At 45.5% G+C, this 72,089-nt stretch overlaps 1 protein-coding gene across 1 annotated transcript in view; it reads left to right on the forward strand.

The window, feature by feature from the left end:
* The first annotated feature begins 71,235 nt into the window (after nt 1-71,235).
* LOC139572778 (ephrin-A3-like) overlaps nt 71,236-72,089 on the forward strand; it is a 250,422-nt gene continuing 249,568 nt past the window's right edge. Inside the window, exon 1 of the mRNA XM_071395546.1 lies at nt 71,236-72,089. This exon is cut by the window's right edge and continues 160 nt beyond it. The gene's annotated coding sequence lies outside the window, so the exon portion shown is untranslated.

Genomic DNA, 72,089 nt, shown 5'->3' on the forward strand with positions numbered 1-72,089 from the left:
CCTCCATTACTCCAGTATACCTGTCACCTTACCTCTATACATATCTACCTTCATCACTCCAGTATCCCTGTCACCTTACCCCTATACATATCTACCTCCATCAATCCAGTATCCCTGTCACCTTACCTCTATACATATCTACCTCCATCACTCCAGTATCCCTGTCACCGTATACATATCTACCTCCATTACTCCAGTATACCTGTCACCGTATACATATCTACCTCCATCACTCCAGTATACCTGTCACCGTATACATATCTACCTCCATTACTCCAGTATACCTGTCACCGTATACATATCTACCTCCATTACTCCAGTATACCTGTCACCGTATACATATCTACCTCCATTACTCCAGTATACCTGTCACCGTATACATATCTACCTCCATCACTCCAGTATACCTGTCACCGTATACATATCTACCTCCATTACTCCAGTATACCTGTCACCGTATACATATCTACCTCCATTACTCCAGTATACCTGTCACCGTATACATATCTACCTCCAACAATCCAGTATACCTGTCACCGTATACATATCTACCTCCATCACTCCAGTATACCTGTCACCGTATACATATCTACCTCCATCACTCCAGTATACCTGTCACTGTATACATATCTACCTCCATTACTCCAGTATACCTGTCACTATATACATATCTACCTCCATTACTCCAGTATACCTGTCACCGTATACATATCTACCTCCATTACTCCAGTATACCTGTCACCGTATACATATCTACCTCCATTACTCCAGTATACCTGTCACCGTATACATATCTACCTCCATTACTCCAGTATCCCTGTCACCCTATACATATCTACCTCCATTACTCCAGTATACCTGTAACCGTATACATATCTACCTCCATCACTCCAGTATCCCTGTCACCTTACCCCTTTACATATCTACCTACATCACTCCAGTATACCTGTCACCTTACCCCTATACATATCTACCTCCGTCACTCCAGTATCCCTGTCACCTTACCCCTATACATATCTACCTCCAATACTCCAGTATACCTGTCACCGTATACATATCTACCTCCATTACTCAAGTATACCTGTCACCGTATACATATCTACCTCCATTACTCCAGTATACCTGTCACCGTGTACATATCTACCTCCATTACTCCAGTATACCTGTCACCTTACCTCTATACATATCTACCTTCATCACTCCAGTATCCCTGTCACCTTACCCCTATACATATCTACCTCCATCAATCCAGTATCCCTGTCACCTTACCTCTATACATATCTACCTCCATCACTCCAGTATCCCTGTCACCGTATACATATCTACCTCCATTACTCCAGTATACCTGTCACCGTATACATATCTACCTCCATCACTCCAGTATACCTGTCACCGTATACATATCTACCTCCATTACTCCAGTATACCTGTCACCGTATACATATCTACCTCCATTACTCCAGTATACCTGTCACCGTATACATATCTACCTCCATTACTCCAGTATACCTGTCACCGTATACATATCTACCTCCATCACTCCAGTATACCTGTCACCGTATACATATCTACCTCCATTACTCCAGTATACCTGTCACCGTATACATATCTACCTCCATTACTCCAGTATACCTGTCACCGTATACATATCTACCTCCAACAATCCAGTATACCTGTCACCGTATACATATCTACCTCCATCACTCCAGTATACCTGTCACCGTATACATATCTACCTCCATCACTCCAGTATACCTGTCACTGTATACATATCTACCTCCATTACTCCAGTATACCTGTCACTATATACATATCTACCTCCATTACTCCAGTATACCTGTCACCGTATACATATCTACCTCCATTACTCCAGTATACCTGTCACCGTATACATATCTACCTCCATTACTCCAGTATACCTGTCACCGTATACATATCTACCTCCATTACTCCAGTATACCTGTCACCTTACCCCTATACATATCTACCTCCATTACTCCAGTATACCTGTCACCGTATACATATCTACCTCCATTACTCCAGTATACCTGTCAACTTACCCCTATACATATCTACCTCCATCACTCCAGAATTCCCTGTCACCTTACCCCTATACATATCTACCTCCATCACTCCAGTATACCTGTCACCTTACCCCTATACATATCTACCTCCGTCACTCCAGTATCCCTGTCACCTTACCCCTATACATATCTACCTCCATTACTCCAGTATACCCGTCACCGTATACATATCTACCTCCATTACTCCAGTATATCTGTCACCGTATACATAATTACCTCCATTACTCCAGTATACCTGTCACCGTATACATATCTACCTCCAACAATCCAGTATACCTGTCACCGTATACATATCTACCTCCATCACTCCAGTATACCTGTCACCGTATACATATCTACCTCCATCACTCCAGTATACCTGTCACTGTATACATATCTACCTCCATTACTCCAGTATACCTGTCACTATATACATATCTACCTCCATTACTCCAGTATACCTGTCACCGTATACATATCTACCTCCATTACTCCAGTATACCTGTCACCTTACCCCTCTACATATCTACCTCCATCACTCCAGTATACCTGTCACCGTATACATATCTACCTCCATTACTCCAGTATACCTGTCACCTTACCCCTATACATATCTACCTCCATTACTCCAGTATACCTGTCACCGTATACATATCTACCTCCATTAGTCCAGTATCCCTGTCACCTTACCCCTATACATATCTACCTCCATTACTCCAGTATCCCTGTCACCTTACCCCTTTACATATTTACCTCCATTACTCCAGTATACCTGTCACCGTATACATATCTACCTCCATCACTCCAGTATACCTGTCACCGTATACATATCTACCTCCATCACTACAGTATACCTGTCACCGTATACATATCTACCTCCATCACTCCAGTATACCTGTCACCGTATACATATCTACCTCCATTACTCCAGTATACCTGTCACTATATACATATCTACCTCCATTTCTCCAGTATACCTGTCACCGTATACATATCTACCTCCATTACTCCAGTATACCTGTCACCGTATACATATCTACCTCCATTACTCCAGTATACCTGTCAACTTACCCCTATACATATCTACCTCCATCACTCCAGTATCGCTGTCACCTTACCCCTATACATATCTACCTCCATCACTCCAGAATTCCCTGTCACCTTACCCCTATACATATCTACCTCCATCACTCCAGTATACCTGTCACCTTACCCCTATACATATATACCTCCATTACTCCAGTATCCCTGTCACCTTACCCCTTTACATATTTACCTCCATTACTCCAGTATACCTGTCACCGTATACATATCTACCTCCATCACTCCAGTATACCTGTCACCGTATACATATCTACCTCCATTACTCCAGTATACCTGTCACCGTATACATATCTACCTCCATTACTCCAGTATACCTGTCACCTTACCCCTATACATATCTACCTCCATTACTCCAGTATACCTGTCACCGTATACATATCTACCTCCATTACTCCAGTATACCTGTCAACTTACCCCTATACATATCTACCTCCATCACTCCAGTATCGCTGTCACCTTACCCCTATACATATCTACCTCCATCACTCCAGTATCCCTGTCACCTTACCCCTATACATATCTACCTCCATCACTCCAGTATACCTGTCACCTTACCCCTATACATATCTACCTCCGTCACTCCAGTATCCCTGTCACCTTACCCCTATACATATCTACCTCCATTACTCCAGTATACCCGTCACCGTATACATATCTACCTCCATTACTCCAGTATATCTGTCACCGTATACATATCTACCTCCATTACTCCAGTATACCTTACCCCTATACATATCTACCTCCAACAATCCAGTATACCTGTCACCGTATACATATCTACCTCCATCACTCCAGTATACCTGTCACCGTATACATATCTACCTCCATCACTCCAGTATACCTGTCACTGTATACATATCTACCTCCATTACTCCAGTATACCTGTCACTATATACATATCTACCTCCATTACTCCAGTATACCTGTCACCGTATACATATCTACCTCCATTACTCCAGTATACCTGTCACCGTATACATATCTACCTCCATTACTCCAGTATACCTGTCACCGTATACATATCTACCTCCATTACTCCAGTATACCTGTCACCGTATACATATCTACCTCCATTACTCCAGTATACCTGTCACCTTACCCCTATACATATCTACCTCCATCACTCCAGTATCCCTGTGACCTTACCCCTATACATATCTACCTCCATCACTCCAGTATACCTGTCACCTTACCCCTATACATATCTACCTCCGTCACTCCAGTATCCCTTTCACCTTACCCCTATACATATCTACCTCCATTACTCCAGTATACCTGTCACCGTATACATATCTACCTCCATTACTCCAGTATATCTGTCACCGTATACATATCTACCTCCATTACTCCAGTATACCTGTCACCGTATACATATCTACCTCCATCACTCCAGTATACCTGTCACCGTATACATATCTACCTCCATCACTCCAGTATACCTGTCACCTTACCCCTATACATATCTACCTCTATCACTCCAGTATACCTGTCACCGTATACATATCTACCTCCATTACTCCAGTATACCTGTCACCTTACCCCTATACATATCTACCTCCATTACTCCAGTATACCTGTCACCGTATACATATCTACCTCCATCACTCCAGTATCCCTGTCACCTTACCCCTATACATATCTACCTCCATTACTCCAGTATCCCTGTCACCTTACCCCTATACATATCTACCTCCATTACTCCAGTATACCTGTCACCGTATACATATCTACCTCCATTTCTCCAGTATACCTGTCACCGTAAACATATCTACCTCCATCACTACAGTATACCTGTCACCGTATACATATCTACCTCCATCACTCCAGTATACCTGTCACCGTATACATATCTACCTCCATCAATCCAGTATACCTGTCACCGTATACATATCTACCTCCATTTCTCCAGTATACCTGTCACCGTATACATATCTACCTACATTACTCCAGTATACCTGTCACCGTATACATATCTACCTCCATTACTCCAGTATACCTGTCACCGTATACATATCTACCTCCATTTCTCCAGTATACCTGTCACCGTATACATATCTACCTCCATAACTCCGGTATACCTGTCACCGTATACATATCTACCTCCATCACTACAGTATACCTGTCACCGTATACATATCTACCTCCATCACTCCAGTATACCTGTCACCGTATACATATCTACCTCCATTACTCCAGTATACCTGTCACCGTATACATATCTACCTCCATTTCTCCAGTATACCTGTCACCGTATACATATCTACCTCCATTACTCCAGTATACCTGTCACCGTATACATATCTACCTCCATTACTCCAGTATACCTGTCACCGTATACATATCTACCTCCATTACTCCAGTATACCTGTCACCGTATACATATCTACCTCCATTACTCCAGTATACCTGTCACCGTATACATATCTACCTCCATCACTCCAGTATCCCTGTCACCGTATACATATCTACCTCCATCACTCCAGTATCCCTGTCACCTTAACCCCTATACATATCTACCTCCATTACTCCAGTATACCTGTCACCGTATACATATCTACCTCCAACAATCCAGTATACCTGTCACCGTATACATATCTACCTCCATCACTCCAGTATACCTGTCACCGTATACATACAGTGGGGAGAACAAGTATTTGATACACTGCCGATTTTGCAGGTTTTCCTACTTACAAAGCATGTAGAGGTCTGTAATTTTTATCATAGGTACACTTCAACTGTGAGAGACGGAATCTAAAACAAAAATCCAGAAAATCACATTGTGTGATTTTTAAATAATTAATTTGCATTTTATTGCATGACATAAGTATTTGATACATCAGAAAAGCAGAACTTAATATTTGGTACAGAAACCTTTGTTTGCAATTACAGAGCTCATACGTTTCCTGTAGTTCTTGACCATGTTTGCACACACTGCAGCAGGGATTTTGGCCCACTCCTCCATACAGACCTTCCCCAGATCCTTCAGGTTTCGGGGCTGTCGCTGGGCAATACGGACTTTCAGCTCCCTCCAAAGATTTTCTATTGGGTTCAGGTCTGGAGACTGGCTAGACCACTCCAGGACCTTGAGATGCTTCTTACGGAGCCACTCCTTAGTTGCCCTGGCTGTGTGTTTCGTTTCGTTGTCATGCTGGAAGACCCAGCCACGACCCATCTTCAATGCTCTTACTGAGGGAAGGAGGTTGTTGGCCAAGATCTTGCGATACATGGCCCCATCCATCCTCCCCTCAATACGGTGCATTCGTCCTGACCCCTTTGCAGAAAAGCATCCCCAAAGAATGATGTTTCCACCTCCATGCTTCACGGTTGGGATGGGTTCTTGGGGTTGTACTCATCATCCTTCTTCCTCCAAACACGGCGAGTGGAGTTTAGACCAAAAAGCTCTATTTTTGTCTCATCAGACCACACGACCTTCTCCTATTCCTCCTCTGGATCATCCAGATGGTCATTGGCAAACTTCAGACGGGCCTGGACATGCGCTGGCTTGAGCAGGGGGACCTTGCATGCGCTGCAGGATTTTAATCCATGATGGCGTAGTGTGTTACTAATGGTTTTCTTTGAGACTGTGGTCCCAGCTCTCTTCAGGTCATTGACCAGGTCCTGCTGTGTAGTTCTGGGCTGATCCCTCACCTTCCTCATGATCATTGATGCCCCACGAGGTGAGATCTTGCATGGAGCTCCAGACCGAGGGTGATTGACCGTCATCTTGAACTTCTTCCATTTTCTAATAATTGCGCCAACAGTTGTTGCCTTCTCACCAAGCTGCTTGCCTATTGTCCTGTAGCCCATCCCAGCCTTGTGCAGGTCTACAATTTTATCCCTGATGTCCTTACACAGCTCTCTGGTCTTGGCCATTGTGGAGAGGTTGGAGTCTGTTTGATTGAGTGTGTGGACAGGTGTCTTTTATACAGGTAACGAGTTCAAACAGGTGCAGTTAATACAGGTAATGAGTGGAGAACAGGAGGGCTTCTTAAAGAAAAACTAACAGGTCTGTGAGAGCCGGAATTCTTACTGGTTGGTAGGTGATCAAATACTTATGTCATGTAATAAAATGCAAATTAATTACTTAAAAATCATACAATGTGATTTTCTGGATTTTTGTTTTAGATTCCGTCTCTCACAGTTGAAGTGTACCTATGATAAAAATTACAGACCTCTACATGCTTTGTAAGTAGGAAAACCTGCAAAATCGGCAGTGTATCAAATACTTGTTCTCCCCACTGTATCTACCTCCATCACTCCAGTATACCTGTCACTGTATACATATCTACCTCCATTACTCCAGTACACCTGTCACTATATACATATCTACCTCCATTACTCCAGTATACCTGTCACCGTATACATATCTACCTCCATTACTCCAGTATACCTGTCACCGTATACATATCTACCTCCATTACTCCAGTATACCTGTCACCGTATACATATCTACCTCCATTACTCCAGTATACCTGTCACCGTATACATATCTACCTCCATTACTCCAGTATACCTGTCACCTTACCCCTATACATATCTACCTCCATCACTCTAGTATCCCTGTCACCTTACCCCTATACATATCTATCTCCATCACTCCAGTATACCTGTCACCTTACCCCTATACATATCTACCTCCGTCACTCCAGTATCCCTTTCACCTTACCCCTATACATATCTACCTCCATTACTCCAGTATACCTGTCACCGTATACATATCTACCTCCATTACTCCAGTATATCTGTCACCGTATACATATCTACCTCCATTACTCCAATATACCTGTCACCGTATACATATCTACCTCCATCACTCCAGTATACCTGTCACCGTATACATATCTACCTCCATCACTCCAGTATACCTGTCACCTTACCCCTATACATATCTACCTCTATCACTCCAGTATACCTGTCACCGTATACATATCTACCTCCATTACTCCAGTATACCTGTCACCTTACCCCTATACATATCTACCTCCATTACTCCAGTATACCTGTCACCGTATACATATCTACCTCCATCACTCCAGTATCCCTGTCACCTTACCCCTATACATATCTACCTCCATTACTCCAGTATCCCTGTCACCTTACCCCTATACATATCTACCTCCATTACTCCAGTATACCTGTCACCGTATACATATCTACCTCCATTTCTCCAGTATACCTGTCACCGTAAACATATCTACCTCCATCACTACAGTATACCTGTCACCGTATACATATCTACCTCCATCACTCCAGTATACCTGTCACCGTATACATATCTACCTCCATCAATCCAGTATACCTGTCACCGTATACCTATCTACCTCCATTTCTCCAGTATACCTGTCACCGTATACATATCTACCTACATTACTCCAGTATACCTGTCACCGTATACATATCTACCTCCATTACTCCAGTATACCTGTCACCGTATACATATCTACCTCCATTTCTCCAGTATACCTGTCACCGTATACATATCTACCTCCATCACTCCGGTATACCTGTCACCGTATACATATCTACCTCCATCACTACAGTATACCTGTCACCGTATACATATCTACCTCCATCACTCCAGTATACCTGTCACCGTATACATATCTACCTCCATTACTCCAGTATACCTGTCACCGTATACATATCTACCTCCATTTCTCCAGTATACCTGTCACCGTATACATATCTACCTCCATTACTCCAGTATACCTGTCACCGTATACATATCTACCTCCATTACTCCAGTATACCTGTCACCGTATACATATCTACCTCCATTTCTCCAGTATACCTGTCACCGTATACATATCTACCTCCATTACTCCAGTATACCTGTCACCGTATACATATCTACCTCCATTTCTCCAGTATACCTGTCACCGTATACATATCTACCTCCATTACTCCAGTATACCTGTCACCGTATACATATCTACCTCCATTTCTCCAGTATACCTGTCACCGTATACATATCTACCTCCATTACTCCAGTATACCTGTCACCGTATACATATCTACCTCCATCACTCCAGTATCCCTGTCACCTTAACCCCTATACGTATCTACCTCCATCACTCCAGTATCCCTGTCACCTTACCCCTATACATATCTACCTCCATCACTCCAGTATCCCTGTCACCTTACCCCTATACATATCTACCTCCATCACTACAGTATCCCTGTCACCTTACCCCTATACATATCTACCTCCATCACTCCAGTATCCCTGTCACCTTACCCCTATACATATCTACCTCCATCACTCCAGTATCCCTGTCACCTTACCTCTATACATATCTACCTCCATCACTCCAGTGTCCCTGTCACCTTAGCCCTATACATATCTACCTCCATCACTACAGTATCCCTGTCACCTTACCCTTATACATATCTACCTCCATCACTCCAGTATCCCTGTCACCTTACCCCTATACATATCTACCTTCATCACTCCAGTATCCCTGTCACCTTACCCCTATACATATCTACCTCCATCACTCCAGTATACCTCTCACCTTACCTCTATACATATCTACCTCCATCACTCCAGTGTCCCTGTCACCTTACCCCTATACATATCTACCTCCATCACTCCAGTATCCCTGTCACCTTACCCCTATACATATCTACCTCCATCACTCCAGTATCCCTGTCACCTTAGCCCTATACATATCTACCTCCATCACTCCAGTATCCCTGTCACCTTACCCCTGTACATATCTACCTCCATCACTCCAGTATCCCTGTCACCTTACCCCTATACATATCTACCTCCATCACTCCAGTATCCCTGTCACCTTACCCCTATACATATCTACCTCCATCACTCCAGTATCCCTGTCACCTTACCCCTATACATATCTACCTTCATCACTCCAGTATCCCTGTCACCTTACCCCTATACATATCTACCTCCATCACTCCAGTATACCTCTCACCTTACCTCTATACATATCTACCTCCATCACTCCAGTGTCCCTGTCACCTTACCCCTATACATATCTACCTCCATCACTCCAGTATCCCTGTCACCTTAGCCCTATATATATCTACCTCCATCACTCCAGTATCCCTGTCACCTTACCCCTATACATATCTACCTCGATCACTCCAGTATCCCTGTCACCTTAGCCCTATACATATCTACCTCCATCACTCCAGTATACCTGTCACCTTACCCCTATAAATATCTACCTCCATCACTCCAGTATCCCTGTCACCTTACCCCTGTACATATCTACCTCCATCACTCCAGTATCCCTGTCACCTTACCCCTATACATATCTACCTCCATCACTCCAGTATCCCTGTCACCTTACCCCTATACATATCTACCTCCATCACTCCAGTATCCCTGTCACCTTACCCCTATACATATCTACCTCCATCACTCCAGTATCCCTGTCACCTTACCCCTATACATATCTACCTCCATCACTCCAGTATCCCTGTCACCTTACCCCTATACATATCTACCTCCATCACTCCATCAACCCAGGGTATGACACCATGTCATCTAGTAACTGTACAGCTAACAGGCTCATTCTGTACAGAACAACCCAGGGTATGACACCATGTCATCTAGTAACTGTTCAGCTAACAGGCTCATTCTGTACAGAACAACCCAGGGTATGACACCATGTCATCTAGTAACTGTACAGCTAACAGGCTCATTCTGTACAGAACAACCCAGGGTATGACACCATGTCATCTAGTAACTGTACAGCTAACAGGCTCATTCTGTACGGCCTTCCGGCGCCGAAAAGAGATGGCCGCCTCGCTTCGCGTTCCTTGGAAAATATGCAGTATTTTGTTTTTTTATGTGTTATTTCTTACATCGGTACCCCAGGTAATCTTAGGTTTCATTACATACAGTCGGGAGGAACTACTGAATATACGATTAACGTCAACTCATCATCGTTCCTACCAGGAATATGACTTTCCCGAAACGGATCCAGTGTTTTGCCTTCCACCCAATACAATGGATCTGATCCCAGCCGGCGACCCTGTGCGACGCCGTAAAAGGGGCAAACGAGGCGGTCTCGTGGTCAGGCTTCGGAGACGGGCACATCGCGCTCCACTCCCTAGCATACTACTCGCCAATGTCCATTCTCTTGACAATAAGGTTGATGAAATCCGAGCACGGGTAGCATTCCAGAGAGACATCAGGGATTGCAACGTGCTCTGCTTCACGGAAACATGGCTAACTCAAGAGACGCTAACGGAGTCGGTGCAGCCAGCTGGTTTCTTCATGCATCGCGCCAACAGAAACAAACATCTTTCCGGTAAGAAGAGGGGCGGGGGGGTATGCCTTATGATTAACGAGACGTGGTGTGATCATCATAACAACACACAGGAACTCAAGTCATTCTGTTCACCTGATCTAGAACTCCTCACAATCAAATGTCGACCGCATTATCTACCAAGGGAATTCTCTTCAATCATAATCACAGCCGTATATATTCCCCCCCAAGCAGACACATCGATGGCCCTGAACGAACTTTATCTGACTCTTTGTAAACTGGAAACCACACACCCTGAGGCTGCATTCATCGTAGCTGGGGATTTTAACAAGGCTAATCTAAAAACAAAACTCCCTAAATTCTATCAGCATATCGATTGTGCTACCAGGGCTGGAAAAACCCTAGATCATTGTTATACTAATTTCCGCGACGCATATAAGGCCCTCCCCCGCCCCCCTTTCGGAAAAGCTGACCACGACTCCATTTTGTTGATTCCAGCCTACAAACAGAAACTAAAACAACAAGCTCCCGCGCTCAGGTCTGTTCAACGCTGGTCCGACCAATCTGAATCCACGCTTCAAGACTGCTTCGATCACGCGGATTGGAATATGTTCCGCATTGCGTCCAACAACAATATTGACGAATATGCTGATTCGGTGAGCGAGTTCATTAGGAAGTGCATTGACGATGTCGTACCCACAGCAACGATTAAAACATTCCCAAACCAGAAACCGTGGATTGACGGCAGCATTCGCGTGAAACTGAAAGCGCGAACCACTGCTTTTAACCAGGGCAAGGTGACCGGAAGCATGACCGAATACAAACAGTGTAGCTATTCTCTCCGCAAGGCAATCAAACAGGCTAAGTCCCAGTACAGAGACAAAATCGAGTCGCAATTCAACAGCTCAGACACAAGAGGTATGTGGCAGGGTCTACAGTCAATCACGGATTACAAAAAGAAAACCAGCCCCGTCGCGGACCAGGATGTCTTGCTCCCAGACAGGCTAAACAACTTTTTTGCCCGCTTTGAGGACAATACAGTGCCACTGACACGGCCCCCTACCAAAACCTGCGGGCTCTCCTTCACTGCAGCCGAGGTGAGTAAAACATTTAAACGTGTTAACCCTCGCAAGGCTGCAGGCCCAGACGGCATTCCCAGCCGCGTCCTCAGAGCATGCGCAGACCAGCTGGCTGGTGTGTTTACGGACATATTCAATCAATCCTTATCCCAGTCTGCTGTTCCCACATGCTTCAAGAGGGCCACCATTGTTCCTGTTCCCAAGAAAGCTAAGGTAACTGAGCTAAACGACTACCGCCCCGTAGCACTCACTTCCGTCATCATGAAGTGCTTTGAGAGACTAGTCAAGGACCATATCACCTCCACCCTACCGGACACCCTAGACCCACTCCAATTTGCTTACCGACCCAATAGGTCCACAGACGACGCAATCGCAACCACACTGCACACTGCCCTAACCCATCTGGACAAGAGGAATACCCATGTGAGAATGCTGTTCATCGATTACAGCTCAGCATTTAACACCATAGTACCCTCCAAACTCGTCATCAAGCTCGAGACCCTGGGTCTCGACCCCGCCCTGTGCAACTGGGTCCTGGACTTCCTGACGGGCCGCCCCCAGGTGGTGAGGGTAGGTAACAACATCTCCACCCCGCTGATCCTCAACACTGGGGCCCCACAAGGGTGCGTTCTGAGCCCTCTCCTGTACTCCCTGTTCACCCACGACTGCGTGGCCATGCACGCCTCCAACTCAATCATCAAGTTTGCGGATGACACTACAGTGGTAGGCTTGATTACCAACAACGACGAGACGGCCTACAGGGAGGAGGTGAGGGCCCTCGGAGTGTGGTGTGAGGAAAATAACCTCACACTCAACGTCAACAAAACAAAGGAGATGATTGTGGACTTCAGGAAACAGCAGAGGGAGCACCCCCCTATCCACATCGACGGGTCAGTAGTGGAGAAGGTGGAAAGTTTTAAGTTCCTCGGTGTACACATCACGGACAAACTGAATTGGTCCACCCACACAGACAGCGTTGTGAAGAAGGCGCAGCAGCGCCTCTTCAACCTCAGGAGGCTGAAGAAATTCGGCTTGTCACCAAAAGCACTCACAAACTTCTACAGATGCACAATCGAGAGCATCCTGTTGGGCTGTATCACCGCCTGGTACGGCAACTGCTCCGCCCACAACCGTAAGGCTCTCCAGAGGGTAGTGAGGTCTGCAGAACGCATCACCGGGGGCAAACTACCTGCCCTCCAGGACACCTACACCACCCGATGTCACAGGAAGGCCATAAAGATCATCAAGGACAACAACCACCCAAGCCACTGCCTGTTCACCCCGCTATCATCCAGAAGGCGAGGTCAGTACAGGTGCATCAAAGCAGGGACCGAGAGACTGAAAAACAGCTTCTATCTCAAGGCCATCAGACTGTTAAACAGCCACCACTAACATTTAGCGGCCGCTGCCAACATACTGACTCAACTCCAGCCACTTTAAAAATGGGAATTGATGGAAATTATGTAAAAATGTACCACTAGCCACTTTAAACAATGCCACTTAATATAATGTTTACATACCCTACATTACCCATCTCATATGTATATACTGTACTCTATATCATCTACTGCATCTTGCCATCTTTATGTAATACATGTACCACTAGCCACTTTAAACTATGCCACTTTATGTTTACATACCCTACAGTACTCATCTCATATGTATATACCGTACTCTATACCATCTACTGCATCTTGCCATGCCGTTCTGTACCACCACTCATTCATATATCTTTATGTACATATTCTTTATCCCTTTACACTTGTGTGTGTGTATAAGGTAGTAGTTGTGGAATTGTTAGGTTAGATTACTTGTTGGTTATTACTGCATTGTCGGAACTAGAAGCACAAGCATTTCGCTACACTCGCATTAACATCTGCTAACCATGTGTATGTGACTAATAAAATTTGATTTGAACAGGCTCATTCTGTACAGAACAACCCAGGGTATGACACCATGTCATCTAGTAACTGTACAGCTAACAGGCTCATTCTGTTCAGAACAACCCAGGGTATGACACCATGTCATCTAGTAACTGTACAGCTAACAGGCTCATTCTGTTCAGAACAACCCAGGGTATGACACCATGTCATCTAGTAACTGTATCTCAAACATAGTGATTACAAACGTCAACACTGTATGTGAAAGTTTCATGATATGGTCCACATTTGGACTCACAGGTGTTTGGCTTACATGACATCATAGAGTTATTTACTATACTCCTCAACATCTCATCTTTCAGAACATATAGAGTCCTCTTAATGTACTCTATTTCCCTCACTCAGACAACCAAACATTTGCAAAAGTTGCCCAATCAGCAGAAGGGATGGGGGAAACTTCTAGATGCGCGAGGTGCTCAAGTTCAGAACGTCTGTCAGTCAAAACTCATACAGCGCTGTGAAGTGGAGAGCCTGAGCTCTGACGTCATGTATGGCATGTTACTGTACAGCCACAGCGTTCCAATTTAGGCATTTATCAGTGTCCAAGTCTGCCATGTTCAACCCGTATACAGGTACAGTACGAGTGTAAAGGGCAACTCCAAATAGTCCATCTGTTTCTAAGTTGTCTGAAAGATAATGTGTGTCTTCAACACACAGAGGACTAGAATAAAGCCCCCACACACCTCCTCTCTCTGCTTCTTGGTCACTCTAAACAGGGTGTGTGCGTGTGTGTGTGTGTGTGTGTGTGTGTGTGTGTGTGTGTGTGTGTGTGTGTGTGTGTGTGTGTGTGTGTGTGTGTGTGTGTGTGTGTGTGTGTGTGTGTGTGTGTGTGTGTGTGTGTGTGTGTGAGTGTGAGTGTGTGTGTAAAGCAATGCTGTTTTGTAGTGGACACAGTTCTAAGCCTCAGTATGCTGAGGACAGCAGAGTGTCTTTATCTCCTCCTTCACCACTTATAGAGGTCTCCTACCTCTGTGGTTTAGACACACTCCCACTTCCACCATTAATACACCATAACAGCCCACAATGCACTTCACCACTTATAGAGGTCTCCTACCTCTGTGGTTTAGACACACTCCCACTTCCACCATTAATACACCATCACAGCCCACAATGCACTTCACCACTTATAGAGGTCTCCTACCTCTGTGGTTTAGACACACTCCCACTTCCACCATTAATACACCATCACAGCCCACAATGCACTTCACCACTTATAGAGGTCTCCTACCTCTGTGGTTTAGACACACTCCCACTTCCACCATTAATACACCATAACAGCCCACAATGCACTTCACCACTTATAGAGGTCTCCTACCTCTGTGGTTTAGACACACTCCCACTTCCACCATTAATACACTGTCACAGCCCACAATGCACTTCACCACTTATAGAGGTCTCCTACCTCTGCTATGTCAGATACCCATCACACAGTGAAGGTGGGGAATGCGCACACACATACTCACACATACTCACACATACTCACACATACTCTCACATACTCTCACATACTCTCACACACACACACACACACACACACACACACACACACACACACACACACACACACACACACACACACACACACACACACACACACACACACACACACACACAGACCAACTCACCAACGTATTCGTGTGGATGTTTGTGTTTGTCTGAAGTAAATTATAGGAGACTGCTGTGGTTCTGATCACCTGTGCTGCTGATGAAATGTTGATGCTACAAAGACTGTGGCAGCTGTTTCGAACCTGCACCTGTTTACATGAGTGTGTGTGTGTGTGTGTGTGTGTGTGTGTGTGTGTGTGTGTGTGTGTGTGTGTGTGTGTGTGTGTGTGTGTGTGTGTGTGTGTGTGTGTGTGTGTGTGTGTGTGTGTGTGTGTGTGTGTGTGTGTGTGTGTGTGTGTGTGTGTTGTCTGTTGTGTTTCTGCTTTGTCTGCAGAAGTAAACACACAGGGGATAATAGAGCAGCAAGACGTTGATATACGAGCCTTCAGGAAGCTTCTCTACCCACTGTAGCACTAAAGACCAGTCAAACATACAGTCTATCTGCTGTTACACTAAAGACCAGTCAAACATACAGTCTACCTACTGTTACACTAAAGACCAGTCAAACATACAGTCTATCTACTGCAGCACTAAAGACCAGTCAAACATACAGGCTATCTACTGCAGCACAAAAGACTAGTCAAACATAAAGTGTACCTTGTTTAGCACTAAAGACCAGTCAAAAATATAGTTTACCTACTGTAGTGCTAAAGACCAGTCAAACATGCAGTCTATCTGCTGTAGCACTAAAGACCAGTCAAACATACAGGATATCTGCTGTAGCACTAAAGACCAGTCAAACATACAGGATATCTGCTGTAGCACTAAAGACCAGTCAAACATACAGGATATCTGCTGTAGCACTAAAGACCAGTCAAACATACAGGATATCTGCTGTAGCACTAAAGACCAGTCAAACATACAGGATATCTGCTGTAGCACTAAAGACCAGTCAAACATACAGTCTATCTACTGTTACACTTAAGACCAGTCAAACATACAGGGTATCTGCTGTTGGACTAAAGACCAGTCAAACATACAGTCTATCTACTGTTACACTAAAGACCAGTCAAACATACAGTCTATCTTCTGTTACACTAAAGACCAGTCAAACAAACAGTCCCTCTACTGTTACACTAAAGACCAGTCAAACATACAGTCTCTCTACTGTTACACTAAAGACCAGTCAAACATACAGTCTACCTACTGTTACACTATAGACCAGTCAAACATACAGTCTATCTACTGCAGCACAAAAGTCCAGTCATACATAAATTGTACCTTGTTTAGCACTAAAGACCAGTCAAACATATAGTGTACCTACTGCAGCTCTAAAGACCAGTCAAACATATAGTTTACCTACTGTTACACTAAAGACCAGTCAAACATGCAGTCTATCTACTGTAGTGCTAAAGACCAGTCAAACATACAGTCTATCTACTGCAGCTCTAAAGACCAGTCAAACCTACAGTATATCTACTGTAGTACTAAAGACCAGTCAAACATACAGTCTATCTACTGTTACACTAAAGACCAGTCAAACATACAGTCTACCTATTGTAGCACAAAAGACCAGTCATACATAAATTGTACCTTGTTAAGCACTAAAGACCAGTCAAACATATAGTTTACCTACTGTAGTGCTAAAGACCAGTCAAACATACAGTCTATCTACTGCAACACTAAAGACCAGTCAAACATATAGTTTACCTACTGTAGTGCTAAAGACCAGTCAAACATACAGTCTATCTACTATTACACGATAGACCAGTCAAACATACAGTCTATCTACTGCAGCACTAAAGACCAGTCAAACATACAGTCTATCTACTGTTACACTTAAGACCAGTCAAACATACAGTCTACCTACTGTAGTGCTAAAGACTAGTCAAACATATAGTTTACCTACTGTAGTACTAAAGACCAGTCAAACATACAGTCTATCTACTGTTACACTAAAGACCAGTCAAACATACAGTCTACCTACTGTTACACTAAAGACCATTCAAACATACAGTCTACCTACTGTTACATTAAAGACCAGTCAAACATACAGTCTATCTACTGTTACACTAAAGACCAGTCAAACATACAGTCTACCTACTGTTACACTAAAGACCAGTCAAACATACAGTCTATCTACTGTTACACTAAAGACCAGTCAAACATACAGTCTATCTACTGTTACACTAAAGACCAGTCAAACATACAGTCTACCTACTGTTACACTATATACCAGTCAAACATACAGTCTATCTACTGCAGCACTAAAGACCAGTCAAACATACAGTCTATGTACTGTAGCACAAAATACCAGTCATACATAAAGTGTACCTTGTTTAGCACTAAAGACCAGTCAAACATACAGTTTACCTACTGTAGTGCTAAAGACCAGTCAAACATACAGTCTATCTACTGTAGTGCTAAAGACCAGTCAAACATACAGTCTATCTGCTGTAGCACTAAAGACCAGTCAAACATACAGTCTACCTACTGTAGTGCTAAAGACCAGTCAAACATACAGTCTATCTGCTGTAGCACTAAAGACCAGTCAAACATACAGTCTACCTATTGTTACACTAAAGACCAGTCAAACATACAGTCTATCTACTGCAGCACTAAAGACCAGTCATACATAAAGTGTACCTTGTTTAGCACTAAAGACCAGTCAAACATAGAGTTTACCTACTGTAGTGCTAAAGACCAGTCAAACATACAGTCTACCTACTGTTACACTTAAGACCAGTCAAACATACAGTCTATCTACTGTTACACTAAAGACCAGTCAAACATACAGTCTACCTACTGTTACACTTAAGACCAGTCAAACATACAGTCTACCTACTGTTACACTAAAGACCAGTCAAACATACAGTCTATCTACTGTTACACTATAGACCAGTCAAACATACAGTCTACCTACTGTTACACTAAAGACCAGTCAAACATACAGTCTATCTACTGTTACACGATAGACCAGTCAAACATACAGTCTACCTACTGTTACACTATAGACCAGTCAAACATACAGTCTATCTACTGCAGCACAAAAGACCAGTCATACATAAAGTGTACCTTGTTTAGCACTAAAGACCAGTCAAACATAGAGTCTATCTACTGCAGCACAAAAGACCAGTCATACATAAAGTGTACCTTGTTTAGCACTAAAGACCAGTCAAACATAGAGTTTTACCTACTGTAGTGCTAAAGACCAGTCAAACATACAGTCTACCTACTGTAGTGCTAAAGACCAGTCAAACATACAGTCTATCTGCTGTAGCACTAAAGACCAGTCAAACATACAGTCTACCTACTGTTACACTTAAGACCAGTCAAACATACAGTCTATCTACTGCAGTACTAAAGACCAGTCAAACATACAGTCTATCTACTGCAGCACTATAGACCAGTCAAACATACAGTCTACCTACTGTTACACTAAAGACCAGTCAAACATACAGTCTACCTACTGTTACACTTAAGACCAGTCAAACATACAGTCTACCTACTGTTACACTAAAGACCAGTCAAACATACAGTCTATCTACTGTTACACTATAGACCAGTCAAACATACAGTCTACCTACTGTTACACTAAAGACCAGTCAAACATACAGTCTATCTACTGTTACACTATAGACCAGACAAACATACAGTCTATCTACTGTTACACTATAGACCAGTCAAACATACAGTCTACCTACTGTTACACCATAGACCAGTCAAACATACAGTCTATCTACTGTTACACTTAAGACCAGTCAAACATACAGTCTACCTACTGTTACACCATAGACCAGTCAAACATACAGTCTATCTACTGCAGCACTTAAGACCAGTCAAACATACAGTCTACCTACTGCAGCACAAAAGACCAGTCATACATAAAGTGTACCTTGCTTAGCACTAAAGACCAGTCAAACATATAGTTTACCTACTGTCGTGCTAAAGACCAGTAAAACATACAGTCTATCTACTGCAGCACGAAAGACCAGTCAAACATAGTCTATCTACTGTTACACTAAACACCAGTCAAACATACAGTCTATCTACTGTTACACTAAAGACCAGTCAAACATACAGTCTATCTACTGTTACACTAAAGACCAGTCAAACATACAGTCTATCTACTGCAGCACTAAAGACCAGTCAAACATTCAGTCTATCTACTGTTACACTAAAGACCAGTCAAACATACAGTCTGCCTACTGTAGCACTAAAGACCAGTCAAACATATAGTTTACCTACTGTAGTGCTAAAGACCAGTCAAACATACAGTCTGTCTGCTGTAGCACTAAAGACCAGTCAAACATACAGTCTATCTACTGTTACACTATAGACCAGTCAAACATACAGTCTACCTACTGTTACACTATAGACCAGTCAAACATACAGTCTGTCTGCTGTAGCACTAAAGACCAGTCAAACATACAGTCTATCTACTGCAGCACTAAAGACCAGTCAAACATACAGTCTACCTACTGTTACACTATAGACCAGTCAAACATACAGTCTATCTACTGCAGCACTAAAGACCAGTCAAACATAGTCTATCTACTGTTACACTAAACACCAGTCAAACATACAGTCTATCTACTGCAGCACTAAATACCAGTCAAACATACAGTCTATCTACTGTTACACTATAGACCAGTCAAACATACAGTCTACCTACTGTTACACTATAGACCAGTCAAACATACAGTCTACCTACTGTTACACTATAGACCAGTCAAACATACAGTCTATCTACTGCAGCACTAAAGACCAGTCAAACATACAGTCTATCTACTGCAGCACTAAAGACCAGTCAAACATACAGTCTATCTACTGTTACACTATAGACCAGTCAAACATACAGTCTATCTACTGTAGCACAAAAGACCAGTCATACATAAAGTGTACCTTGTTTAGCACTAAAGACCAGTCAAACATATAGTTTACCTACTGTAGTGCTAAAGACCAGTCAAACATACAGTCTATCTACTGCAGCACTAAAGACCAGTCAAACATACAGTCTACCTACTGTTACACTAAAGACCAGTCAAACATACAGTCTATCTGCTGTTACACTATAGACCAGTCAAACATACAGTCGACCTACTGTAGTGCTAAAGACCAGTCAAACATACAGTATATCTACTGCAGCTCTAAAGACCAGTCAAACATACAGTCTATCTACTGCAGCACTAATGACCAGTCAAACATACAGTCTATCTACTGTTACACTTAAGACCAGTCAAACATACAGTCTACCTACTGTTACACCATAGACCAGTCAAACATACAGTCTATCTACTGCAGCACTAAAGACCAGTCAAACATACAGTCTATCTACTGTTACACTAAAGACCAGTCAAACATACAGTCTACCTACTGTTACACTATAGACCAGTCAAACATACAGTCTATCTACTGTTACACTTAAGACCAGTCAAACATACAGTCTACCTACTGTTACACCATAGACCAGTCAAACATACAGTCTATCTACTGCAGCACTAAAGACCAGTCAAACATACAGTCTATCTACTGTTACACTAAAGACCAGTCAAACATACAGTCTACCTACTGTTACACTATAGACCAGTCAAACATACAGTCTATCTACTGTTACACTTAAGACCAGTCAAACATACAGTCTACCTACTGTTACACCATAGACCAGTCAAACATACAGTCTATCTACTGCAGCACTAAAGACCAGTCAAACATACAGTCTATCTACTGTTACACTAAAGACCAGTCAAACATACAGTCTACCTACTGTTACACTATAGACCAGTCAAACATACAGTCTATCTACTGCAGCACTAAAGACCAGTCAAACATATAGTTTACCTACTGTAGTGCTAAAGACCAGTCAAACATACCGTCTATCTACTGCAGAACTAAAGACCAGTCAAACATATAGTTTACCTACTGTAGTGCTAAAGACCAGTCAAACATACAGTCTATCTACTGCAGCACTAAAGACCAGTCAAACATACAGTCTATCTACTGTAGTGCTAAAGACCAGTCAAACATACAGTCTATCTACTGCAGCACTAAAGACCAGTCAAACATACAGTCTATCTACTGCAGCACTAAAGACCAGTCAAACATACAGTCTATCTACTGTAGTGCTAAAGACCAGTCAAACATACAGTCTATCTACTGCAGCACTAAAGACCAGTCAAACATACAGTCTATCTACTGTAGTGCTAAAGACCAGTCAAACATACAGGGTATCTGCCGTAGCACTAAACACCAGTCAAACATACAGGATATCTACTGTTACACTATAGACCAGTCAAACATGCAGTCTATCTACTGTTACACTATAGACCAGTCAAACATACAGTCTACCTACTGTAGTGCTAAAGACCAGTCAAACATACAGTCTATCTACTGTTACACTAAAGTCCAGTCAAACATACAGTCTATCTACTGTTACACTTAAGACCAGTCAAACATACAGTCTACCTACTGTTACACTATAGACCAGTCAAACATACAGTCTATCTACTGCAGCACTAAAGACCAGTCAAACATACAGTCTACCTACTGTTACACTAAAGACCAGTCAAACATACAGTCTATCTGCTGTTACACTATAGACCAGTCAAACATACAGTCGACCTACTGTAGTGCTAAAGACCAGTCAAACATACAGTATATCTACTGCAGCTCTAAAGACCAGTCAAACATACAGTCTATCTACTGCAGCACTAATGACCAGTCAAACATACAGTCTATCTACTGTTACACTTAAGACCAGTCAAACATACAGTCTACCTACTGTTACACCATAGACCAGTCAAACATACAGTCTATCTACCGCAGCACTAAAGACCAGTCAAACATACAGTCTATCTACTGTTACACTAAAGACCAGTCAAACATACAGTCTACCTACTGTTACACTATAGACCAGTCAAACATACAGTCTATCTACTGTTACACTAAAGAACAGTCAAACATACAGTCTATCTACTGTTACACTAAAGACCAGTCAAACATACAGTCTACCTACTGTTACACTATAGACCAGTCAAACATACAGTCTACCTACTGTTACACTATAGACCAGTCAAACATACAGTCTACCTACTGTTACACTAAAGACCAGTCAAACATACAGTCTACCTACTGTTACACTAAAGACCAGTCAAACATACAGTCTATCTACTGCAGCACTAAAGACCAGTCAAACATACAGTTTATCTACTGTTACACTAAAGACCAGTCAAACATACAGTCTATCTACTGCAGCACTATAGACCAGTCAAACATACAGTCTATCTACTGTTACACTTAAGACCAGTCAAACATACAGTCTATCTACTGCAGCACAAAAGACCAGTCAAACATACAGTCTATCTACTGTTACACTTAAGACCAGTCAAACATACAGTCTACCTACTGTTACACTATAGACCAGTCAAACATACAGTCTATCTACTGCAGCACTAAACACCAGTCAAACATACAGTCTATCTACTGTAGTGCTAAAGACCAGTAAGCATACAGTCTATCTGCTGCTACACTATAGACCAGTCAAACATACAGTCTATCTACTGCTACACTATAGACCAGTCAAACATACAGTCTATCTACTGCAGCACTAAACACCAGTCAAACATACAGTCTATCTACTGTAGTGCTAAAGACCAGTAAGCATACAGTCTATCTACTGCAGCTCTAAAGATCAGTCAAACATACAGTCTATCTACTGTTACACTAAAGACCAGTCAAACATGCAGTCTTTCTACTGCAGCACTAATGACCAGTCAAACATACAGTCTATCTACTGTCACACTATAGACCAGTCAAACATACAGTCTTTCTACTGCAGCACTAATGACCAGTCAAACATACAGTCTATCTACTGTCACACTATAGACCAGTCAAACATACAGTCTTTCTACTGCAGCACTAATGACCAGTCAAACATACAGTCTATCTACTGTTACACTAAATACCAGTTAAACATAGTCTATATACTGTAACACTAAAGACCAGTCAAACATACAGTCTATCTACTGTAACACTAAAGACCAGTCAAACATACAGTCTATCTACTGTTACACTATATACCAGTCATACATAAATTGTACCTTGTTTAGCACTTTCATTAGAAAAACCGAGGCTACTGAGTCTGCCGATAAGAATATGGTGATTGACAGAGTCGAAAGCCTTGTCCAGGTCGATGAAGACGGCTGCACAGTAATGTCTTTTATCGATGGCGGTTATGATATCGTTTAGTACCTTGAGCGTGGCTGAGGTGCACCCATGACCGGCTCGGAAACCGGATTGCACAGCGGAGAAGGTACGGTGGGATTCGAGATGGTCAGTGATCTGTTTGTTGACTTGGCTTTCGAAGACCTTAGATAGGCAGGGCAGGATGGATATAGGTCTGTAACAGTTTGGGTCCAGGGTGTCTCCCCCTTTGAAGAGGGGGATGACCGCGGCAGCTTTCCAATCCTTGGGGATCTCAGATGATACGAAGGAGAGGTTGAACAGGCTGGTGATAGGGGGTGCGACAATGGCGGCGGACAGTTTCAGAAATAGGGGGTCCAGATTGTCAAGCCCAGCTGATTTGTATGGGTCCAGGTTTTCCAGCTCTTTCAGAACATCTGCTATCTGGATTTGGGTAAAGGAGAAGCTGGGGAGGCTTGGGCGAGTAGCAGCGGGGGGGGCGGGGCTGTTGGCCAAGGTTGGAGTCGCCAGGAGGAAGGCATGGCCAGCCATTGAGAAATGCTTGTTGAAGTCTTCGATTATCACGGATTTATCGGTGGTGACCGTGTTACCTAGCCTCAGTGCAGTGGGCAGCTGGGAGGAGGTGCTCTTGTTCTCCATGGACTTTACAGTATCCCAGAACTTTTTGGAGTTAGAGCTACAGGATGCAAATTTCTGCTTGAAAAAGCTGGCCTTTGCTTTCCTGACTGACTGCGTGTATTGGTTCCTGACTTCCCTGAACAGTTGCATATCGCGGGGGCTCTTCGATGCTATTGCAGTTCGCCACAGGATGTTTTTGTGCTGGTCGAGGGCAGTCAGGTCTGGAGTGAACCAAGGGCTATATCTGTTCTTGGTTCTGCATTTTTTGAACGGAGCATGCTTGTCTAATATGGTGAGGAAGTAACTTTTAAAGAATGACCAGGCATCCTCAACTGACGGGATGAGGTCAATATCCTTCCAGGGTACCCGGGCCAGGTCGATTAGAAAGGCCTGCTCGCAGAAGTGTTTTAGGGAGCGTTTGACAGTGATGAGGGGTGGTCGTTTGACCGCGGACCCGTGGCGGATACAGGCAATGAGGCAGTGATCGCTGAGATCTTGATTGAAGACAGCAGAGGTGTATTTGGAGGGCAGGTTCGTCAGGATAATGTCTATTAGGGTGCCCATGTTTACGGATTTAGGGTTGTACCTGTTGGGTTCCTTGATGATTTGTGTGAGATTGAGGGCATCAAGCTTGGATTGTAGGACTGCCGGGGTGTTAAGCATATCCCAGTTTAGGTCACCTAACAGAACAAACTCTGAAGCTAGATGGGGAGCGATCAATTCACAGATGGTGTCCAGGGCACAGCTGGGAGCTGAGGGGGGTCGGTAGCAGGCGGCAACAGTGAGAGACTTATTTCTGGAGAGATTAATTTTTAAAATTAGAAGTTCGAACTGTTTGGGCATAGACCTGGAAAGTATGACAGAACTTTGCAGGCTATATCTGCAGTAGATTGCAACTCCTCCCCCTTTGGCAGTTCTATCTTGACGGAAAGTGTTATAGTTGGGTATGGAAATCTCAGAATTTTTGGTGGCCTTCCTAAGCCAGGATTCGGACACGGCAAGGACATCAGGGTTGGCAGAGTGTGCTAAAGCGGTGAGTAAGGCAAACTTAGGGAGGAGGCTTCTGATGTTGACATGCATGAGGCCAAGGCTTTTTCGATCACAGAAGTCAACAAATGAGGGTGACTGGGGACATGCAGGGCCTGGGTTTACCTCCACATCACCCGAGGAACAGAGGAGTAGTAGGATGAGGGTGCGGCTAAAGGCTATCAAAACTGGTCGCCTAGAGCGTTGGGGACAAAGAATAAAAGGAGCAGATTTATGGGCGTGGTAGAATAGATTCTGGGCATAATGTGCAGACAGGGGTATGGTGGGGCGTGGGTACAGCGGAGGCAAGCCCAGGCACTGGGTGATGATAAGAGAGGTTGTATCTCTGGACATGCTGGTCTCAATGGGTGAGGTCACCCACTAAAGACCAGTCAAACATACAGTATACCTACTATTACACTAAAGACCAGTCAAACACACAGTCTACCTACTGTTACACTATAGACCAGTCAAACATACAGTCTATCTACTGCAGCACTAAAGACCAGTCAAACATACAGTCTACCTACTGCAGCACAAAAGACCAGTCAAACATAAATTGTACCTTGTTTAGCACTAAAGATCAGTCAAACATATAGTTTACCTACTGTAGTGCTAAAGACCAGTCAAACATACAGTCTATCTACTGCAGTACTAAAGTCCAGTCAAACATACAGTCTATCTACTGTTACACTAAAGACCAGTCAAACATGCAGTCTATCTACTGCAGCACTAAAGACCAGTCAAACATGCAGTCTTTCTACTGTTACACTAAAGATCAGTCAAACATACAGTCTATCTACTGTTACACTAAAGACCAGTCAAATATACAGTCTATCTACTGTTACACTAAAGACCAGTCAAACATACAGTCTATCTACTGTTACACTTAAGACCAGTCAAACATACAGTCTACCTACTGTTACACTATAGACCAGTCAAACATACAGTCTATCTACTGTTACACTAAAGACCAGTCAAACATTCAGTCTATCTACTGTTACACTATAGACCAGTCAAACATACAGTCTACCTACTGCAGCACTAAAGACCAGTCAAACATACAGTCTATCTACTGTTACACTATAGACCAGTCAAACATACAGTCTACCTACTGTTACACTAAAGACCAGTCAAACATACAGTCTATCTACTGTTACAATAAAGACCAGTCAAACATACAGTCTACCTACTGTTACGCTATAGACCAGTCAAACATACAGTCTACCTACTGTTACACTAAAGACCAGTCAAACATACAGTCTATCTACTGTTACAATAAAGACCAGTCAAACATACAGTCTACCTACTGTTACGCTATAGACCAGTCAAACATACAGTCTATCTACTGCAGCACTAAAGACCAGTCAAACATACAGTCTATCTATTGTTACACTAAAGACCAGTCAAACATACAGTCTATCTACTGTAACACTAAAGACCAGTCAAACATACAGTCTATCTACTGTTACACTATAGACCAGTCAAATATACAGTCTATCTACTGTTACACTATAGACCAGTCAAACATACAGTCTACCTTCTGTTACACTAAAGACCAGTCAAACATACAGTCTACCTACTGCAGCACTAAAGACCAGTCAAACATACAGTCTATCTACTGTTACAATAAAGACCAGTCAAACATACAGTCTACCTACTGTTACACTAAAGACCAGTCAAACATACAGTCTATCTACTGCAGCACTAAAGACCAGTCAAACATACAGTCTATCTACTGCAGCACTAAAGACCAGTCAAACATACAGTCTATCTACTGCAGCACTAAAGACCAGTCAAACATACAGTCTATCTATTGTTACACTAAAGACCAGTCAAACATACAGTCTATCTACTGTTACACTATAGACCAGTCAAACATACAGTCTATCTACTGCAGCACTAAAGACCAGTCAAACATACGGTCTACCTACTGCAGCACAAAAGACCAGTCATACATAAAGTGTACCTTGTTTAGCACTAAAGACCAGTCAAACATATAGTTTACCTACTGTGGTGCTAAAGACCAGTCAAACATACAGTCTATCTGCTGTAGCACTCCTCCCTCCTCTCCTCTCCTCTCCTCCCTCCATCCTCTCCTCCTCCTTCCTACCCCAGCCCAGTGCAAAGGTTATTCCTCTCCTCTCCTCTCCTCTCCTCTCCTCTCCTCTCCTCTCCTCTCCTCTCCTCTCCTCTCCTCTCCTCTCCTCTCCTCTCCTCTCCTCTCCTCTCCTCTCCTCTCCTCTCCTCTCCTCTCCTCTCCTTTCCTTTCCTCTCCTCTCCTCTCCTCTCCTCTCCTCTCCTCTCCTCTCCTCTCCTCCCTCCATCCTCTCCTCCTCCTTCCTACCCCAGCCCAGTGCAAAGGTTATTCCTCTCCTCTCCTCTCCTCTCCTCTCCTCTCCTCTCCTCTCCTCTCCTCTCCTCTCCTCTCCTCTCCTCTCCTCTCCTCTCCTCTCCTCTCCTCTCCTCTCCTCTCCTCTCCTCTCCTCCATCCATCCTCTCCTCCTCCTTCCTGCCCAGATGCTCTGCTCTGTCTATCTGATTTATGTCAGACCTTTGGTACAATAAAGAAAATGCAGTGTAAGTGAATGGAGAAGGCTCACTTGGTGTGCGCGCGTGTGTGTGCATGTGCGTATGCGTGTCACATGAGTGAATGTTCGATGCAGGCCAGGCATTTTCAATCGATCCCAGATCCCTGCTTTGTCAGAGAGATGAATATGTTCTGCTCTATGCTGCACTAACCATCCCTGTGGATGCAGTGATGAGCTCAACAAGAAATATGACAAAAACAAACAAAACATATATACTATAATTATACAGGCAACTGCCAGAATAAAGGAAACACTTGAGCAAATGAAAGCAGGCGCTTCCATACAGGTGTGGTTCCTGAGTTAATAAAGCAATTAACATCCCATCATGCTTAGGGTCATTTAATTTCTTGTGGAATAATGGTGTTGCATTCCCACCAATAGAGTTCCATTTGTAGAATCTATGCCAAGGCGCATAGAAGCTGTTCTGGCAGCTCATGGTGGCCCAACTCCCTATTAATACACTTTCTGTTATAAAACCCCCTAAATCTCCAAACACACATTACCATGTGAGAAACAATGGAAGGAATCTCATCTTCAGAGAGAGTGACAAAGGCAAGAGAGAGGCTTAATTTGTATGTATTTGTATTTATTTAACCTTTATTTAACTAGGCAAGTCAGTTAAGAACAAACTCTTATTTACAATGACGGCTTACACCGGCCAAACCTGGACGACGCTGGGCCAATTGTGCGCCAACCTATGGGACTCCCAATCACGGCCGGTTGTGATACAGCCTGGATTTGGACCAGAGTGTCTGTAGTGACGCCTCAAGCACTGAGATGCAGTGCCTTAGACCGCTGTGCCACTCGGCAGCCCAACAGTGTTGCACAGTCATTCTGTTCAACAACATGTGTCAAGGTTGGTGATTCAAGTATTTCAGAAAGTTCAAAGGGCAACATTGTTATCATCTCTGAAGAAAACATGAATAATAATGACCTTTAAAACAGGAATCCTTTCCCATCTGTCATTAATTCAACTTCATGAATTATGCATGGTTTAACTTTGGTATTTTATTGAATAGTCTATTGACATCACATGAGCTCAGATATTATTCTGAAATATAAGAGTTAAAGCCATTTAAAATATTTAGTTAGATTAAATCTTTGGTCTTATCCCGTTATATATGTTGACTTTTGTTGTAGAGTAAATGAACCAAAGTATTTCTGCATGGTAATTTTCATCAAACCTGCCAAAACATCCTAAATATTTGACAGAGAAGGGGTGAAGATCAGTGAGAAGCAAAAGATCAAAGGAGAGAAGGAGAGGGGGAGAGAGAGAAGGGGAGCGAGAGAAGGGTTGAGAGAGAAGGGGAGAGCGAGAAGGGGAGCGAGAGAAGGGGAGAGAGGGAAGGGGAGAGAGGGAAGGAGAGAGAGAAGGGGAGAGAGGGAAGGGGAGAGGGAAGGGGAGAGAAAGAAGGGGAGAGAGAGAAGGGGAGAGAGAGAAGGGGAGAGAGGGAAGGGGAGAGAGGGAAGGGGAGAGAGAGAAGGGGAGAGAGAAGGGGAGAGAGAGAAGGGGAGAGAGAGAAGGGGAGAGAGGGAAGGGGAGAGAGAGAAGGAGAGAGAGAGAAGGAGAGAGAGGGAAGGGGAGAGAGGGAAGGAGAGAGAGGGAAGGGGAGAGAGAGAAGGGGAGAGAGAGAAGGGGAGAGAGGGAAGGGGAGAGAGAGAAGGGGAGCGAGAGAAGGGTTGAGCGAGAAGGGGAGAGAGAGAAGGGGAGAGAGGGAAGGGGAGAGAGGGAAGGAAATAGAGAAGGGGAGAGAGGGAAGGGGAGAGAGGGAAGGGGAGAGAGAGAAGGGGAGAGAGGGAAGGGGAGAGAAAGAAGGGGAGAGAGGGAAGAGGAGGGATAGAAGGGGAGAGAGAGAAGGGGAGAGAGAGAAGGGGAGAGAGGGAAGGGGAGAGAGAAGGGGAGAGAGAGAAGGGGGGAGAGAGAAGGGGAGAGAGGGAAGGGGAGAGAGAGAAGGGGAGAGAGGGAAGGGGAGAGAGAAGGGGAGAGAGGGAAGGGGAGAGAGGGAAGGGGAGAGAGAGAAGGGGAGAGAGGGAAGGGGAGAGAGAGAAGGGGAGAGAGAGAAGGGGAGAGAGGGAAGGGGAGAGAGGGAAGGGGAGAGAGAGAAGGGGAGAGCGAGAAGGGGAGAGAGGGAAGGGGAGAGAGGGAAGGGGAGAGAGGGAAGGGGAGAGAGGGAAGGGGAGAGAGGGAAGGGGAGAGAGAGAAGGGGAGCGAGAGAAGGGTTGAGCGAGAAGGGGAGAGAGAGAAGGGGAGAGAGGGAAGGGGAGAGAGGGAAGGAAATAGAGAAGGGGAGAGAGGGAAGGGGAGAGAGGGAAGGGGAGAGAGAGAAGGGGAGAGAGGGAAGGGGAGAGAAAGAAGGGGAGAGAGGGAAGAGGAGGGAGAGAAGGGGAGAGAGAGAAGGGGAGAGAGAGAAGGGGAGAGAGGGAAGGGGAGAGAGAAGGGGAGAGAGAGAAGGGGGGAGAGAGAAGGGGAGAGAGGGAAGGGGAGAGAGAGAAGGGGAGAGAGGGAAGGGGAGAGAGAAAGGGGAGAGAGGGAAGGGGAGAGAGGGAAGGGGAGAGAGAGAAGGGGAGAGAGGGAAGGGGAGAGAAAGAAGGGGAGAGAGAGAAGGGGAGAGAGGGAAGGGGAGAGAGGGAAGGGGAGAGAGAGAAGGGGAGAGCGAGAAGGGGAGAGAGGGAAGGGGAGAGAGGGAAGGGGAGAGAGAGAAGGAGAGAGAGGGAAGGGGAGAGAGGGAAGGGGAGAGAGGGAAGGGGAGAGAGGGAAGGGGAGAGAGAGAAGGGGAGAGAGGGAAGGGGAGAGAAAGAAGGGGAGAGAGGGAAGGGGAGAGAGAGAAGGGGAGAGAAAGAAGGGGAAAGAGAGGGAAGGGGAGAGCGAGAAGGGGAGAGAGAGGGAAGGGGAGAGAGGGAAGGGGAGAGAGAGGAGAGAGAGGGAAGGGGAGAGGGAAGGGGAGAGAGAGATGATGAAACATGTTCTGCAGTGTGATATTTTCAACACCAAACTCCCCACCATCTCCTGCACATATAACAGTTATTTACATTCAAAGCAATATTGCATTTGTGTGTGTGCATGTGTCTGTGTGTGTGTGTGTGTGTGTGTGTGTGTGTGTGTGTGTGTGTGTGTGTGTGTGTGTGTGTGTGTGTGTGTGTGTGTGTGTGTGTGTGTGTGTGTGTGTGTGTGTGTGTGTGTGTGTGTGTGTCCACACACACACACACACACACACACACTCACACACACAGAAACAAAATGATTGTGTTTGTCTTCATCAGTCCCTCCATTCTCCTCTACCTCCCTTGTTCAATATTTTATGATGTTAAGAGTGTATCTATTCTGAACTCTTTCTCTCCCCTCCCTCACTCCTCCCTCCCTCACTCCTCCCTCACTCCCTCCCTCACTCCCTCCTTCTCTCCTCCCTCTCTCCCTCACTCCCTCCCTCCTCCCTCACTCCCTCCCTCACTCCCTCCTTCTCTTCTCCCTCACTCCCACCCTCCTTCTCTCACTCCCTCCCTCACTCCCTCCCTCACTCCCTCCTTCTCTCCTTCTCTCTCTCCCTCTCTCCTCCCTCACTCCCTCCCTCCTCCCTCACTCCCTCCCTCCTTCCCTCCCACCCTCCTTCTCTCCTCCCTCCCTCCCACCCTCCTTCTCTCCTTCTCTCTCCCTCCCTCCCTCCTCCCTCCCTCACTCCCTCCCACCCTCCTTCTCCCCTCTCTACCTCACTCCCACCCTCCTTCTCTCTTTCTCTCTCTCCCTCCCTCCTCCCTCACTCCCTCCCTTCTCCCTCACTCCCTCCCTCCTTCTCTCCTTCTCTCCCTCCCTCCCTCCCTCCTCCCTCACTCCTACCATCCTTCTCTCCTTCTCTCTCTCCCTCCCTCCTCCCTCACTCGCACCATCCCTCTCTCCTTCTCTCTCTCCCTCCCTCCCTCCTCCCTCACTCCCTCCCTCCCTCCCTCCCTCCCTCTCCCTTCCTCCCTCCTTCCCTGTCTCCCTCAGTAAAGTGATGATTAAGTTTGCATGACTGTTCAGAACTATGGGCTCTTCTCCTCCCTTATTCCCTCCCTCCCTCCCTCTCTCCCCTGTGGATTTCTCATCCCCCCCAAAACAGAGAAAGCCTCGTTCTCTCTTTACACCTCTTTGGTTTTTACATCCCCCTTTCCCGTCTGATCTTAGTGATGCTAGCACCTCCTCTTCCTCTGTCTGTCATTCCGCTCGGTCTCTCCCTCGCTCTCTCTCTCCTTCTCGCTCTTCTCCTTAGCCAGTGTTGTTTTAGGCACAGCAGTGAAAGGTAAACAGAGAGATTGAAAATTCGTGTCAGTCAGTCAGGTGAGAGAGAGAAGGAGGGAGGGAGGGAGAGAAACACTGACAGGGAGGGAGAAAGGGAGAGAGAGGGAAGGGGGAGTGTCAGTACAATTTACTAACACAACACTGCACAGCCAGGCAGATAGAGAGAGAGGGAGAGAGAGGGCATTAGCATATAAAAGCTACAAACTGAGTGACAGACCACTTCCTAGTGCCCTGAGGTGACAATACTGTATATTGGTTGTGTTACCTGAGATTGTGTGTGTGTGTGTGTGTGTGTGCGCGCGCGCGCGCGCGTGCGTGCGTGCGTGCGTGTGTGTGCGTGCGTACGTTTGCGTGTGTTTGTGTTTGTGTGTAATCCATTGTTGACAGAGTGGCAGGAGACTGATGCAGGGCCGCTCGATCTGGGTGTCTCATATCAAATTGAGCACAATGAGAAAAAGCTCTGAGAGAGGAGAAAGAGCCCAGATTGGATTGGAGGACGGGGGAGCAGTGTGACAGATGTGCTGTTGGCTGGCTCCAGGTCTGAAATGTCATAAGGGCCTGGGTGTTCCAGCGTAGATACAGGCAGCCACATTCCTCATCATAACCACACTATAACGCAGTAATCCAACAGCACTGGGACCTGCAGCTACAACTACAATCTGCCTTATAACAATGGACAGGAACACAAAACGTGTCAGAGGCAGTTAGAGAAGCCAACGGAAAAGAGGGGAAGTAGAATGTATGATATTCACAACGGAGCTGAACTCTCTCCTCTGGTGGACATTAGCTTTTCAAATTCTATTGAGTTCTTGCACTTTGAGATAAGTCACATTTTTATGCAAACCCTGTCTGCAATAACACCACTCTCTTACCGCAATCTACAGAACCCAGGAAGAGATGAGTGTGACAGACAGAATGAGACAGACAGAATGAGACAGAGAGGGGAAGAAATGAGTGACACAGACAGAATGAGACAGAGAGAATGAGACAAAGAGGGGAAGAGATGAGTGTGACAGACAGGATGAGACAGAGAGGGGAAGAGATGAGTGAGACAGACAGAGTGTGACAGACAGAATGAGACAGAGAGGGGAAGAGATGAGTGAGACAGACAGGATGAGACAGAGAGGGGAAGAGATGAGTGAGACAGACAGAGTGTGACAGACAGAATGAGACAGAGAGGGGAAGAAATGAGTGTGACAGACAGAAGATACAGACAGAATGAGACAGAGGGGGGTAGAGATGAGTGAGACAGACAGAATGAGACAGAGAGGGGAAGAAATGAGTGACACAGACAGAATGAGACAGAGAGAATGAGACAAAGAGGGGAAGAGATGAGTGTGAGAGACATGATGAGACAGAGAGGGGAAGAGATGAGTGAGACAGACAGGATGAGACAGAGAGGGGAAGAGATGAGTGAGACAGACAGAATGAGACAAAGGGGGAAGAGATGAGTGTGACAGACAGGATGAGACAGAAATAATGAGACAGAGAGGGGAAGAGATGAGTGTGACAGACAGAGTGAGACAGACAGAATGAGACAGAGAGGGGAAGAGATGAGTGAGACAGACAGAGTGTGACAGACAGAATGAGACAGAGAGGGGAAGAAATGAGTGTGACAGACAGAAGGATACAGACAGAATGAGACAGAGAGGGGAAGAGATGAGTGAGAAAGAGAGAATGAGACAGAAAGGGGAAGAGATGAGTGTGACAGAGAGAATGAGACAGAAAGGGGAAGAGATGAGTGTGACAGAGAGAATGAGACAGAAAGGGGAAGAGATGAGTGTGACAGACAGAATGAGACAGAGAGGGGAAGAGATGAGTGTGACAGACAGAAAGAGACAGAGATGGGAAGAGATGAGTGTGACAGACAGAATGAGACAGACAGAATGAGACAGACAGAATGAGACAGAGAGGGGAAGAGATGAGTGTGACAGACAGAATGAGACAGAGAGGGGAAGAGATGAGTGTGACAGACAGAATGAGACAGAGAGGGGAAGAGATGAGTGTGACAGACAGAATGAGACAGAGAGGGGAAGAGATGAGTGTGACAGACAGAATGAGACAGACAGAATGAGACAGACAGAATGAGACAGAGAGGGGAAGAGATGAGTGTGACAGACAGAATGAGACAGAGAGGGGAAGAGATGAGTGTGACAGACAGAATGAGACAGAGAGGGGAAGAGATGAGTGTGACATGCAGAATGAGACAGAGAGGGGAAGAGATGAGTGTGACATGCAGAATGAGACAGAGAGGGGAAGAGATGAGTGTGACAGACAGAATGAGACAGACAGAATGAGACAGAGAGGGGAAGAGATGAGTGAGACAGACAGAGTGTGACAGACAGAATGAGACAGAGAGGGGAAGAGATGAGTGAGACAGACAGAGTGTGACAGACAGAATGAGACAGAGAGGGGAAGAAATGAGTGTGACAGACAGAAGGATACAGACAGAATGAGACAGAGAGGGGAAGAGATGAGTGAGACAGACAGAGTGTGACAGACAGAATGAGACAGAGAGGGGAAGAGATGAGTGAGACAGACAGAGTGTGACAGACAGAATGAGACAGAGAGGGGAAGAGATGAGTGTGACATGCAGAATGAGACAGACAGAATGAGACAGAGAGGGGAAGAGATGAGTGAGACAGACAGAGTGTGACAGACAGAATGAGACAGAGAGGGGAAGAGATGAGTGAGACAGACAGAGTGTGACAGACAGAATGAGACAGAGAGGGGAAGAAATGAGTGTGACAGACAGAAGGATACAGACAGAATGAGACAGAGAGGGGAAGAGATGAGTGAGACAGAGAGAATGAGACAGAAAGGGGAAGAGATGAGTGTGACAGAGAGAATGAGACAGAAAGGGGAAGAGATGAGTGTGACATGCAGAATGAGACAGAGAGGGGAAGAGATGAGTGTGACAGACAGAAAGAGACAGAGAGGGGAAGAGATGAGTGTGACAGACAGAATGAGACAGAGAGGGGAAGAGATGAGTGTGACAGACAGAATGAGACAGAGAGGTGAAGAGATGAGTGAGACAGACAGAATGAGATAGAGAGAATGAGACAGAGAGGGGAAGAGATGAGTATGACAGACAGAAAGAGACAGAGGGGGAAGAGATGAGTGAGACAGACAGAATGAGATAGAGAGAATGAGACAGAGAGCGGAAGAGATGAGTGTGACAGACAGAATGAGACAGACAGCATGAGACAGAGAGGGGAAGAGATGAATGTGACAGACAGAATGAGACAGACAGAATGAGACAGAGAGGGGAAGAGATGAGTGTGACAGACAGAATGACACAGAGAGGGGAAGAGATGAGTGTGACAGACAGAATGAGACAGAGAGGTGAAGAGATGAGTGAGACAGACAGAATGAGATAGAGAGAATGAGACAGAGAGGGGAAGAGATGAGTATGACAGACAGAAAGAGACAGAGGGGGAAGAGATGAGTGAGACAGACAGAATGAGATAGAGAGAATGAGACAGAGAGCGGAAGAGATGAGTGTGACAGACAGAATGAGACAGACAGAATGAGACAGAGAGGGGAAGAGATGAATGTGACAGACAGAATGAGACAGACAGAATGAGACAGAGAGGGGAAGAGATGAGTGTGACAGACAGAATGACACAGAGAGGGGAAGAGATGAGTTTGACAGACAGAATGAGCACGACAGAATGAGACAGAGAGGGGAAGAGATGAGTGAGACAGACAGAGTGTGACAGACAGAATGAGACAGAGAGGGGAAGAAATGAGTGTGACAGACAGAAGATACAGACAGAATGAGACAGAGGGGGGTAGAGATGAGTGAGACAGACAGAATGAGACAGAGAGGGGAAGAGATGAGTGTGACATGCAGAATGAGACAGAAAGGGGAAGAGATGAGTGTGACAGACAGAAAGAGACAGAGAGGGGAAGAGATGAGTGTGACAGACAGAAAGAGACAGAGAGGGGAAGAGATGAGTGTGACAGACAGAATGAGACAGAGAGGGGAAGAGATGAGTGTGACATGCAGAATGAGACAGACAGAATGAGACAGAGAGGGGAAGAGATGAGTGTGACAGACAGAGTGAGCACGACAGAATGAGACAGAGAGGGGAAGAGATGAGTGAGACAGACAGAGTGTGACAGACAGAATGAGACAGAGAGGGGAAGAAATGAGTGTGACAGACAGAAGGATACAGACAGAATGAGACAGAGAGGGGAAGAGATGAGTGAGACAGAGAGAATGAGACAGAAAGGGGAAGAGATGAGTGTGACAGAGAGAATGAGACAGAAAGGGGAAGAGATGAGTGTGACATGCAGAATGAGACAGAAAGGGGTAGAGATGAGTGAGACAGAGAGAATGAGACAGAAAGGGGAAGAGATGAGTGAGACAGAGAGAATGAGACAGAAAGGGGAAGAGATGAGTGTGACAGAGAGAATGAGACAGAGAGGGGAAGAGATGAGTGTGACAGACAGAATGAGACAGAGAGGGGAAGAGATGAGTGTGACAGACAGAAAGAGACAGAGAGGGGAAGAGATGAGTGTGACAGACAGAATGAGACAGAGAGGGGAAGAGATGAGTGTGACAGACAGAATGAGACAGAGAGGGGAAGAGATGAGTGTGACAGACAGAATGAGACAGAGAGGGGAAGAGATGAGTGTGACAGACAGAATGAGACAGAGAGGTGAAGAGATGAGTGAGACAGACAGAATGAGATAGAGAGAATGAGACAGAGAGGGGAAGAGATGAGTATGACAGACAGAAAGAGACAGAGGGGGAAGAGATGAGTGAGACAGACAGAATGAGATAGAGAGAATGAGACAGAGAGCGGAAGAGATGAGTGTGACAGACAGAATGAGACAGACAGAATGAGACAGAGAGGGGAAGAGATGAATGTGACAGACAGAATGAGACAGACAGAATGAGATAGAGAGAATGAGACAGAGAGCGGAAGAGATGAGTGTGACAGACAGAATGAGACAGACAGAATGAGACAGAGAGGGGAAGAGATGAATGTGACAGACAGAATGAGACAGACAGAATGAGACAGAGAGGGGAAGAGATGAGTGTGACAGACAGAATGACACAGAGAGGGGAAGAGATGAGTTTGACAGACAGAATGAGCACGACAGAATGAGACAGAGAGGGGAAGAGATGAGTGAGACAGACAGAGTGTGACAGACAGAATGAGACAGAGAGGGGAAGAAATGAGTGTGACAGACAGAAGATACAGACAGAATGAGACAGAGGGGGGTAGAGATGAGTGAGACATGCAGAATGAGACAGAAAGGGGAAGAGATGAGTGTGACATGCAGAATGAGATAGAGAGAATGAGACAGAGAGGGGAAGAGATGAGTGTGACAGACAGAAAGAGACAGAGAGGGGAAGAGATGAGTGTGACAGACAGAGTGAGCACGACAGAATGAGACAGAGAGGGGAAGAGATGAGTGAGACAGACAGAGTGTGACAGACAGAATGAGACAGAGAGGGGAAGAAATGAGTGTGACAGACAGAAGGATACAGACAGAATGAGACAGAGAGGGGAAGAGATGAGTGAGACAGAGAGAATGAGACAGAAAGGGGAAGAGATGAGTGTGACAGAGAGAATGAGACAGAAAGGGGAAGAGATGAGTGTGACATGCAGAATGAGACAGAGAGGGGAAGAGATGAGTGTGACAGACAGAATGAGACAGAGAGGGGAAGAGATGAGTGTGACAGACAGAATGAGACAGAGAGGGGAAGAGATGAGTGTGACATGCAGAATGAGACAGAGAGGGGAAGAGATGAGTGTGACAGACAGAATGAGACAGAGAGGGGAAGAGATGAGTGTGACATGCAGAATGAGACAGAGAGGTGAAGAGATGAGTGTGACATGCAGAATGAGACAGAGAGGGGAAGAGATGAGTGTGACAGACAGAATGAGACAGAAAGGTGAAGAGATGAGTGAGACAGACAGAATGAGATAGAGAGAATGAGACAGAGAGGGGAAGAGATGAGTATGACAGACAGAAAGAGACAGAGGGGGAAGAGATGAGTGAGACAGACAGAATGAGATAGAGAGAATGAGACAGAGAGCGGAAGAGATGAGTGTGACAGACAGAATGAGACAGAGAGGGGAAGAGATGAGTGTGACAGACAGAATGAGACAGAAAGGTGAAGAGATGAGTGAGACAGACAGAATGAGATAGAGAGAATGAGACAGAGAGGGGAAGAGATGAGTATGACAGACAGAAAGAGACAGAGGGGGAAGAGATGAGTGAGACAGACAGAATGAGATAGAGAGAATGAGACAGAGAGCGGAAGAGATGAGTGTGACAGACAGAATGAGACAGACAGAATGAGACAGAGAGGGGAAGAGATGAATGTGACAGACAGAATGAGACAGACAGAATGAGACAGAGAGGGGAAGAGATGAGTGTGACAGACAGAATGACACAGAGAGGGGAAGAGATGAGTGTGACAGACAGAATGAGCACGAAAGAATGAGACAGAGAGGGGAAGAGATGAGTGAGACAGACAGAGTGTGACAGACAGAATGAGACAGAGAGGGGAAGAGATGAGTGAGACAGACAGAATGAGACAGAGAGGGGAAGAGATGAGTGTGACAGACAGAATGAGACAGACAGAATGAGACAGAGAGGGGAAGAAATGAGTGTGACAGACAGAAGGATACAGACAGAATGAGACAGAGAGGGGAAGAGATGAGTGTGACATGCAGAATGAGACAGACAGAATAAGACAGAGGGGGAAGAGATGAGTGAGACAGACAGAATGAGACAGAGAGGGGAAGAGATGAGTGTGACAGACAGAATGAGACAGACAGAATGAGACAGAGAGGGGAAGAGATGAGTGAGACAGACAGAATGAGACAGACAGAATAAGACAGAGGGGGAAGAGATGAGTGTGACAGACAGAATGAGACAGACAGAATGAGACAGAGAGGGGAAGAAATGAGTGAGACAGACAGAATGAGACAGACAGAATGAGACAGACAGAATGAGAAAGACAGAATGAGACAGACAGAATGAGACAGAGAGGGGAAGAGATGAGTGAGACAGACAGAATGAGACAGACAGAATGAGACAGACAGAATGAGACAGAGGGGGGTAGAGATGAGTGAGACAGACAGAATGAGACAGAGAGGGGAAGAGATGAGTGAGACAGACAGAATGAGAAAGACAGAATGAGACAGACAGAATGAGACAGAGAGGGGAAGAGATGAGTGAGACAGACAGAATGAGACAGACAGAATGAGACAGAGAGGGGAAGAGATGAGTGAGACAGACAGAATGAGAAAGACAGAATGAGACAGACAGAATGAGACAGAGAGGGGAAGAGATGAGTGTGACAGACAGAATGAGAAAGACAGAATGAGACAGAGAGGGGAAGAGATGAGTGTGACAGACAGAATGAGACAGAGAGGGGAAGAGATGAGTGTGACAGACAGAATGAGACAGACAGAATGAGACAGAGAGGGGAAGAGATGAGTGTGACAGACAGAATGAGACAGAGAGGGGAAGAGATGAGTGTGACAGACAGAATGAGACAGACAGAATAAGACAGAGGGGGAAGAGATGAGTGTGACAAACAGAATGAGACAGACAGAATAAGACAGAGAGGGGAAGAGATGAGTGAGACAGACAGGATGAGACAGAGAGGGGAAGAGATGAGTGTGACATGCAGAATGAGACAGAAAGGGGAAGAGATGAGTGTGACATGCAGAATGAGATAGAGAGAATGAGACAGAGAGGGGAAGAGATGAGTGTGACATGCAGAATGAGACAGAAAGGGGAAGAGATGAGTGTGACAGACAGAATGAGACAGAGAGGGGAAGAGATGAGTGTGACAGACAGAAAGAGACAGAGAGGGGAAGAGATGAGTATGACAGACAGAATGAGACAGAGAGGGGAAGAGATGAGTGTGACAGACAGAGTGAGACAGACAGAATGAGACAGAGAGGGGAAGAGATGAGTGTGACAGACAGAGTGAGCACGACAGAATGAGACAGAGAGGGGAAGAGATGAGTGAGACAGACAGAGTGTGACAGACAGAATGAGACAGAGAGGGGAAGAAATGAGTGTGACAGACAGAAGGATACAGACAGAATGAGACAGAGAGGGGAAGAGATGAGTGAGACAGAGAGAATGAGACAGAAAGGGGAAGAGATGAGTGTGACAGAGAGAATGAGACAGAAAGGGGAAGAGATGAGTGTGACATGCAGAATGAGACAGAGAGGGGAAGAGATGAGTGTGACAGACAGAATGAGACAGAGAGGGGAAGAGATGAGTGTGACAGACAGAATGAGACAGAGAGGGGAAGAGATGAGTGTGACATGCAGAATGAGACAGACAGAATGAGACAGAGAGGGGAAGAGATGAGTGTGACAGACAGAATGAGACAGAAAGGTGAAGAGATGAGTGAGACAGACAGAATGAGATAGAGAGAATGAGACAGAGAGGGGAAGAGATGAGTATGACAGACAGAAAGAGACAGAGGGGGAAGAGATGAGTGAGACAGACAGAATGAGATAGAGAGAATGAGACAGAGAGCGGAAGAGATGAGTGTGACAGACAGAATGAGACAGACAGAATGAGACAGAGAGGGGAAGAGATGAATGTGACAGACAGAATGAGACAGACAGAATGAGACAGAGAGGGGAAGAGATGAGTGTGACAGACAGAATGACACAGAGAGGGGAAGAGATGAGTGTGACAGACAGAATGAGCACGAAAGAATGAGACAGAGAGGGGAAGAGATGAGTGAGACAGACAGAGTGTGACAGACAGAATGAGACAGAGAGGGGAAGAGATGAGTGAGACAGACAGAATGAGACAGAGAGGGGAAGAGATGAGTGTGACAGACAGAATGAGACAGACAGAATGAGACAGAGAGGGGAAGAAATGAGTGTGACAGACAGAATGAGACAGACAGAATGAGACAGAGAGGAGAAGAGATGAGTGAGACAGACAGAATGAGACAGAGAGGGGAAGAGATGAGTGTGACATGCAGAATGAGACAGACAGAATAAGACAGAGGGGGAAGAGATGAGTGAGACAGACAGAATGAGACAGAGAGGGGAAGAGATGAGTGTGACAGACAGAATGAGACAGACAGAATGAGACAGAGAGGGGAAGAGATGAGTGAGACAGACAGAATGAGACAGACAGAATAAGACAGAGGGGGAAGAGATGAGTGTGACAGACAGAATGAGACAGACAGAATGAGACAGAGAGGGGAAGAAATGAGTGAGACAGACAGAATGAGACAGACAGAATGAGACAGACAGAATGAGAAAGACAGAATGAGACAGACAGAATGAGACAGAGAGGGGAAGAGATGAGTGAGACAGACAGAATGAGACAGACAGAATGAGACAGACAGAATGAGACAGAGGGGGGTAGAGATGAGTGAGACAGACAGAATGAGACAGAGAGGGGAAGAGATGAGTGAGACAGACAGAATGAGAAAGACAGAATGAGACAGACAGAATGAGACAGAGAGGGGAAGAGATGAGTGAGACAGACAGAATGAGACAGACAGAATGAGACAGAGAGGGGAAGAGATGAGTGAGACAGACAGAATGAGAAAGACAGAATGAGACAGACAGAATGAGACAGAGAGGGGAAGAGATGAGTGAGACAGACAGAATGAGAAAGACAGAATGAGACAGACAGAATGAGACAGAGAGGGGAAGAGATGAGTGTGACAGACAGAATGAGAAAGACAGAATGAGACAGAGAGGGGAAGAGATGAGTGTGACAGACAGAATGAGACAGACAGAATGAGAAAGACAGAATGAGACAGACAGAATGAGACAGAGAGGGGAAGAGATGAGTGTGACAGACAGAATGAGACAGACAGAATGAGACAGAGAGGGGAAGAGATGAGTGTGACAGACAGAATGAGACAGAGAGGGGAAGAGATGAGTGTGACAGACAGAATGAGACAGACAGAATGAGACAGAGAGGGGAAGAGATGAGTGTGACATGCAGAATGAGACAGACAGAATAAGACAGAGGGGGAAGAGATGAGTGTGACAAACAGAATGAGACAGACAGAATAAGACAGAGAGGGGAAGAGATGAGTGAGACAGACAGGATGAGACAGAGAGGGGAAGAGATGAGTGAGACAGACAGAGTGTGACAGACAGAATAAGACAGAGAGGGGAAGAGATGAGTGAGACAGACAGGATGAGACAGACAGAATAAGACAGAGAGGGGAAGAGATGAGTGAGACAGACAGGATGAGACAGAGAGGGGAAGAGATGAGTGTGACAGACAGAATGAGACAGACAGAATAAGACAGAGAGGGGAAGAGATGAGTGAGACAGACAGGATGAGACAGACAGAATAAGACAGAGAGGGGAAGAGATGAGTGAGACAGACAGGATGAGACAGAGAGGGGAAGAGATGAGTGAGACAGACAGAATGTGACAGACAGAATGAGACAGAGAGGGGAAGAGATGAGTGTGACAGACAGAATGAGAAAGACAGAATAAGACAGAGAGGGGAAGAGATGAGTGAGACAGACAGGATGAGACAGAGAGGGGAAGAGATGAGTGAGACAGACAGAATGAGACAGAGAGGGGAAGAGATGAGTGTGACAGACAGAATGAGACAAAGGGGGAAGAGATGAGTGTGACAGACAGGATGAGACAGAAATAATGAGACAGAGAGGGGAAGAGATGAGTGTGACAGACAGAGTGAGACAGACAGAATGACACAGAGAGGGGAAGAGATGAGTGTGACAGACAGAGTGAGACAGACAGAATGAGACAGAGAGGGGAAGAGATGAGTGTGACAGACAGAATGAGACAGAGAGGGGAAGAGATGAGTGTGACATGCAGAATGAGACAGACAGAATGAGATAGAGAGAATGAGACAGAGAGGGGAAGAGATGAGTGTGACAGACAGAATGAGACAGACAGAATGAGACAGACAGAATGAGACAGAGAGGGGAAGAGATGAGTGAGACAGACAGAATGAGACAGAGAGGGGAAGAGATGAGTGTGACATGCAGAATGAGACAGACAGAATGAGACAGACAGAATGAGACAGAGAGGGGAAGAGATGAGTGTGACAGACAGAATGAGACAGACAGAATGAGACAGACAGAATGAGACAGAGAGGGGAAGAGATGAGTGTGACAGACAGAATGAGACAGAGAGGGGAAGAGATGAGTGTGACAGACAGAATGAGACAAAGGGGGAAGAGATGAGTGTGACAGACAGGATGAGACAGAAATAATGAGACAGAGAGGGGAAGAGATGAGTGAGACAGACAGAGTGAGACAGACAGAATGAGACAGAGAGGAGAAGAGATGAGTGTGACAGACAGAGTGAGACAGACAGAATGACACAGAGAGGGGAAGAGATGAGTGTGACAGACAGAATGAGCACGAAAGAATGAGACAGAGAGGGGAAGAGATGAGTGAGACAGACAGAGTGAGACAGACAGAATGAGACAGAGAGGAGAAGAGATGAGTGTGACAGACAGAGTGAGACAGACAGAATGAGACAGAGAGGAGAAGAGATGAGTGAGACAGACAGAGTGTGACAGACAGAATGAGACAAAGAGGGGAAGAAATTAGTGTGACAGACAGAAGGATATAGACAGAATGAGACAGAGGGGGGTAGAGATGAGTGAGACAGACAGAATGAGACAGAGAGGGGAAGAGATGAGTGTGACATGCAGAATGAGACAGACAGAATAAGACAGACGGGGTAGTGATGAGTGAGACAGACATAATGAGAAAGACAGAATGAGACAGACAGAATAAGACAGAGGGGGAAGAGATGAGTGTGACAAACAGAATGAGAAAGATAATGAGACAGAGGGGGGTAGAGATGAGTGAGACAGACAGAATGAGACAGAGAGGGGAAGAGATGAGTGTGACAGACAGAATGAGCACGACAGAATGAGACAGAGAGGGGAAGAGATGAGTGTGACAGACAGAAGGATACAGACAGAATGAGACAGAGGGGGGTAGAGATGAGTGAGACAGACAGAATGAGACAGAGAGGGGAAGAGATGAGTGTGACATGCAGAATGAGACAGACAGAATGAGATAGAGAGAATGAGACAGAGAGGGGAAGAGATGAGTGTGACAGACAGAATGAGACAGACAGAATGAGACAGACAGAATGAGACAGAGAGGGGAAGAGATGAGTGTGACAGACAGAATGAGACAGAGAGGGGAAGAGATGAGTGTGACAGACAGAATGAGACAGAGAGGGGAAGAGATGAGTGTGACAGACAGAATGAGACAAAGGGGGAAGAGATGAGTGTGACAGACAGGATGAGACAGAAATAATGAGACAGAGAGGGGAAGAGATGAGTGAGACAGACAGAGTGAGACAGACAGAATGAGACAGAGAGGAGAAGAGATGAGTGTGACAGACAGAGTGAGACAGACAGAATGACACAGAGAGGGGAAGAGATGAGTGTGACAGACAGAATGAGCACGAAAGAATGAGACAGAGAGGGGAAGAGATGAGTGAGACAGACAGAGTGAGACAGACAGAATGAGACAGAGAGGAGAAGAGATGAGTGTGACAGACAGAGTGAGACAGACAGAATGAGACATAGAGGAGAAGAGATGAGTGAGACAGACAGAGTGTGACAGACAGAATGAGACAAAGAGGGGAAGAAATTAGTGTGACAGACAGAAGGATACAGACAGAATGAGACAGAGGGGGGTAGAGGTGAGTGAGACAGACAGAATGAGACAGACAGAATAAGACAGACGGGGTAGAGATGAGTGAGACAGACATAATGAGAAAGACAGAATGAGACAGACAGAATAAGACAGAGGGGGAAGAGATGAGTGTGACAAACAGAATGAGAAAGATAATGAGACAGAGGGGGGTAGAGATGAGTGAGACAGACAGAATGAGACAGAGAGGGGAAGAGATGAGTGTGACAGACAGAATGAGACAGAGAGGGGAAGAGATGAGTGTGACAGACAGGATGAGACAGAGAGGGGAAGAGATGAGTGTGACATGCAGAATGAGACAGACAGAATGAGACAGAGAGGGGAAGAGATGAGTGTGACAGACAGAATGAGACAAAGGGGGAAGAGATGAGTGTGACAGACAGGATGAGACAGAGAGGGGAAGAGATGAGTGTGACAGACAGGATGAGACAGAGAGGGGAAGAGATGAGTGTGACAGACAGAGTGTGACAGACAGAATGAGACAGAGAGGGGAAGAGATGAGTGTGACAGACAGAGTGTGACAGACAGAATGAGACAGAGAGGGGAAGAGATGAGTGTGACAGACAGAATGAGACAGACAGAATGAGACAGAGAGGGGAAGAGATGAGTGTGACAGACAGGATGAGACAGAGAGGGGAAGAGATGAGTGTGACAGACAGAGTGTGACAGACAGAATGAGACAGAGAGGGGAAGAGATGAGTGTGACAGACAGAGTGTGACAGACAGAATGAGACAGAGAGGGGAAGAGATGAGTGTGACAGACAGAATGAGACAGACAGAATGAGACAGAGAGGGGAAGAGATGAGTGTGACAGACAGGATGAGACAGAGAGGGGAAGAGATGAGTGTGACAGACAGAGTGTGACAGACAGAATGAGACAGAGAGGGGAAGAGATGAGTGTGACAGACAGAATGAGACAAAGGGGGAAGAGATGAGTGTGACAGACAGGATGAGACAGAGAGGGGAAGAGATGAGTGTGACAGACAGAGTGTGACAGACAGAATGAGACAGAGAGGGGAAGAGATGAGTGTGACAGACAGAATGAGACAAAGGGGGAAGAGATGAGTGTGACAGACAGGATGAGACAGAAATAATGAGACAGAGAGGGGAAGAGATGAGTGTGACAGACAGAGTGAGACAGACAGAATGAGACAGAGAGGGGAAGAGATGAGTGTGACAGACAGAGTGAGACAGACAGAATGACACAGAGAGGGGAAGAGATGAGTGTGACAGACAGAATGAGCACGACAGAATGAGCACGACAGAATGAGACAGAGCGGGGAAGAGATGAGTGTGACAGACAGAAGGATACAGACAGAATGAGACAGAGAGGGGAAGAAATGAGTGTGACAGACAGAAGGATACAGACAGAATGAGACAGAGGGGGGTAGAGATGAGTGAGACAGACAGAATGAGACAGAGAGGGGAAGAGATGAGTGTGACATGCAGAATGAGACAGAAAGGGGAAGAGATGAGTGTGACAGACAGAATGAGACAGAGAGGGGTAGAGATGAGTGTGACAGACAGAATGAGACAGAGAGGTGAAGAGATGAGTGAGACAGACAGAATGAGACAGACAGAATGAGACAGACAGAATGAGACAGAGAGGGGAAGAGATGAGTGAGACAGACAGAATGAGACAGAGAGGGGAAGAGATGAGTGTGACATGCAGAATGAGACAGACAGAATGAGACAGACAGAATGAGACAGAGAGGGGAAGAGATGAGTGTGACAGACAGAATGAGACAGACAGAATGAGACAGACAGAATGAGACAGAGAGGGGAAGAGATGAGTGTGACAGACAGAATGAGACAGAGAGGGGAAGAGATGAGTGTGACAGACAGAATGAGACAAAGGGGGAAGAGATGAGTGTGACAGACAGGATGAGACAGAAATAATGAGACAGAGAGGGGAAGAGATGAGTGAGACAGACAGAGTGAGACAGACAGAATGAGACAGAGAGGAGAAGAGATGAGTGTGACAGACAGAGTGAGACAGACAGAATGACACAGAGAGGGGAAGAGATGAGTGTGACAGACAGAATGAGCACGAAAGAATGAGACAGAGAGGGGAAGAGATGAGTGAGACAGACAGAGTGAGACAGACAGAATGAGACAGAGAGGAGAAGAGATGAGTGTGACAGACAGAGTGAGACAGACAGAATGAGACAGAGAGGAGAAGAGATGAGTGAGACAGACAGAGTGTGACAGACAGAATGAGACAAAGAGGGGAAGAAATTAGTGTGACAGACAGAAGGATATAGACAGAATGAGACAGAGGGGGGTAGAGATGAGTGAGACAGACAGAATGAGACAGAGAGGGGAAGAGATGAGTGTGACATGCAGAATGAGACAGACAGAATAAGACAGACGGGGTAGTGATGAGTGAGACAGACATAATGAGAAAGACAGAATGAGACAGACAGAATAAGACAGAGGGGGAAGAGATGAGTGTGACAAACAGAATGAGAAAGATAATGAGACAGAGGGGGGTAGAGATGAGTGAGACAGACAGAATGAGACAGAGAGGGGAAGAGATGAGTGTGACAGACAGAATGAGCACGACAGAATGAGACAGAGAGGGGAAGAGATGAGTGTGACAGACAGAAGGATACAGACAGAATGAGACAGAGGGGGGTAGAGATGAGTGAGACAGACAGAATGAGACAGAGAGGGGAAGAGATGAGTGTGACATGCAGAATGAGACAGACAGAATGAGATAGAGAGAATGAGACAGAGAGGGGAAGAGATGAGTGTGACAGACAGAATGAGACAGACAGAATGAGACAGACAGAATGAGACAGAGAGGGGAAGAGATGAGTGTGACAGACAGAATGAGACAGAGAGGGGAAGAGATGAGTGTGACAGACAGAATGAGACAGAGAGGGGAAGAGATGAGTGTGACAGACAGAATGAGACAAAGGGGGAAGAGATGAGTGTGACAGACAGGATGAGACAGAAATAATGAGACAGAGAGGGGAAGAGATGAGTGAGACAGACAGAGTGAGACAGACAGAATGAGACAGAGAGGAGAAGAGATGAGTGTGACAGACAGAGTGAGACAGACAGAATGACACAGAGAGGGGAAGAGATGAGTGTGACAGACAGAATGAGCACGAAAGAATGAGACAGAGAGGGGAAGAGATGAGTGAGACAGACAGAGTGAGACAGACAGAATGAGACAGAGAGGAGAAGAGATGAGTGTGACAGACAGAGTGAGACAGACAGAATGAGACATAGAGGAGAAGAGATGAGTGAGACAGACAGAGTGTGACAGACAGAATGAGACAAAGAGGGGAAGAAATTAGTGTGACAGACAGAAGGATACAGACAGAATGAGACAGAGGGGGGTAGAGGTGAGTGAGACAGACAGAATGAGACAGACAGAATAAGACAGACGGGGTAGAGATGAGTGAGACAGACATAATGAGAAAGACAGAATGAGACAGACAGAATAAGACAGAGGGGGAAGAGATGAGTGTGACAAACAGAATGAGAAAGATAATGAGACAGAGGGGGGTAGAGATGAGTGAGACAGACAGAATGAGACAGAGAGGGGAAGAGATGAGTGTGACAGACAGAATGAGACAGAGAGGGGAAGAGATGAGTGTGACAGACAGGATGAGACAGAGAGGGGAAGAGATGAGTGTGACAGACAGAATGACACAGAGAGGGGAAGAGATGAGTGTGACATGCAGAATGAGACAGACAGAATGAGACAGAGAGGGGAAGAGATGAGTGTGACAGACAGAATGAGACAAAGGGGGAAGAGATGAGTGTGACAGACAGGATGAGACAGAGAGGGGAAGAGATGAGTGTGACAGACAGGATGAGACAGAGAGGGGAAGAGATGAGTGTGACAGACAGAGTGTGACAGACAGAATGAGACAGAGAGGGGAAGAGATGAGTGTGACAGACAGAGTGTGACAGACAGAATGAGACAGAGAGGGGAAGAGATGAGTGTGACAGACAGAATGAGACAGACAGAATGAGACAGAGAGGGGAAGAGATGAGTGTGACAGACAGGATGAGACAGAGAGGGGAAGAGATGAGTGTGACAGACAGAGTGTGACAGACAGAATGAGACAGAGAGGGGAAGAGATGAGTGTGACAGACAGAATGAGACAAAGGGGGAAGAGATGAGTGTGACAGACAGGATGAGACAGAGAGGGGAAGAGATGAGTGTGACAGACAGAGTGTGACAGACAGAATGAGACAGAGAGGGGAAGAGATGAGTGTGACAGACAGAATGAGACAAAGGGGGAAGAGATGAGTGTGACAGACAGGATGAGACAGAAATAATGAGACAGAGAGGGGAAGAGATGAGTGTGACAGACAGAGTGAGACAGACAGAATGAGACAGAGAGGGGAAGAGATGAGTGTGACAGACAGAGTGAGACAGACAGAATGACACAGAGAGGGGAAGAGATGAGTGTGACAGACAGAATGAGCACGACAGAATGAGCACGACAGAATGAGACAGAGCGGGGAAGAGATGAGTGTGACAGACAGAAGGATACAGACAGAATGAGACAGAGAGGGGAAGAAATGAGTGTGACAGACAGAAGGATACAGACAGAATGAGACAGAGGGGGGTAGAGATGAGTGAGACAGACAGAATGAGACAGAGAGGGGAAGAGATGAGTGTGACATGCAGAATGAGACAGAAAGGGGAAGAGATGAGTGTGACAGACAGAATGAGACAGAGAGGGGTAGAGATGAGTGTGACAGACAGAATGAGACAGAGAGGTGAAGAGATGAGTGAGACAGACAGAATGAGATAGAGAGAATGAGACAGAGAGGGGTAGAGATGAGTGTGACAGACAGAATGAGACAGAGAGGTGAAGAGATGAGTGAGACAGACAGAATGAGATAGAGAGAATGAGACAGAGAGGGGAAGAGATGAGTATGACAGACAGAATGAGACAGAGGGGGAAGAGATGAGTGAGACAGACAGAATGAGACAGAGAGGGGTAGAGATGAGTGTGACAGACAGAATGAGACAGAGAGGTGAAGAGATGAGTGAGACAGACAGAATGAGATAGAGAGAATGAGACAGAGAGGGGAAGAGATGAGTATGACAGACAGAATGAGACAGAGGGGGAAGAGATGAGTGAGACAGACAGAATGAGATAGAGAGAATGAGACAGAGAGCGGAAGAGATGAGTGTGACAGACAGAATGAGACAGACAGAATGAGACAGAAGGGGGTAGAGATGAGTGAGACAGACAGAATGAGATAGAGAGAATGAGACAGAGAGGGGAAGAGATGAGTGTGACAGACAGAATGAGACAGAGAGGGGAAGAGATGAGTGTGACAGACAGAATGAGACAGAGAGGGGAAGAGATGAGTGTGACAGACAGAATGAGACAGAGAGGGGAAGAGATGAGTGTGACAGACAGAATGAGACAAAGGGGGAAGAGATGAGTGTGACAGACAGGATGAGACAGAAATAATGAGACAGAGAGGGGAAGAGATGAGTGAGACAGACAGAGTGAGACAGACAGAATGACACAGAGAGGGGAAGAGATGAGTGTGACAGACAGAGTGAGACAGACAGAATGACACAGAGAGGGGAAGAGATGAGTGTGACAGACAGAATGAGCACGAAAGAATGAGACAGAGAGGGGAAGAGATGAGTGAGACAGACAGAGTGTGACAGACAGAATGAGACAGAGGGGGGTAGAGATGAGTGAGACAGACAGAATGAGACAGACAGAATGAGACAGAGAGGGGAAGAGATGAGTGTGACATGCAGAATGAGACAGACAGAATGAGACAGACAGAATAAGACAGAGGGGGAAGAGATGAGTGTGACAAACAGAATGAGAAAGAGAATGAGACAGAGAGGGGAAGAGATGAGTGTGACAGACAGAATGAGACAGAGAGGGGAAGAGATGAGTGCGACAGACAGAATGAGACAGACAGAATAAGACAGAGAGGGGAAGAAATGAGTGACACAGACAGAATGAGACAGACAGAATAAGACAGAGAGGGGAAGAAATGAGTGACACAGACAGAATGAGACAGACAGAATGAGACAGAGAGGGGAAGAGATGAGTGCGACAGACAGAATGAGACAGACAGAATAAGACAGAGAGGGGAAGAAATGAGTGACACAGACAGAATGAGACAGACAGAATGAGACAGAGAGGGGAAGAGATGAGTGTGACATGCAGAATGAGACAGACAGAATAAGACAGAGAGGGGAAGAAATGAGTGACACAGACAGAATGAGACAGAGAGAATGAGACAAAGAGGGGAAGAGATGAGTGAGACAGACAGGATGAGACAGAGAGGGGAAGAGATGAGTGAGACAGACAGAGTGTGACAGACAGAATGAGACAGAGAGGGGAAGAGATGAGTGTGACAGACAGGATGAGACAGAAATAATGAGACAGAGAGGGGAAGAGATGAGTGTGACAGACAGAGGTAGACAGACAGAACGAGACAGAGAGGGGAAGAGATGAGTGTGACAGACAGAGTGAGACAGACAGAATGACACAGAGAGGGGAAGAGATGAGTGTGACAGACAGAATGAGCACGACAGAATGAGACAGAGAGGGGAAGAGATGAGTGTGACAGACAGAAGGATACAGACAGAATGAGACAGAGGGGGGTAGAGATGAGTGAGACAGACAGAATGAGATAGAGAGAATGAGACAGAGAGGGGAAGAGATGAGTATGACAGACAGAATGACACAGAGAGGGGAAGAGATGAGTGTGACAGACAGAATGAGCACGACAGAATGAGACAGAGAGGGGAAGAGATGAGTGTGAAAGACAGAAGGATACAGACAGAATGAGACAGAGAGGTGAAGAGATGAGTGAGACAGACAGAATGAGATAGAGAGAATGAGACAGAGAGGGGAAGAGATGAGTATGACAGACAGAATGAGACAGACAGAATGAGACAGAGGGGGGTAGAGATGAGTGAGACAGACAGAATGAGACAGAGAGGGGAAGAGATGAGTGTGACAGACAGAATGAGACAGACAGAATGAGACAGAGAGGGGAAGAGATGAGTATGACAGACAGAATGACACAGAGAGGGGAAGAGATGAGTGTGACAGACAGAATGAGCACGACAGAATGAGACAGAGAGGGGAAGAGATGAGTGTGACAGACAGAAGGATACAGACAGAATGAGACAGAGAGGTGAAGAGATGAGTGAGACAGACAGAATGAGATAGAGAGAATGAGACAGAGAGGGGAAGAGATGAGTATGACAGACAGAATGAGACAGACAGAATGAGACAGAGGGGGGTAGAGATGAGTGAGACAGACAGAATGAGACAGAGAGGGGAAGAGATGAGTGTGACATGCAGAATGAGACAGAGAGAATGAGACAGAGAGGGGAAGAGATGAGTGAGACAAACAGAATGAGACAGAGAGGGGAAGAGATGAGTGTGACAGACAGAATGAGACAGAGAGGGGAAGAGATGAGTGTGACAGACAGAATGAGACAGAGAGGGGAAGAGATGAGTGTGACAGACAGAATGAGACAGAGAGGGGAAGAGATGAGTGTGACAGACAGAATGAGACATAGAGGGGAAGAGATGAGTGTGACAGACAGAATGAGACAGAGAGGGGAAGAGATGAGTGTGACAGACAGAATGAGACAGAGAGGGGAAGAGATGAGTGAGACAGACAGAATGAAACAGACAGAATGAGACAGAGAGGGGAAGAGATGAGTGTGACAGACAGAATGAGACAGACAGAATGAGACAGAGAGGGGAAGAGATGAGTGTGACAGAAAGAATGAGACAGAGAGGGGAAGAGATGAGTGTGACAGACAGAATGAGACATAGAGGGGAAGAGATGAGTGTGACAGACAGAATGAGACAGAGAGGGGAAGAGATGAGTGTGACAGACAGAATGAGACATAGAGGGGAAGAGATGAGTGTGACAGACAGAATGAGACAGAGAGGGGAAGAGATGAGTGTGACAGACAGAATGAGACAGAGGGGGAAGAGATGAGTGTGACAGACAGAGTGAGACAGAGAGGGGAAGAGATGAGTGTGACAGACAGAATGAGAAAGACAGAATGAGACAGACAGAGTGAGACAGACAGAATGAGACAGACAGAATGAGACAGAGAGGGGAAGAGATGAGTGTGACAGACAGAATGAGAAAGACAGAATGAGACAGACAGAATGAGAAAGACAGAATGAGACAGACAGAATGAGACAGACAGAATGAGACAGACAGAATGAGACAGAGAGGGGAAGAGATGAGTGTGACAGACAGAATGAGACAGACAGAATGAGACAGACAGAATGAGACAGAGAGGGGAAGAGATGAGTGTGACAGACAGAATGAGAAAGACAGAATGAGAAAGACAGAATGAGACAGAGAGGGGAAGAGATGAGTGTGACAGACAGAATGAGACAGACAGAATGAGAAAGACAGAATGAGACAGACAGAGTGAGACAGAGAGGGGAAGAGATGAGTGTGACAGACAGAATGAGACAGACAGAATGAGACAGAGGGGGGTAGAGATGAGTGAGACAGACAGAATGAGACAGAGAGGTGAAGAGATGAGTGAGACAGACAGAATGAGATAGAGAGAATGAGACAGACAGAATGAGACAGAGAGGGGAAGAGATGAGTGTGACAGACAGAATGAGACAGACAGAATGAGACAGACAGAATGAGACAGAGAGGGGAAGAGATGAGTGTGACAGACAGAATGAGACAGAGAGGGGAAGAGATGAGTGTGACAGACAGAATGAGACAGACAGAATGAGACAGAGAGGGGAAGAGATGAGTGTGACAGACAGAATGAGACAGACAGAATGAGACAGAGGGGGGTAGAGATGAGTGAGACAGACAGAATGAGACAGAGAGGTGAAGAGATGAGTGAGACAGACAGAATGAGATAGAGAGAATGAGACAGACAGAATGAGACAGAGAGGGGAAGAGATGAGTGTGACAGACAGAATGAGACAGACAGAATGAGACAGACAGAATGAGACAGAGAAGGGAAGAGATGAGTGTGACAGACAGAATGAGACAGAGAGGGGAAGAGATGAGTGTGACAGACAGAATGAGACAGACAGAATGAGACAGACAGAATGAGACAGAGAGGGGAAGAGATGAGTGTGACAGACAGAATGAGACAGAGAGGGGAAGAGATGAGTGTGACAGACAGAATGAGACAAAGGGGGAAGAGATGAGTGTGACAGACAGGATGAGACAGAAATAATGAGACAGAGAGGGGAAGAGATGAGTGAGACAGACAGAGTGAGACAGACAGAATGAGACAGAGAGGAGAAGAGATGAGTGTGACAGACAGAGTGAGACAGACAGAATGACACAGAGAGGGGAAGAGATGAGTGTGACAGACAGAATGAGCACGAAAGAATGAGACAGAGAGGGGAAGAGATGAGTGAGACAGACAGAGTGTGACAGACAGAATGAGACAGAGAGGGGAAGAAATGAGTGTGACAGACAGAAGGATACAGACAGAATGAGACAGAGGGGGGTAGAGATGAGTGAGACAGACAGAATGAGACAGAGAGGGGACGAAATGAGTGTGACAGACAGAATGAGACAGAGAGGGGAAGAGATGAGTGTGACATGCAGAATGAGACAGAGAGACGGGAAGAGATTAGTGTGACCGACAGAATGAGACAGACAGAATGAGACAGAGAGGGGAAGAGATGAGTGTGACAGACAGAATGAGACAGACAGAATGAGACAGAGAGGGGAAGAGATGAGTGTGACAGACAGAATGAGACAGACAGAATGAGACAGAGGGGGGTAGAGATGAGTGAGACAGACAGAATGAGACAGAGAGGTGAAGAGATGAGTGAGACAGACAGAATGAGATAGAGAGAATGAGACAGACAGAATGAGACAGAGAGGGGAAGAGATGAGTGTGACAGACAGAATGAGACAGACAGAATGAGACAGACAGAATGAGACAGAGAGGGGAAGAGATGAGTGTGACAGACAGAATGAGACAGAGAGGGGAAGAGATGAGTGTGACAGACAGAATGAGACAGACAGAATGAGACAGAGAGGGGAAGAGATGAGTGTGACAGACAGAATGAGACAGACAGAATGAGACAGAGGGGGGTAGAGATGAGTGAGACAGACAGAATGAGACAGAGAGGTGAAGAGATGAGTGAGACAGACAGAATGAGATAGAGAGAATGAGACAGACAGAATGAGACAGAGAGGGGAAGAGATGAGTGTGACAGACAGAATGAGACAGACAGAATGAGACAGACAGAATGAGACAGAGAAGGGAAGAGATGAGTGTGACAGACAGAATGAGACAGAGAGGGGAAGAGATGAGTGTGACAGACAGAATGAGACAGACAGAATGAGACAGACAGAATGAGACAGAGAGGGGAAGAGATGAGTGTGACAGACAGAATGAGACAGAGAGGGGAAGAGATGAGTGTGACAGACAGAATGAGACAAAGGGGGAAGAGATGAGTGTGACAGACAGGATGAGACAGAAATAATGAGACAGAGAGGGGAAGAGATGAGTGAGACAGACAGAGTGTGACAGACAGAATGAGACAGAGAGGGGAAGAAATGAGTGTGACAGACAGAAGGATACAGACAGAATGAGACAGAGGGGGGTAGAGATGAGTGAGAGAGACAGAATGAGACAGAGAGGGGACGAAATGAGTGTGACAGACAGAATGAGACAGAGAGGGGAAGAGATGAGTGTGACATGCAGAATGAGACAGAGAGACGGGAAGAGATTAGTGTGACCGACAGAATGAGACAGACAGAATGAGACAGAGAGGGGAAGAGATGAGTGTGACAGACAGAATGAGACAGACAGAATGAGACAGAGAGGGGAAGAGATGAGTGTGACAGACAGAATGAGACAGACAGAATAAGACAGAGAGGGGAAGAGATGAGTGTGACAGACAGAATGAGATAGAGAGAATGAGACAGAGAGGGGAAGAGGTGAGTGTGACAGACAGAATGAGACAGACAGAATGAGACAGAGAGGGGAAGAGATGAGTGTGACAGACAGAATGAGATAGAGAGAATGAGACAGAGAGGGGAAGAGATGAGTGAGACAGACAGAATGAGACAGAGAGGTGAAGAGATGAGTGAGACAGACAGAATGAGATAGAGAGAATGAGACAGAGAGGGGAAGAGATGAGTGAGACAGACAGAATGAGACAGAGGGGGAAGAGATGAGTGAGACAGACAGAATGATATAGAGAGAATGAGACAGAGAGCGGAAGAGATGAGTGTGACAGACAGAGTGAGACAGACAGAATGAGACAGAGAGGTGAAGAGATGAGTGAGACAGACAGAATGAGACAGAGAGGTGAAGAGATGAGTGAGACAGACAGAATGAGATAGAGAGAATGAGACAGAGAGGGGAAGAGATGAGTGTGACAGACAGAGTGAGACAGACAGAATGAGACAGAGAGGTGAAGAGATGAGTGAGACAGACAGAATGAGATAGAGAGAATGAGACAGAGAGGGGAAGAGATGAGTGAGACAGACAGAATGAGACAGAGAGGGGAAGAGATGAGTGTGACAGACAGAGTGAGACAGACAGAATGAGACAGACAGAGTGAGACAGAGAGGGGAAGAGATGAGTGTGACATGCAGAATGAGACAGAGAGGGGTAGAGATGAGTGAGACAGACAGAATGAGAAAGACAGAATGAGACAGACAGAGTGAGACAGAGAGGGGAAGAGATGAGTGTGACAGACAGAATGAGACAGACAGAATGAGACAGAGGGGGGTAGAGATGAGTGAGACAGACAGAATGAGACAGAGAGGTGAAGAGATGAGTGAGACAGACAGAATGAGACAGACAGAATGAGACAGACAGAATGAGACAGAGAGGGGAAGAGATGAGTGTGACAGACAGAATGAGACAGAGAGGGGAAGAGATGAGTGTGACAGACAGGATGAGACAGAAATAATGAGACAGAGAGGGGAAGAGATGAGTGAGACAGACAGAGTGAGACAGACAGAATGAGACAGAGAGGAGAAGAGATGAGTGTGACAGACAGAGTGAGACAGACAGAATGACACAGAGAGGGGAAGAGATGAGTGTGACAGACAGAATGAGCACGAAAGAATGAGACAGAGAGGGGAAGAGATGAGTGAGACAGACAGAGTGTGACAGACAGAATGAGACAGAGAGGGGAAGAAATGAGTGTGACAGACAGAAGGATACAGACAGAATGAGACAGAGAGGGGAAGAGATGAGTGTGACAGACAGAATGAGACAGACAGAATGAGACAGAGAGGGGAAGAGATGAGTGTGACAGACAGAATGAGACAGACAGAATGAGACAGAGAGGGGAAGAGATGAGTGTGACAGACAGAATGAGACAGACAGAATGAGACAGAGAGGGGAAGAGATGAGTGTGACAGACAGAATGAGACAGACAGAATGAGACAGAGAGGGGAAGAGATGAGTGTGACAGACAGAATGAGACAGACAGAATGAGACAGAGAGGGGAAGAGATGAGTGTGACAGACAGAATGAGACAGAGAGGGGAAGAGATGAGTGTGACAGACAGAATGAGACAGACAGAATGAGACAGAGAGGGGAAGAGATGAGTGTGACAGACAGAATGAGACAGAGAGGGGAAGAGATGAGTGTGACAGAAAGAATGAGAAAGACAGAATGAGACAGAGGGGAAGAGATGAGTGTGACAGACAGAATGAGAAAGACAGAATGAGACAGAGGGGACGAGATGAGTGTGACAGACAGAATGAGACAGACAGAATGAGACAGGGGGGAAGAGATGAGTGTGACAGACAGAGTGAGACAGACAGAATGAGACAGAGAGGGGAAGAGATGAGTGTGACAGACAGAATGAGATAGAGAGAATGAGACAGAGGGGGGTAGAGATGAGTGTGACAGACAGGATGAGAAAGACAGAATGAGACAGAGGGGAAGAGATGAGTGAGACAGACAGAATGAGACAGAGAGGGGAAGAGATGAGTGAGACAGACAGAATGAGAAAGACAGAATGAGACAGAGATGGGAAGAGATTAGTGTGACAGACAGAATGAGAAAGACAGAATGAGACAGAGGGGAAGAGATGAGTGAGACAGACAGAATGAGACAGAGAGGGGAAGAGATGAGTGAGACAGACAGAATGAGAAAGACAGAATGAGACAGAGGGGAAGAGATGAGTGAGACAGACAGAATGAGACAGAGAGGGGAAGAGATGAGTGAGACAGACAGAATGAGACAGACAGAATGAGACAGAGAGGGGAAGAGATGAGTGAGACAGACAGAATGAGACAGACAGAATGAGACAGAGAGGGGAAGAGATGAGTGAGACAGACAGAATGAGAAAGACAGAATGAGACAGACAGAATGAGAAAGACAGAATGAGACAGAGATGGGAAGAGATTAGTGTGACAGACAGAATGAGACAGACAGAATGACACAGAGAGGGGAAGAGATGAGTGTGACAGACAGAATGAGACAGACAGAATGAGACAGAGAGGGGAAGAGATGAGTGTGACAGACAGAATGAGACAGACAGAATGAGACAGAGAGGGGAAGAGATGAGTGTGACAGACAGAATGAGACAGAGAGGGGAAGAGATGAGTGTGACAGACAGAATGAGACAGACAGAATGAGACAGGGGGGAAGAGATGAGTGTGACAGACAGAATGAGACAGACAGAATGAGACAGAGAGGGGAAGAGATGAGTGTGACAGACAGAATGAGGCAGAGAGGTGAAGAGATGAGTATGACAGACAGAATGAGACAGAGGGGGGAAGAGATGAGTGAGACAGACAGAATGAGGCAGAGAGGGGAATAGATGAGTGTGACAGACAGAATGAGGCAGAGAGGGGAGGAGATGAGTGTGACAGACAGAATGAGACAGACAGAATGAGACAGACAGAATGAGACAGGGGGGAAGAGATGAGTGTGACAGACAGAGTGAGACAGACAGAATGAGACAGAGAGGGGAAGAGATGAGTGTGACAGACAGAATGAGATAGAGAGAATGAGACAGAGGGGGGTAGAGATGAGTGTGACAGACAGGATGAGAAAGACAGAATGAGACAGAGGGGAAGAGATGAGTGAGACAGACAGAATGAGACAGAGAGGGGAAGAGATGAGTGAGACAGACAGAATGAGAAAGACAGAATGAGACAGAGATGGGAAGAGATTAGTGTGACAGACAGAATGAGAAAGACAGAATGAGACAGAGGGGAAGAGATGAGTGAGACAGACAGAATGAGACAGAGAGGGGAAGAGATGAGTGAGACAGACAGAATGAGAAAGACAGAATGAGACAGAGGGGAAGAGATGAGTGAGACAGACAGAATGAGACAGAGAGGGGAAGAGATGAGTGAGACAGACAGAATGAGACAGACAGAATGAGACAGAGAGGGGAAGAGATGAGTGAGACAGACAGAATGAGACAGACAGAATGAGACAGAGAGGGGAAGAGATGAGTGAGACAGACAGAATGAGAAAGACAGAATGAGACAGACAGAATGAGAAAGACAGAATGAGACAGAGATGGGAAGAGATTAGTGTGACAGACAGAATGAGACAGACAGAATGACACAGAGAGGGGAAGAGATGAGTGTGACAGACAGAATGAGACAGACAGAATGAGACAGAGAGGGGAAGAGATGAGTGTGACAGACAGAATGAGACAGACAGAATGAGACAGAGAGGGGAAGAGATGAGTGTGACAGACAGAATGAGACAGAGAGGGGAAGAGATGAGTGTGACAGACAGAATGAGACAGACAGAATGAGACAGGGGGGAAGAGATGAGTGTGACAGACAGAATGAGACAGACAGAATGAGACAGAGAGGGGAAGAGATGAGTGTGACAGACAGAATGAGGCAGAGAGGTGAAGAGATGAGTATGACAGACAGAATGAGACAGAGGGGGGAAGAGATGAGTGAGACAGACAGAATGAGGCAGAGAGGGGAATAGATGAGTGTGACAGACAGAATGAGGCAGAGAGGGGAGGAGATGAGTGTGACAGACAGAATGAGACAGACAGAATGAGACAGAGAGGGGAAGAGATGAGTGTGACAGACAGAATGAGGCAGAGAGGGGAATAGATGAGTATGACAGACAGAATGAGACAGAGGGGGGAAGAGATGAGTGAGACAGACAGAATGAGACAGAGATGGGAAGAGATGAGTGTGACAGACAGAATGAGACAGAGAGGGGAATAGATGAGTGTGACAGACAGAATGAGACAGACAGAATGAGACAGAGAGGGGAAGAGATGAGTGTGACAGACAGAATGAGACAGACAGGATGAGACAGGGGGGGGAAGAGATGAGTGTGACAGACAGAATGAGACAGACAGAATGAGACAGAGAGGGGAAGAGATGAGTGTGACAGACAGAATGAGACAGAGAGGGGAAGAGATGAGTGTGACAGACAGAATGAGACAGACAGAATGAGACAGAGAGGGGAAGAGATGAGTGTGACAGACAGAGTGAGACAGACAGAATGACACAGAGAGGGGAAGAGATGAGTGTGACAGACAGAATGAGCACGAAAGAATGAGACAGAGAGGGGAAGAGATGAGTGAGACAGACAGAGTGTGACAGACAGAATGAGACAGAGAGGGGAAGAAATGAGTGTGACAGACAGAAGGATACAGACAGAATGAGACAGAGGGGGGTAGAGATGAGTGAGACAGACAGAATGAGACAGAGAGGGGAAGAGATGAGTGTGACAGACAGAATGAGACAGAGAGGGGAAGAGATGAGTGTGACAGACAGAATGAGACAGACAGAATGAGACAGAGAGGGGAAGAGATGAGTGTGACAGACAGAATGAGACAGACAGAATGAGACAGAGAGGGGAAGAGATGAGTGTGACAGACAGAATGAGACAGAGAGGGGAAGAGATGAGTGTGACAGACAGAATGAGACAGAGAGGGGAAGAGATGAGTGTGACAGACAGAATGAGACAGAGAGGGGAAGAAATGAGTGTGACAGACAGAAGGATACAGACAGAATGAGACAGAGGGGGGTAGAGATGAGTGAGACAGACAGAATGAGACAGAGAGGGGAAGAGATGAGTGTGACAGACAGAATGAGACAGAGAATGAGACAGAGGGGACGAGATGAGTGTGACAGACAGAATGAGACAGACAGAATGAGACAGAGGGGAAGAGATGAGTGTGACAGACAGAATGAGACAGAGAGGGGAAGAAATGAGTGTGACAGACAGAAGGATACAGACAGAATGAGACAGAGGGGGGTAGAGATGAGTGTGACAGACAGGATGAGAAAGACAGAATGAGACAGAGGGGAAGAGATGAGTGAGACAGACAGAATGAGAAAGACAGAATGAGACAGAGATGGGAAGAGATGAGTGTGACAGACAGAATGAGAAAGACAGAATGAGACAGAGGGGAAGAGATGAGTGAGACAGACAGAATGAGACAGAGAGGGGAAGAGATGAGTGAGACAGACAGAATGAGAAAGACAGAATGAGACAGAGATGGGAAGAGATTAGTGTGACAGACAGAATGAGAAAGACAGAATGAGACAGAGGGGAAGAGATGAGTGAGACAGACAGAATGAGACAGAGAGGGGAAGAGATGAGTGAGACAGACAGAATGAGAAAGACAGAATGAGACAGAGGGGAAGAGATGAGTGAGACAGACAGAATGAGACAGAGAGGGGAAGAGATGAGTGAGACAGACAGAATGAGACAGACAGAATGAGACAGAGAGGGGAAGAGATGAGTGAGACAGACAGAATGAGACAGACAGAATGAGACAGAGAGGGGAAGAGATGAGTGAGACAGACAGAATGAGAAAGACAGAATGAGACAGACAGAATGAGAAAGACAGAATGAGACAGAGATGGGAAGAGATTAGTGTGACAGACAGAATGAGACAGACAGAATGACACAGAGAGGGGAAGAGATGAGTGTGACAGACAGAATGAGACAGACAGAATGAGACAGAGAGGGGAAGAGATGAGTGTGACAGACAGAATGAGACAGACAGAATGAGACAGAGAGGGGAAGAGATGAGTGTGACAGACAGAATGAGACAGAGAGGGGAAGAGATGAGTGTGACAGACAGAATGAGACAGACAGAATGAGACAGGGGGGAAGAGATGAGTGTGACAGACAGAATGAGACAGACAGAATGAGACAGAGAGGGGAAGAGATGAGTGTGACAGACAGAATGAGGCAGAGAGGTGAAGAGATGAGTATGACAGACAGAATGAGACAGAGGGGGGAAGAGATGAGTGAGACAGACAGAATGAGGCAGAGAGGGGAATAGATGAGTGTGACAGACAGAATGAGGCAGAGAGGGGAGGAGATGAGTGTGACAGACAGAATGAGACAGACAGAATGAGACAGAGAGGGGAAGAGATGAGTGTGACAGACAGAATGAGGCAGAGAGGGGAATAGATGAGTATGACAGACAGAATGAGACAGAGGGGGGAAGAGATGAGTGAGACAGACAGAATGAGACAGAGATGGGAAGAGATGAGTGTGACAGACAGAATGAGACAGAGAGGGGAATAGATGAGTGTGACAGACAGAATGAGACAGACAGAATGAGACAGAGAGGGGAAGAGATGAGTGTGACAGACAGAATGAGACAGACAGGATGAGACAGGGGGGGGGAAGAGATGAGTGTGACAGACAGAATGAGACAGACAGAATGAGACAGAGAGGGGAAGAGATGAGTGTGACAGACAGAATGAGACAGACAGAATGAGACAGAGAGGGGAAGAGATGAGTGTGACAGACAGAATGAGACAGACAGAATGAGACAGAGAGGGGAAGAGATGAGTGTGACAGACAGAATGAGACAGAGAGGGGAAGAGATGAGTGCTCATTAAAAGCTGCATGGCCTGTATAACAGAAGGATGGAGAACAAAGCAGAAGGACACAAAGAGACGACAGGTAGATCACAAGAGACAGAGCTAACAAAAGACCTACAGAAATAGACTTAGAGAGAGAAAGAGAGAGAGAGAGAGAGAGCGAGACAGAGAGCGAGAGAGAGACAGAGAGAGTTTGAGTTTTTATAAAACCTTTATTTTATACTCAAATGTTAACATAAATAATGACACACTGTCTTTTCAGAAATGAATCAACAAATATAATTCCTAAACAAAAAAAAATAAAATAAATACATAACATATACGTTCAACTTATTTCTTCAGCAAAAAATAATTTCCCCTCCTCTACAAAACAAAGCGCTCCTTCGTATGCCCACTTCTCCTCAAACAATATGAGATCTTTTACCGCTGAGAAGAACTCAAAATCTACTTTTATTCTTGCTTTCACTAATCCTTTAAAAACACATCTTACCATATCCCGTTTCTATCTTATGTTTCCTACTCAGAAAAATGGACATCTTAGCTTGTCCCAAAATAAAATTTAACATTTGACATTTTCTTTTCTGTTGCTTACTATATCGAAACCCCAAAATAAAAACAGTGTTATTGAAAACCTCCCCTACAGCTTTAAACAAAGATTCCAGCATTTCCAATAGAGGTTTTATCCTCTCACACTCCATAAAACAGTGAAAAATAGTTTCTCTTATATCACAAAAAGGACATCCATCTCTAACATCTGAGTTAATAACAGATACAAAAGCATTAACTGCAATGATACCATGTAAAACCCTCCATTGCATATCACCAGTACCCTTTTGTAACGGTGGCTTGTACAGTGCTCTCCATTCTGGCTTTACCTTATCATCAATGCCCAATTTTACCCTCCATGGAGTGTCTTTTCTATTTTTCAATTTATCTTTATTCAACACCTTGACACACCCCCTATACAAGTCCTTCCCATTCACCTCATCCAAACTCACCTCCTCCAACCCTCTCAAATCCATCAATAACACCTTTCTTTCTGACTCTGAGATATTTGGTGTAATCCCTAGTCTTGGAAAAGAGACGTCTTCATCTTGTATATTCTTCTTGTGGTTACTAAGCATACCCCACTCTTCCGCTGACAGAGCCTTCCTGCAGCTCCCCAACATTTGTCCGACAATCCTTTCCGACCTCATCCCCAAATGTTCAGCCACCCGTCTTCCATCCATTAAGGCGGGCCCAGCCATGGCCATTAACTGTTTTAATGTGATTATTTTGCCCTTCACCAGAATCTTGGAGAAATGTGGAACAGCTGCAGTTGTACAATCCAGTCTTGCCCCATACACCAGAGGTTCCTCCAACAGCCAATGCACTGACTCCGCTGAATTTCGTCTGGACACCTTCATTATGCTCCACACTCTGAGAAGGCCTCTGTAAAACGGAGGTACTCCCTCCCTAAAAATCTGTCTACTATCAACCAGAAATAAAGCCTTCTTTAATCCTAATCCTCCAACCCTCTGTAATACAAGACCTGCCACCCCTCTCCACACCACATTTTCCGGTCCATAAAGCAACCTTTGAATAAACTGAAACCGGAAAGCAGCAGCTCTACTAGCAAGATGTACAAGACCTTGTCCCCCCTCCTCTTTTGATAAATACAAAACACTTTGTGGAACCCAATGATATTTATCCCAAAAGAAATCCACAATAATTGCCTGTATCTTAGCCAGAAGGCCAGATGGTGGTTCTAAAACTGACAACCGATGCCACAGTGCAGAGGCAATCACATTGTTAACTATAATAGTGCGCCCCCTATATGACATACGAGATAATAACCAACGCCATCTCCTCATCCTCCCTTCCACCATTTCAACCACCCCACTCCAATTCTTTTCCATAGTCCCCTCATCTCCTAGGTACACTCCAAGATACTTAAAACCTCCCTTACACCATTCTAGCCCCCCTGGCAAAGCCATGATCCCTCCAGCCCATTTTCCAATCTGTAAAGCACAACTCTTTTCCCAATTTACCTTTGCAGAGGATATTCCCCTAAAACGATCAACCATTATACTCAAACTATCCACCTCCGCTTGATTTTTCACTAACACGACTACATCATCAGCATAGGCTGAGAGACGAATAGGAGGAATATCCTCTGAAAGGTACACCCCTTCAATGCGACTTCTAATGCTATTTAGTAGTGGCTCTATAGCAATGGCATACAACATCCCTGACAAAGAACATCCCTGCCGAATACCTCTACACACTTTAAAAGGAGCACTCAAACCACCGTTAACTTTCAATACACTTTCAATGTCACCATATATCACCTTTATCATGGCAATAAAACCCGAGCTGAACCCAAACGCCTCAAGCGTGTGCCATAAATATTTATGTTCAACTCGGTCAAATGCCTTTTCCTGATCAATTGAAATTAGACCAGCATCCAACCCAATAGCCTTAGAGACGTCCAAAAAATCACGAATCAGAGAAATGTTATCCCCTATCTGCCTGCCAGGAACACAGTAGGACTGGTCCGTATGTATGATTTGCCCCATCACCTCCCTCAGCCTGTTGGACAAAGCCTTTGACAATATCTTATAATCAGTGCACAATAAAGCCACCGGCCTCCAGTTCTTCACCTCCCTAGGGTCACCCTTTTTGGGCAATAGGGTGAGGACAGCCCTTCTGCAGCTTATTGGTAGTAACCCTCCGGTTAAACTATCATTAACTACTGCTAGCCAATCCTCTCCCAACATAGCCCAAAAAGACTTAAAAAAGTCAACTGGAAGCCCATCAATGCCTGGTGCCCTTCCATTTTCCATGCCTTTTAATGCAGTGTATAACTCCTGCAAAGACAATGGTTGCTCCAGCTCAACCTGAGCTTCTGCAGCCACCTTTGGGAGCCCATCAAAGAACTGCTGTGTCACTGTTTTATCCTCTTTGTACTCACACTTATAGAGCTCAGCATAGAACTCTGCTGCCCTCTTTCTAATTTCACTCGGGCTAGTGAGCTCTTGTCCAACAGCTGATTTGAGACAATGAATAATTTTTCTTTGTCCATTCTTTTTCTCTAAACCAAAGAAAAACTTGGATGAGGCATCCATTTCAGATATTCCCTGAAACTTACTTCTCACCAATGCCCCCTGTGCTCTGATACCCAGCAGGTCTGCCAATGCAGCTTTTCTCCTCTTGAGGGCCTGAGTATGGCCTCGATCTCCTGTGGTCTCAACCAACGTCATGAGTTCCACTATTTCAAACTCTAAGGCTTTCATTGATCTGGTGATATCCTTGGTGACATTCCTCGTGTATTGATTACAGAATTGTTGAATCTGGATTTTCCCTATATCCCACCACTGTTGAAGTGATAAAAAACTGGCCTTTTGAGACCTCCACCTCTCCCACAAAGAACTGAAACATTTCCTGAAATGAGCATCACTCAATAAATTAATATTAAAATGCCAGTATGCACTTTTGGGTTTTACATCATTAATGAACACCACCTCTGTTATTAAACAATGATCAGAAAATCCCACTGGGGTTATCACACTTGATTTACAAACCTGAGATTGATGCTCAAAACAATAAAACCTATCTAACCTAGCCATAGAGATGATGTTCTCTCTCACATGCGCCCAGGTGTACTGCCTTGTTCCTCCATGTTGACTCCGCCAAATATCACACAATTCATGTGTTACAATAAGGCGTTTTAAAAAAGTCCTTGAGGCTATATGAGGTTCTTGGTGATTTCTATCTAAATCGCTGACTGTGCAGTTGAAATCCCCAGCAATAAATAAATAATCCTCTTTATTACATTTCTCAATGGTATTTGATAATGTCTCTAAAAAACATACCCTCTCAACTGTCACCACTGGGGCATATACATTTATCAGACACATAGTGATGTTTTCATACCTTGCTCTGACTTTTAATAACCTCCCATCAACTATCTCCTCAATCTCATAAGACAAAGGCAAAAACCCTTTTGAGAACAAAATAGCCACACCCCCACTTTTTGAGTTTTTATGACTACACACCACTGTCCCCCCCCACTCCTGTTGCCACATAACTTCATTTTCCAAATTACTATGCGTTTCTTGTAGGAAAATTATGTCACTTCCCTTTCCCCTAATTAACTCATACACCATGGCTCTTTTTTTACCATCTCTTGCCCCATTTACGTTTAAAGAAGAAATCTTAAAACTGCTCATGGATGAAAAAAATATACAGAGGATGATACAGCCACCACATCTCTTTACAGAGTTAAAACTGCAACTGAACTCGTTCATTTTCTTTCGAATTTACATCACTTATCACTCTCGTGACCACTTTCTTGAGTCTAGCAATTTCAGGGCTTTTCAACCCTCCTCCTGTAATTTTTGACATCAGAAACTTTGCTGATTCAATAAACAATTCACTTTCAGGGAAAAAATCAGTTACATTGTAATCCTGCATATATTTCTTCCCTTTTGTCAACTTCAGAAATTGACGTATCTTCTCAATTGCATATCTCCCTTCCACCCCATTTGTCTCGCTATATTGTTGTGACGCGTCAGAAGACTCACTCTCGCTATCCTCCCCAGAAGAAAACTCCACCATCTCTACCACTTGTTCATCTTCAACTGATTTATCACTCTCTACCTTTCTCTTATAACTAGACCCTTCACCCCCCCTTACGTTCTTCCTTTTACTCCTAGGTATTTTGAAAACATCTGCTTCTTTTTCCGTTATTTCAATCTCCTCTTGCCCTCCAATTTCATTTTCCAGCACCACCTCAGCGACGGCAGTCGCAATCTCACCACCTGTTTCCCCTCCCTCTTTTTTCTGATCTACCACGATTTCCACCTTATCCACAATGCCTTCTTCTCCTACTTTTCCAACCACATCTGCCCACCTTCTCCCTTCCCCTGGACCCTTAGCATTTTCATCCCTTCGCGGTGGTGCGTTATTTGCACCAGCACTATAGCTACTACCGGTCTCAGCGCGCTCATTCTCGGGACAACTGCGCACCAAATGCCCCTCTCTTCCACAACCAAAGCATTTCATTGATTCCGTCGAAGCATAAAATACATAATCAAATCCATCAATCTTAAAACTGAACGCTAAATTCAGTTCATCTACGTCCTTTTTAAAAATCATATGCACTTGTCTCCTATGAGACACGACATGTTTCAGCAACGGAGATTTGCATCCAAAAAGAACTTTCTTTATTGTAGATACGATTTGACCATGACGAGATAACTCTCGCTCCAATATTTCATCTCTAACAAAAGGTGGCACGTTAGACAGTATCACTTTTTTTCGCCGGATTCATAAGCGGAAATACCTGCGTCTGTGTCTCCCGCAACACAACACCCGTCTCAACTATTTTATTCACCTTTTCAATAGAATCTAAGAAGATCACTACAGCGCTATTCATCCTTGAGGCTGATTTGATGCTATCATACCCAATGATAGCACCCACAGCCAGGCTACATTCTTCTACTGAACACCCGGCCGCGGCTGGAATCTTTACTCCATGCCTCCGGCTAAGTTTTTCAAACTCTACACTTCCACGAGTGGCCATTTCAACCAGCCCCACCCGCTGGTTGTGCCCTCGCGAAAAAACAAACAAACAACCTCAACGATCCCACCACCCTTATACGTGCTTAATGATAGTTAAACAATATACCCTTAAAACAACTAAACTAATGAATATATATATATATATACATACCAAAACCCAATAGAGTGAAAAGAAATTCCATTCGCTCTCACAAACACTCCTGCTTGACTACTCACTCCCAGCATGCACTCCAACAAGAGAGAGAGAGAGAGAGAGAGAGAGAGAGAGAGAGAGAGAGAGATTGTGGGTCTTGGTCTTCTTACCTAGCTACCTTAAGATGAATGCACTAACTGTAAGTCGTTCTGGATAAGAGTGTCTGCTAAATGACTCAAATGTAACGTCTGGTCTCTCTCTCTCTGTGTGTGTGTGTGTGTGTGTGTGTGTGTGTGTGTGTGTGTGTGTGTGTGTGTGTGTGTGTGTGTGTGTGTGTGTGTGTGTGTGCGTGCGTGCGTGCCTGCGTGCCTGCGTGCCTGCGTGTTTGTGTGTGTGAGAGAGAGAGCAAGAGAATATCTATTGTAAAAGTTTGTGGTTGAAACAGATGGGAGGGCGAGGCAGGTGGAGGAGACAGGGAGAGAGGAATGGACAGCTCATAAAGAGAAAGGAGGAAGAGAAAAGACAGAGGGATTCCCCAATGACATCTCATCTCTCTCTTTCTCCTTCTCTCTATTTCCCTCCTTTTTCTACCAATAAATCATTCTGACTTCTTCTTAACCAACTCATTCCCAGCAGACGAGAGGAAAACTGTAACAATATTTCTCCCATCTTCCATCTCTCTCTCTCTCCCTTCGTACCTCCATCTCTCCCTCTCACCATCCCTCTCTGTCAAGATGAATCTAACACACACACAGTAAGGTGATGTTTGATGGGTAGTGTACCCTAACTCAGTATCTGTATGATGTCAGATAGTCAGAGAGAGATGTCAGAGAGAGAAAGAAAAGGAGGGGAGAGAGAGAGAGAGAGAGAGAGAGAGAGAGAGAGAGAGAGAGAGAGAGAGAGAGAGAGAGAGAGAGAGAGAGAGAGAGAGGGGGGGGGAGAGAGATATGGTAAAGGTTCACCTCTCATTAGTGGTTCTCTGTCTGTTTTACAGGTACATTAACTCTACTCACAGATCAGAGTGGGAGCGAGGAACAAATTAATCCCTGTGTGTCTGTGTGTGTGAACGTGTGAACGTGGCGTGTTACAAGAGGATTGTAGATAAGAATAATGCTGTATTAGACTGACTTACTATGTCTGGACCCTCAGCCCAGGAGAGCTTAAACCAGCCCAGTGTGTGTGATGTGGGGGGGAGGGGCGATGGAGGGGGGGTACAGGGGGGTAAAGGGGTGAAAACACGGATAATACATAAAAATTGTCTACAGATGGAGAGAGAGAGGATAGGCATGGGGTCCTGTAGGACCAAAAGTACACGACCAAAAGTATGTGGACACCTGCTTGTCAAACATCTCATTCCAAAGTCATGGGCATTAATATGGAGTTGGTCCCCCCTTTGCTGCTATAACAGCCTCCACTAGATGTTGTAACACTGCTGTGGGGACGTGCTTCTCGACAAACCATTTCTGTATGGACCTCACTATGTGCACGAGGGCATTGTCGTGCTGCTGAAAGAGCCTTCCCCAAACTGTTGCCACAAAGTTGGAAGCACAGAATCGTCTAGAATGTCATTGTATGCTGTAGTGTTAAGATTTCCCTTCACTGGAACTAAGAGGCCTAGCCCGAAACATTAAAAACAGCTCCAGGCCATTATTCCTCCTTCACCAAATTTTACAGTTGGCACTATGCATTGGGGCAGGTGGCGTTCTCCTGGCATCAGCCAAACCCAGATTTGTCGGTTGGACTGCCAGATGGTGAAGCGTGATTCATTATTCCAGAGAACATGTTTCTACTGCTACAGAGTCCAATGGCGGTGAGCTTTACACCACTCCAGCCGACGCTTGGCATTGCGCATGGTGATCTTAGGCTTGTGTGAGGCTGCTCAACCATGGAAACCCATTTCATGAATCTCCTGACGAATCGTTCCTGTGCTGACGTTGCTTCCAGAGGCCGTTTGGAAGTTGGTAGTGAGTGTTGCAACCGAGGACGGATGATTTTTACTCGCTAAGCGCTTCAGCATTCGGTGAGCTTGTGTGGCCTACCACTTCGCGGCTGAGCCGTTGTTGCTCCTAGATGTTTCCACTTCACAGCACTTACAGTTGACCTGGGAAGCTCTAGCAGGGCAGATATTTTACAAACTGACTTGTTGAAAAGGTGGCACCCTATGATGGTGCTCTTCAGTAAGGCCATTCTACTGCCAATGTTTGTCTATGGAGATGGCTGTGTGTTCGCGACTGTTTTTCTTTTTGGGAGGAATATAAACAGCTTTAACAAAACTTTCCTGGCAGATCTCTGATAGACAAGTGATGTGAAGACGACTGGGGTTCAAATGAAGGAATGAGACGCTAGTCCACTGAAGACACGCATTTGTCATTTGCTGGGGGTGGAGTTAGTGACTGAACGAGCGCTGCCTACCAAATAGAGAGAGCGAGGAGAGAGGAGGAGAGGGAAAGAGCGAGAACGAGAGACGAATGAGTATTTATGATTGCGAGTATCGCAGGATGGATGGACAGACACTCAGAAAATGAAGAAACTCGCTGTTTGAAACTATTTGCAAGAGGGAGAATAAAAACAATTCTTAATCAATTACGGATTCTTCAAATGCGCATCAAGTAGGGATCTACGCCAGATGAAGAATTAACGTATTTTCCAATGTAAACTCAACATTTCCGAGTGAGAATGGTGCGTAGGCGATGCACGCTGTTAATGTGAATGGACTCCGTGTCTCTCTCCTTTTGTTAATGCTGATTTCATCAAATTAGCGCAGCCCATACTACGCTGCACCCCTCTTTTCGGACGGCCAGCGGACAGCTAAGGACCCGGGTTCATTCTAGAAGACGCTCTCCTGTGGTCGAAAGCCAGACCGCCCACCTCTCATTCCCCGCTCTAGGAGAGGATCTCCTCGGTATGAAAGCACCATAAACAGCTATTTTGTAGGGAACCCGTCTGGCAGGGAAGCAGCAACAAATCCCCGTTGTCAGACTGTGATTTTGGGGGACGCGGGCTCGCGGTAGGGGGGAGGGGGACCTCGCGTATCACAATGGAACTAGAGTTTTACAATATGTCCCCAGTGCGCTAAGGAACGCAGCCTTATTCCGTTACACTGCTGTATTTTACCCTCTCAACTGAAGTCTGTTTTTATTATCTTTTAAACCACCAAGTCCGGGATGCCGCATTTCGTGGGGTGAAGGTGCCGAACGCGAGGAAA

Source organism: Salvelinus alpinus, chromosome 4 (genome assembly GCF_045679555.1).
Source record: "Salvelinus alpinus chromosome 4, SLU_Salpinus.1, whole genome shotgun sequence".
Lineage (NCBI taxonomy): Eukaryota > Metazoa > Chordata > Actinopteri > Salmoniformes > Salmonidae > Salvelinus > Salvelinus alpinus.